Source organism: Prionailurus viverrinus, chromosome C1, assembly GCF_022837055.1.
Source record: "Prionailurus viverrinus isolate Anna chromosome C1, UM_Priviv_1.0, whole genome shotgun sequence".
Taxonomy (NCBI): Eukaryota; Metazoa; Chordata; class Mammalia; order Carnivora; family Felidae; genus Prionailurus; species Prionailurus viverrinus.
The window spans coordinates 79,521,616-79,593,704 of NC_062568.1; positions in this window are offsets into that span (position 1 = coordinate 79,521,616).

Sequence of the window (72,089 nt, forward strand, 5' to 3'; positions counted from 1 at the left end):
ATCAATATGGGACAGAACTTTCCCACCCTGGGCCTGGGCACTTGCTGTCTACCCTACTTAGAATGTTCATTTTCCTAGATTGTTCCATGGCTGGCTCTTTCTTTTCCCTCATATCCCAGCTCAAATTTCACCTCCTGGGAGAGACTTCCTTCATAGGGTTCCCTTTCATTTGCTGCCTTTTAAAAAATCTGTCCAAAATGACAATTATCTTGTTTAACTCTCATTCTCTCTATGACAATGTAAATTTCATAAAGCAGAATTCTTGGTCCCATTTTTCATTATTATAATCTAATACCTAGCATACTGCTGGAGCATAGCAGGCAGGGGAACATAGGGTGTGGAATGAATGAATGAATGCATGCATGCATGAATGCTTTGTTCAAAGTCAGATAAATTGTATCAAGAGGGATAAGACTCTATATAGGCTTAGTGTTCTCACCACCAGGGCCATGATACCTCCCTTTTGCAATCTCCTGTTGTTTTTTACAGTGGGATAAGATTTTAAAAGTTCTTTGATTCAAAGTGTTTAATTTTTAGTTCAGTAAAGTGTGCCACAGGCTACAGAGTTGAAAGGTTTTGCCTAAGGGCATGTATAATTGGTGACTTAATTAGGAACAGGAATGCAGGTACTGTATCTGTTGATCCAGTAGTCTCTTTACGTTATAACTTAGCCTGAGTTTTAAATTAATATGTTGTTTTGACTGAATTATTCAGATTTCCCCAATCTTTCTTTACTTTTGAATATAAGAAAATTGCTTTTATCCATAAAGAGGGTTTGTCTAGTAACAGTCTAAGAATTTCTGTGTGTATATGACAGTTGGAAAAAAAAAGTGGCTATGATCATAAACTTGTGGGTTTCATATGCATAAGCAATGGGTGCCCATTCCTGTCTTTATTTAAAAGGGGATACCTCCATAGAGCTCTGGATTGACAAAGTGAAGTGGTGTTTATTTCTCACTAGTGCATTACTCTTTGTGAAGAATTAGTCTATCTGAATATTCTACAAATTCTGTATTATATTAATCTAGATTCAATCTTTCTTTCTTTAGTAAACCATTTTGAGAAGCCAACCACCCATCTAATAATTTGAATTTTCACATTGATTTAGGAAGCCCTCCTTTTTAGGCAGTCTTTTAGTAGTGTCTTCAATATAAAATTGATCTTCGTTTCTGTTTTGGCATCTTTGCTCAAGCTTTTCTGTGCATATTGGCCAAGTTATAATATTTCCAACTCCTTGTCTGTGTAGCATTGGGAAAAAGAAACAAGAGGTGGAAGAAAATAACTTCCTCGCCATGATCCCTTGCTCACAACTCAAATCGGTGTTTTAAAATGTGTTTACTCATTTGTGGTCCCATTTAACATGACCTAGTATACTCTAGATCATGTAGCTGGCACATTAAGACAAGCTTCCAGGGTTAACGTGTTAAGATTTTGGACATTTGATTCCAAAATTGAAAATAGTACACAGCACAGGCTACAGGAACACTTCAAAATTATTTCTTAGAACATATTTGACTTCCATTAAGACAAAATGTCTTAAATGCTGGAAATCTCCATAGATTCTTCTTTTGTTTCATTAGTCCATTTCAGGATTTTTTGGCCATAGTGGCATATCTCACTGATTTACTCAGATTCTGTATGGGTGAAACCCAAATTTTCATATCTTTAAGAAGCTCCCCAATTGATTCTAGCAAGCTGTAAAAATTGAAAAACCGCTAATCTCATTCTTTTAGAACATCATCCTATAGTTTTACCAGATTAGAACTTTTGTTTTTCTCTTACATGTAGAAGTTACATAACAGGGAATCTTTGAGAAATTGTGACTTATGAAAGTCCAAAGTGTTTTAAAACGTCAGAGGATCTGTTTGCCAAGGAATTATACAGAATCTTTTACTCCACAAATAATACTACTTCTGTATGACATGTAGACCTTGATAAAAATATATGCTTCCTGAGATAAGCTTGAAGAACATTATGGGTATTGTTCAGTGAATAGATGTTCCTAAATGGCTATGAACAGGCTTTGCATTATTTTCTCTAGCTTCCCTTAGCCTCACCAATGGTCCTGACTACAGGGTAGGAGGACAGCTGTGTCTCAGTGCCATGACAGCTAATGTCCTTTACTGCTGTTCACTTGATCTGATTTCCATTTTTTTCCTGAACTTTATTTTTCTGTTTATGATTTCATCTCCTCTTCTAAGTGAGGCATGTGTTATTATTTCACTGATCTTGATCTCCAGGTTCCCTCCTCAAGTGTAATACTTAAGTCCTACTTCAAAATTGCTGTATTGTTTCCAGCTACTTAAGATAAAGAACTCATTTGTTCTTATCTAAGCCTCAGAATCCTAAACCTTGGTAGAAACCTCTTGTTACTGTGACCATCGTCATGTTCTGATAAGAACTATGACCATATCTGGGGCACATCAGGAAATATTGATACTGGATCCTTCGTTGGCCTTATATGTTCTCCAGCTGAAGCACTGTTTTTTAGAATGATCATTTCCTCTTGCTTTATAGTTGACTGTATCAGTTGCACTCGCTACCTTAGAAATATTCACCTGCATTAATTTCCATTATTTAATTGGCAGGATTACTTTCTAAGAGAGAGCTTCAAATTTTGGTTATATTGGTAATTACTGTGTATTACCTTGATAACTATTTCTCCTCCTGAACTCTGTCACCTCTACCCATGCTCAGAACCTAACCAGAACATTTCTTCTGTTTGTTCTTCTGTTTACCTAGTGATAGGATTGCGCCAGGATGCTATAGAAACCAGAGGGAGGCTTGTTCATTCTTTCACTTTTATGACATTTCAACTGAATGTCTCACAGCAGGTCAACTTCAATGTATTCAACGCTGAAACTTTGATATATAATGTCTTGTCTATGAAGTCTTCCTCGATCTCTACTTCCATAAATGGCACCAATGTTCTCCTAGTTGCTGAAGCCAGAACTGTAGTCATCATTCTTTATTCTTCTCTCACACCTTATATTCAGTCAACCACCTAATTATATTTAGTCTCCAAAATGTCTAAATTCCAGGCACTTTTTTTTATTTCAACATCCATACGTTTTCTTTGATATCATCAACTCTTACCTACAAACCCCACTTAATTTCTTGCTCTCTCCAACCTCCTAATCTATTCCCTTTTAGGGACAAGAATGCTTTTTTAAGGTAATAAATAAGGTTATATTACTGATGTGGGAAACAAAGGCAGAAGGAAATGGCAAATTAAATTAAATTTCCTTATAACCTGCAGCCATTGACAAATACTTGAGGTAGGCAGAGTATAACATTCCTCCAGGAACTCCCTACTGTCTTAGTGTTAGTGCTTTGCTAGAGGGAAAAACAACCTTAGCTTGACAATAGCTAGGCCTGCATTATTCTGTGAGTCTTCTTTAGCATATGAAAATCCTCTTGGAAACTTCCCCTCGACTTTACCTCTCCAAACTCCCAAATCTATATTCAGTCTCTCCTCAAGGGGCAGCTCTTCCTGCCCACTGGTCCTGTTCCAGTATTTTAATAAAAACAACTTTTTGCACCACAGATGTCTCAAGAATTCTTTCTTGGTCATCAGCTCTAGACCCCCACCACCATTCCAAAATTACATCATTACTACGATGCTATGTACAAACTAACCCCTCATTTCATTGCTCACTTTACCTTGAGTCATTCTCCCTGCTTGTACAACAGAATTTTCTCCCACTTCCATTCTGCAAACACATTGGAGTCATTGCCAATTTAGGTCCCTGACAAATGCTATTTCTTCTGCTTGAAATGTTTTTCTTCTTATTTTTTCTATAGGTAGCCATTTTCAATTCTTCAAGATGAATTTGACCAATGTGCATAGAATAGATTGTGGGGTGGAGGGCACATTCTGGGAAGAGAAATGATGGTGTTCTGATTAAGGGTGGTATTAGCAGAGATGAAAATAACTGAACGCATTTAGAATAGATTCTTTTTTTCTTTACATTTTTTTAGTGTCTTTTTTTTTTGACAGAGACAGAATATGAGTGGGTTAGGGGCAGAGAGAGAGGGAGACACAGAATCTGAAGCAGGCTCCAGGCTCTGAGCTGTCAGCACAGAGCCTGATGCAGGGCTGGAACTCACAAGCTATAAGATCATGCTAAATAGGACTGAGCCGAATTAGGACTCTTAGCCAATTGAGCCACCCAAGCACCTCCAGAATAAATTCTAAAGTTAATAGGATCTGATAAAAATTACATACGTGAGAAGGAAAATTATAAGAATGATTCCTAATTTCTTGGCAAAAGTAGGTGATAACATTCACCGAAAAAGCAAAGTCTAAGGGAAAAGTTTTAGGTCTTGCTAGTGGGAAAGGAGAGGCAGCAAGTATTTGCAAACTCATTGTAAGGAAAATCAGCATTCATTTTGACTTACTGAAGGTGGGAGATGTGGGTGATGGAGAATTCAAGGATGACTTCAGCATCTGGCTTCAGTAAGATGCTGTGTCACGGAGGAAAGTTCTGGGAGTAAGTGATAAATCTACCAGCTCTGGAAACCTGGAACTGAAAAAAGATTAAGATAAGGACCATAGTTTTGAGTTATTAGCTTAGAGATCATAACTGAAGACAAGGAAATAGGTAGTATTAGCTAGAATGTAGAGAAGCTGAGGCTAAAACCTGAAGGGTTGAGTGGAGAACAACTATCAAACAAGCCCTAGAATTTTGACCCAAGAAATACTAGAATAGTGTGTTAAGGATGTGCTGTAAGGGACAGACCAAAAAAAACCAAACAAACAAAAAAAACAAAAAAACTTTTGAGAAGGTAGGAGTGAAGTCTTCCCTAAAGCATTTCTGACCTAGATAGGTTTTGAGAATTTGCAATACAAAAGATTTGATGAAAGGAATTTCTTTCCTATAATATTAACAGGTAACAATGGTATTTACAGACTGCAGTGTTGATAAGCTTTGTTTCCTTTAAGTGAAAATGCCCTACAAACTCTGATTGGCATCTATATGAAAACAAGGTATTCTGATTCTTAATAGCTGATAAAAATGTTCATTGAAAAATATTGGCTGCTTAAATGAAGGGCCTTAAATAAAAAGACAGTTTTGGAGGTCAGCTCTGTGCTAGATACTGGGCATTGATAATAAATAACTCAAACTTACTGTTCTTCAAGAGTTCATTCTAATGAGGGAGAGGTTAACAGATAGCAACTAAACCAACTACCTAAAAATTATAATAACATTTATAATAATAGTTATAGACAAAGAGCTATCCAAAAAATTGGAGGTAAAAGATGCTTAATTCTGTCTATGGTAGGGAAAAACAAGTCTGGTAGTGGAGGTAATATTCTAGCTGATATTCTATGCATTGGCATATCCTCTACTTTACTTTCGTTTTAAAGTTTTGTTTAACTTCCACAGATATTTCATAAACTTTTAGGGTAGCTGTCTCCTTGAGAATCTGTTAAATGATATGCCCTCTTTTCATAGAAACTGGACACTGCAGCCATTCACAAAATTTCAAATATTTAAGGACTTCCTGGATCAATATGATATTGCAGAAATAAATGGAGACCTTCTGTGTGGTTCTGATTTTTTTTAAATATTTATTTTGGGAGAGCATATGCTCATGACCAGGGGTGGGGCAGAGAGAGATGGAGAGAGAAAATCCCAAGCAGACTTTGGGCTGTCAGTGCAGAGCCCGCCTCAGGGCTCAATCACAGGAACCATTAAAACATGACCTGAGCCAAAATCAAGAGTCTAGACACTTCACTGACGAGACACCACGTGCCTCTAATTTTTTTTTATTAATTCTAGACTTTAAAGTCTAGAACATTATATAAGAATGATATATAAAGTTATAATTTGCAGTATTCTTTTCTCTTCTTGTAGAATCTCATCCCTATTGTTGTAATTTACATATCACTTCAGACTAATATTCTAAAAGGACCACTTTGATTATATCATGACATTCTTCTGTTTTATCCCTACTAATACCTGAATTCTAAAATTCTACATCTTGCTTTTATAGCTCACCGTAATTTCTTTTTTCCCTATAACTCAAAGATTATTAAGTTTTGCTTGCCCCTATTCATTATCACTTTCATTGTAATTCGTCAAATGGTTATTAAGCCTGGCATTCTATGCCAGCCATTGTGCTGCTATTGGAAATTAAATAAGAAATAAGCCAGAAACTGTACCTGGGCTCAGAGGATATTTTCTTTTGAATGATACACAGTATGTTCTTGAGATAACCTTGACAACTTGTTATTCTTCAAATTCCTTGATTCTGCTGTGCTACGTGATACCTGAAATGAGTTCTAACACAGACTCTTCCCATGCCCTTCCTTCCATAATTTCAAATTCTGAGCCTATTCAAATTTCTTCTCAGTGTTTTGGGAAGTCTTTGATTATCCCAGATTGATCAAGGGCTTCTCTTCCTTACATCTTACAGCTTTTTACTCTATTAGTTGTTATTTATACCAGTAATTGTAGGGCAAGTCAATATTCTGTCATTTTCCCAATGCTTATTATAATGTATAATTATAAAATTTTGAAGAGTAAGAGTGGCATTTTATCCTCCTGTGCAGTGACTGTCTTTGGGCATTAAACCAAAATACAAATGAATGACTTTGTGAAATTGGGCCTGTCACAGCTATGCCACGTTTAAAATCGTGATCTATAAAAATTTCTACTAGAAAGTGAGTTCTCTGAGTGGAGATAGCATGACACCCTCTTGCATATTATCCACATAACCTGCTACAGATGCTAAGTATATATTGAGTTAATAAATTAATGAGTAAAGGAACACTTTACTTTTTAAAAGATTATTCTTGACACTGCTAAACTAGATTTTACATGATGTTTCTATGTGAAATATTTTTCTTTTCAGAACTTCAAGTTCCATTCATGACAACTTTTTGGCATTTTTAAAATACTCCTTCCAGGGGTACCTGAGTAGTTCAGGTCATGATCTTACAGTTCATGGGTTCAAGCCCCATGTTGGGCTCTGTGGTGACAGCTCGGAGCTCGGAGCCTGCTTTGGAATCTGGGTCTCCCTCTCGCTGTGCCCCTCCCCTGTTCCTTGCACTCTGTGTGTGTCTCTCTCTCAAAATAAATAAACATTAAAAAATAATAAAATGCTCCTTTCAAATATTATTTCTCCTTTCTTCTCTTTTTTGGTTTATGAGGAGCAGAGGAGTGGAATGGGTAGAAGCTGTTTCTTTCCCAGCTTTAGTTGAAGCCTGAGGCAAAGAACCTCTTGGTCCAGCTGCAATCCAATCTGGTATCTCTAATATCTGTAATAAAACATTTACCATGAAGTAGACTATTTTATGGAAAATTATTCATGTATCTACCTCCCTGGATCTTTACCTTCCCCCTTTCTCTTGTTCTCTGCATTACATAGGATGAGACATGGAATGGGAAGAAAGAATCCAGCTATTTCATTAGAGTGCTAATACGCTTTCTGTAGAAAATGTCTATCATGATAATTTAGGAAAGGATTGCTTTGTTCCCTTGATGTATCCTTCTTGGGCAGGGAGATTGTATGTTTTTCTTTTCCCCTGTCCTCCCCCACCCCCCACTTGCCCTCCATAAGTGGGTAGATTGGCTTTTCTTTTTTTTTTAATGGGAAATTGGTTTGGAGAAATATCTGGGGATTTTGATGGTTATCAAAATTGCTTCAGTGTGTAAAATGTAGAAGTGGAGTTTTCAAGAATGGACTGTTGTAAGATTCCTGACCCTCCACTTCTCTATGCTAAAAGGAGAAAGCACAAAACACAAATATCTTGAAAGAGTTACATCCCTGCCAGTCATGTCATTGTTCAGTTGGGATAAAGTAACTTTTCCAAATTTGGAAAATAAAATTGGTATTAACTCTAAAAACCTGTGAAGTTTTACTCCAGCCCCTGGTTAAGAAACCCAATTCCTGAAAGAATTGAGCAATATTTTTACTTTTCGTGTGTTCTTCTTTTTCTTTTAATTTTTTTTAATGTTTATTTATTTTTGAGAGAGAGGGCGGGGGAGAGAAAGGGAGACACAGAATCTGAAGCAAGCTCCAGGCTCTGCCCTGTCAGCACAGAGCCTGACACGGAGCTCGAACCCATGAACCGTGAGATCATGACCTGAGCGGAAGTCAGACTCTTAACTGACTGAGCCACCCAGGTGCATCTCATGTGTTCCTCTGTCCAAAGAAGAAAACTAGGCAGAGGTGAAGTATTGAGAAACAAATGAAAGGGAGATTGGTTAAATATAGGTAAAGATAATATATGCCTAAAGATGATGAAAAGTGAAACAGGCATCTGTTTATATATGAAAATATGTTGGAAAGGCAGTGTTGGGTAGAAGTTAAGAGTGAACGTTCTAGAGTCAGAATACCATGGTTCACATTCTGGCTCTACTAGTTGTGGATTATCATGGACAGTTAACCTGTCTGTGCCTCAGTTTCTTATTCAGTGAAAGGCAATACTACTATCTAACTTAAGAGTTTGTATTGAGGATTAAGTGAGAAACTCTACAAAAAGTTCATCAAGGTCAATGTGTTGGAAGATCCCAACACAAGATAAAATTAACATTTTATCTTGGGTAGGATATGGAGTGTATAGAATATAATGTGAGTAGTGTTTCCTGGAACTGTGAATTGCGGTGGTCTTAAAAGTACTTAGCACAATGCCTGTATACAGTTTTGAGAAACAGGAGAATAATTTAAAAGCTGGTAGTAGCAATAAATATTATTCTTACCCATATACTGTGTGCCAGGCAGTACACTAGATGTGAGAGACACAGAGATTAATATGATAGATACACTTCCTGCTTTCATAGAGCTTATAGTTTTGCAGAGAAGACACATAATTTAAAAAACAACAGCATAAAATATGAGATACTCTCCTATAGGAGCTATGAGAGCAATTAAGATAAGTAGGGCATGATATACCTGCTGATAAAATAATGTTACTTCTAATTCTGTATTGCTCTATTCTTTAGATATAATTAAGGCTGTAATGAGCAACATTCATAACGATTTTAGAGCCATAGAAATATTTTAGTTCAACCTATTTATTTTACAAAATTAAGGAGATAAAGACCAGAAGTGACTTACCAATACTGCACAGTTTGCAGAGATATAACATTGTTCTTTCCATAGCACCTTATAGCAGAAGTAAAACAATTACTTATTTTTTATGGTCAATATTTATAAGCATTTATAATTGGAACATTCACATGCCTTACTTCATGTGCCTTTTGTCTTACTGCGTTAAAGGCAAACTGGTAAAGACATTTCCCAACTTTTTAGAAACTAATGAATAAACAAAAAGCAGAATCAAACCTATAAATACAGAGAACAAACTGATGATTGCCAGAGGGAATGAGGGCTGGGGAATGGGCATTATGGGTAAAGGGCAATGAAAGATACAGGCTTCCAGTTATGGAATGAAGAAGTCACAGGAATAAAAGGCACAGCATAAGGAATATAGTCAGTAATATTGTAATAGGGTTATATGGTGACAGATGGTTGCTACACTTGGGTGTGCATGGCATAACTTATAGAGAAGTTGAACTGCTATGCTGTACATCTTAAACTAATGTAACTTGGTGTGTCAACTACACTCCAATAAAAAAAAATTATAAAAAAAGATTGTCACATGTTACAAGAAAATGTCAAGCATGGCAATATTCTCATTTGAAAATAAGATAAGCTAAGAAGTATATTTTAAACATATTATAGATGATTTTTCTTCTTTTAAGCCAGAAAAGCAAAATTATAATGAATTCTGATTTTGACATACTTAAAATATTGAAACTTAAAAAGAAAACTATGTATGAGGTAAATTAGTCATGGAATAGACATATGCATAATTGGATTTCGATGAATTAAAAGTTATACCCTAAAATATTATAGCCTTATAAAATTGCCTTGAGGATAAAGTAGTTAGAATTGACATATTACTCATAATCAGTAAAACATTAACAAGAATAGGAATTAACATCCTATCTTACTTTAAGAAGGAGAGTGGAGAGAGAGAAAGAGACAAGGAGGAGGTGGAGGATGATGATGACTTTCTTTTAACTTTATTTATTTATTTTGAGAGAGAGAGAGCGCATACAGGAGGGGCAGAGAGAGAGAGAAAGAGAGAGAGAGAGAGAGAGAGAGAGAGAATCCCAAGCAAGCTCCAAGCCATCAGTGTAGAGCACAGTGCAGGGCTCAAATTCACAAACCATGAGATAATGACCTGAGCTGAATCAAGATTCGGATGCTTAACCAACTGAGCCACCTAGGTGCCCCAGATAATGATGACTTTATGGAGAACAACCTTTATCCTCAGTAATTTAAGCTTATTGTTATGTTCTTTTTCTATATTCACTGCATTTTCCACTGCCAACAAAACTGTGATTTTATCTAATTCAGTCTTCATCCACTCTGTGCTCTGGGAGGAGTCCTCTAGTGGACCTGTGATTTGGGCCACATCTAGCAGAACATGCAGGTCCCTCAGCCACAGTGATTGCTTTGTGGGGGATGGGGACTGGACAAATGCAGATCCAATTTGATGCTCCTGGCAGTGTTTCAGTTGACATATAATGTACTTACAGAGAAATGTACAGGTTTAAGTTTACAGTTCAATGATTTTGACAGTTGCATATACCATTTAATTCACACCTTACCAAAATACAGATTTTTTTTTATTATTATCTGGAAAAATCCCTTTTGTGCTTTTTAGTCAATCCATTCAAGGCCTCAGAGGAGGCAACCAGTTTTATCATTCCATCCACTATCAAACGTTTTTGCCTTTTTCTAGATCAGCTCTGACAAGTTTCTAGATCATTTAGATTACCACATACAAGTTCACCTATTTCCAAATCATCACATAAATGAAACCATACTGTATGTAGTTTTGTGTCTGGCTTCTTATACTCAGCAGAAGCTTTCTGAGTTTTATCTATGGTGTTATATGTTTTATTAGATTATTCCTTTTTATTTCTGAGTATATATCACAAATTTTTAATTTCTCATATTAAGAGGCATTTTATGTTGTTTCTTATTTTGGGCTTTTATAAATAAAGCTACTGGTGTGAGCATTTTTTATAATCTCTTTGTGGGCATATGTTTTCCTTTATCTTGGGCAGACACAGAGTAATAGAATTGCTAGGGCAGTGTATGATTTACTTTAAGAGAAAATGACAAATTTTCAAAGAGCTTGTGTCACTTTAGGTTCCCCATCCTCATCAACACTTGTTGTTGTCACTTTTTAAAAAAATTTAGCTATTTCATTGCAAGTCCAATAAAATCTCATTATGGTTTTAATTTGCATATCCCTGGTGTTTAATGAATTTCAGCACTATTTCATGTGTTTATTGGCCAATTATATATAATAAATACATATTGTATATAATAATGTATAATATATAAATAATAATATATGCAATATAATACATAATACATATAATAATATATAATACATGATAATATATATAACAATATGTAATGTATATATAATATATGTATATTCCTTTGTTAAGTGCTGTTCAAGTTTTTGCCTTTATGACAATTCTTCCATATACCCCCTCCCATCTTTTGTTCTGTCATTATACATTTTCCTTCTAGAGATGTTATAAACCTTACAAGGCAGTGTTTTATGTGTTCTTAACAGTCAGTTTGCTTTGAAAGAATTTAAGAAACTAAAGACAAAAATATTTGACTTTTCATTTAGGCATATATTTGAGTTTTCATTTCTTTATGTTGTACTTCAATTAGTACTATTTCTCTTGTGACTGAATTCTACTTTTAGTGTTTCTTATTGTGCTCATCTGCTGATGACACATGATTTCAGCTTTTGTTGGTCTAGGCAAATATTCTTATGTGAAGTGCTGTCCTATTTTGTTAAATTTAGATATTTAGATTTTTTTTTTCTTTAGCACTTCGAAGTTGCCATTCTATTATCATCTAACTTATATTGTTTCTGATGGAAAGCCTTTGATTTTCTTATTGTTGTTCCCCTGTAAGTGATGCGTCTCCTTTTTAAGATTTGGGTTTTTGTTTGTTTGTTTTTTTTGTTTTTTGTTTTTATTGATTTTCAAAATTTCAGTATGCTATTCTTTGGTGTATTATTCCTTTTGATTATCCCTGTTGCATTCATTAAGATTTTTGGCTCTGTCATTTTACAGTTTTTATCGAATTCAAAACATTTCAATCATTATTCCTTTAAATAATTTTTCCTACTCTAAATAATTTTCCTGCTCTCTCTCTCTTTCTCCTCTCATGTATTTCAGCTACATGGATTTTTAATCTGGTATACATTACTAATTTTTTTTGAATGAGAGAGTGCTCATGCACACACGAGTGGGAGATGGGCAGAGAGAGAGAGAGAGAGAGAGAGAGAGAGAGAGAGAAACTGAGAGAGAATGTTAAGCAGGCTCTACAACGAGGGTGGAGTCTGATGCAGGGCTAAATCCCATGACCCTGAGAACATGACTGAGCCAAAATCAAGAGTCCAACACTTAACTGACTGGGTACCCAGATGGCATTGCTAATTTTTTATCAGCCTTTTTCTTTTGTTGTAAGTTTGGATCATTTTTCTTTTTTTTTTTATCTTGTATTTAAATATACCCATTTTTATTGTACAATCAAACTTGATGTTAAGCTGATCCAGCGACATTTTCATTATAGACATTACAGTGTAAAGTTTTAGAATTTCCATTTTATTTGTTACAGTTTATGTTTCTCCACTGATAATTTGGTATTTTTTATTCTGTTAGTATATAACTTTAAATCGTAGTACATGTTTATAATAACCATTTTAAATTCCTTATACTCTAATTCTGTTATATCTGACTTTTCCAGTTTGATTTGTATTCAGTAATTTCCTTCCTGGTTATTTGTCATGTTTTCCTGTTTCTTTTTTATGTCTAGTGACTTTTGATTTGAAGTTGAACACCGTGGATCCTGTATTATTGTATGTCTGAATTGTCTTCCTTAATGAAGTACTGAATGTTATCAAGCATATAGTAAATCTACTTCCAGATCAGCTTGATCCTTTTGAGGCTTTTTTTTTTTTTAAATCATGGTTTATCCAGAGTAGCCTTTCTCCTTGGTCTAATTACTCCTCCTTCTAAGATGTGTAATTTCTGGTATCCCTACTGGAGGTCCAGAGTGTGCAGGAAGGTCTCCCTTTAGCTGCTGGAACTACATGTTTCCAAGAGTGTGTGAACTCAATTAGTTATTTAGCTCACAATGCCCTAGCAAGTGTTCATTCTCTATTGGTATTTCTGAAAAGTAGTAATGATTCTTTGACTGGTCTTATGGAATTTTGCCCTGACTATTCAAGCTTAATATACAACCAAAGTTGTAAGGGCAGCCTTTTGCCGATTTCTAGAGTTTCTTTCTTTTAGAGCTCCCTTCTCTGAAGTACACTGTCCCGTAACACCCAGCTACCTCAGAAACCTCAAACTCTGATCTTTTTCTTCTCATCTTATCAATAATGATATGCTCTGTTGCTTTTTCTGTCCTCTCTATCATGGCCCAGAAAGTGTCATTATGCAAAAAAGCCAGACCAGTTGTGGGGCTTATGCTCGTTATTTCCCTTCACTAAGAAATCATAATCCTGCACTGACCCTAATAAAACTCTTGTAAATAATTATTTCATTTGTTTTGTCCAATTATGTAGTTTATGGCAGCAGGGCTATCCTTTCATGGCTGAACGTAGAAAATAAAATGGATTCAATGTTAATGGCTCTCTTTGACTATTGGGAAAAAAAGATATGCTTTCTTTTCCTTCATTCCTTCTTTCTTTTGCTCAATTTGAACCTGGGATAACATAGGCCTAGAGGTGCTATTATCTATCTTGGTGCCATATCAAGTTTGAGAATGACACAGCATGGAAAAAAAACAGAGCCAAAACATGAAAGGAGTCTATGACCTGATGATTTCATTAAACTCAACTCTATTTGACTTAAGATTTATGGTCTAATAAATGGCTGCATGTCTCAAACATATTTTAGTTAGTACTTTGGTCTGCTTGCAACCCAAAGAATCTTAATACATCTTACAAACGACAGTGTTTTCTACCAGTGCCCTATGTAAGATTTTATGTTCTGATTAATATCAATTGAGTATGTACCATAGGTCAGGTGTTGTGATAGTAATTAGTGTTATTTATAATACTAGGCTGCATGGATGATTTGATTTGATCCCGTGTGGTCATTTGTATCATATTCAGCTTTATAATAATAAAAGTGTTATTTAACTAGCAATTAATTAAACTTTATTTTCTAAAATTGATGGTTATAAAATAACTAGGAAAACAAAGAAGTTGCAATTTAATAGTACTTATCCGTTTGGTACAATTTAATATACTTCTCTAATCAAATTTAAAATTTTCAACATATCATTTTACCTTAGATTACTAGCATAACCAAAGGAAATGAATTCTTACACTGAGATACAAGTCAATAGTTATATCATCTATTATTACTTTATTCATTATGGGTAGCTTTAGCTTGATAAGTATGTGTGTATATATTTATATATATATATATATATATATATATATGTATGTGTGTATATAATGCATATATATTACATATACCATATATACCTATATATGCATGTGTGTATGCATATAGTATGTTTAGATGGAATTTCCACATTAGTGTCCAAAAGTTTCTTGTTTAGTGGATAGATAAGAATTGTAAAACAGATATTTCAAGTAGAGAACAATGAGAGTCTAAAAGATCTTTGGTGCAACATGTTCTTGTATAAATGCAGTTTGGAAAGACACACTTAAAAGTATATTTAATATTTAGAATCAATCTACCTATAACATGAATCTGGTGTAGAAGTGGGAGTAAGCAATGAAATTTTCATGGTAAATTATGATAGTAGGAGAAAATGTAGGAGTGTACTGGGGTTTAAGAATCTTAGTGTGTTCAGAAGCCAAAAAAAAAAAAAAAAAGGAAAAAAAGAAGCTACAGATAAAAAAAAAAAAGACCAGACTTCACTAGAAATGAAAAATAACGTATTCACTAGAAACATATTCAATACATCTTCTGTGTAAGGCATAAGAGGCAGAAATAGGTTATTGAAATACATATGAATATAAATTGTGTATTAGTTAGAAAGCTACCAAAAATTGTTTATGCAGTGAATACTTCGTTACCCTTCGATTTTCTGTTGCTTGTTTAGTTATTTACTTCTTATAGTTCTTATCTAAGGTGCTTTCTTAGGCACCAACAAAATGACATATGCCAGTATCTGACACTAAATTTTAAAATTGACTTAGTCTTTTTTTTCTCCTTTGAAAATAATTGAGAAAACTTTGTTACTATAGCATGTTCATTATAGAAAATTCAGGCTTGTGTGAACATAAGATATGTTGAAATGGTCACCTTTTTGTAAGCACCTTATATTTTTTTTATGCCTACCAGAGAGAGGATAGGGTTAGAAAGTTTGGGGGGTAATCAGACTTCAAAGAGTGTTATGATTTATGCAGTGGTTTTCTTTAGCAATTGTGAACTCGTGTTTCTTTCCTTTAAAACTAGAAGTCTTTGATTTATCCAGCCAATAAATATTTGAATACCTACTATGTGAGGGATTCTTGTTACCCCTTATGAACAAAGCATCATAGTGTCTTCCCTCATGTAAATTTAGTCTACTGAGAGAGATTGACACTAAAAATATGAACTGATAAAAAATAATTACAACCTATAGAAAGAGCTATGATAAAAAACAGAGTTGACTAGTATTCCATTGTATGTATATGCCACATTTTCTTTTAAAAAAAATTTTTTTTTCAACGTTTATTTATTTTTGGGACAGAGAGAGACAGAGCATGAACGAGGGAGGGGCAGAGAGAGAGGGAGACACAGAATCGGAAACAGGCTCCAGGCTCTGAGCCATCAGCCCAGAGCCCGACGCGGGGCCCGAACTCACGGACCGCGAGATCGTGACCTGGCTGAAGTCGGACGCTCAACCAACTGCGCCACCCAGGCGCCCCTGCCACATTTTCTTTATCCATCCATCCTTTGATGGACATTTAAGTGATTTCCAAATCTTGTTCTTGTGAATACTGCCATAACAAATGTGGGAGTGCTGATATCTCTTTGAGATTCTGATTTTAATGCTTTTGGGTACCCAGGAGTGGTGTTGTAGGTTTAAATGGTAGTTCTATTTCTAATTTTTTGAGGGACTTCCACGCCATTTAGAAAATAAGGAAATCCTTATGTGCAACAACATGGATGAAACTTGAGGACACCATGCTTAGTGAAATGAACCAGTCACAGAAGGACAAATAGTGCATTATTCTATTTTATATGAAGTACTTGAAATAGTCAAACAAATAAAAAACAGTAGAATGGTTGATGCCAGGGACTGGAGGAGGGGGAAATTGGGAGTTGCTAAACAGTGGGTATAAAGTTTCAGTTATGCAAGATAAATACAATCTAGAGATCTGCTGTACAATACTGGACCCACAGGTGACAATATTGTATCATACACTTAATTGTCTGTTAAGGGGATAGATGTCATAGTAACTGTTCTTGTCCTAATAAAAAAAATGTTTAAGTTAAAAAAAATAAGGTGTTTGATAATAAGGTGGTTAGAAACAGCCTGACAAGTAATGTTAAATGAGCTTTAAAAGATAAGAAATTTCATAGAGGGCAAAATTTGGGTTGGGGGTAGAGGGTTCTGGCAGAAGAAATACAATTTGCAAATGCTTAACGCAGAAATAACTTAGTTAGCATGTTATTTTTTGTTCCTAAGATGCTAACCCTAAGAGAGAGTTCATGTGCAAGTGACTTGTTGAGGAAACCTTAAGAGAACCCAGTATGGGAATGACAAGGGCAGGAAAGAGAAAGGGAAGAGCCAAACAAGGGTGGGATTTAAGCCTCAGCCCTAGTCTCAGTCTGACGCTACTGCAGAGCCCTGCAGTATAAATTATAGTTCAGAGTGATTCCTACATGAGGCCATGGAGCTGTTTTCCATCCTCCTATAGCCATCAGTCATTGGTTAGGAACTTGTCCAAGGGATACAAACTCCCAGGCATTTCCAGGGCTTTGCATATGCAGGAAAAGAAACTTCAATAAGTAGCCAAAAACAGTCTTCTAAAAAGAACCACTATATATAAGAAGTTAGAAGCAATAGTCTAACAGCCTCTGTGCACACAGAAGCCAGAGCAAGTGTGCACAGAAATGCTAAATGGGATTTAAGGGATCCGTTTGGAGCTCCAACAGTATCTGCCACAGCTTGTCAGAGGAAATCTGTAAGGAGGCTAGAGCGACTCTAGCCATAGGCAGAGACAGATGGATGAAAGCCAAAGTGGAAGGTAAATCAGGGCTAGCAATGTGGGATTTAGCAGGTGATGGTATAGTGTTGGCATTCTATTATGCAAACAAATGGGTGCCAATACAGAAGAATTACACAAACAGATATATGTTTCAAAAAATATCTGTGATTATTATATAGAGGCTGGTTTAGAAGAACAAGTAAGGGAGCCAGGGTTTTTTAATAATCAGAAAAGAGATGATGGTAACTTGGATTAGAGTGGTTGCAATGAAGAAAAGAAATAAGTCGGGACACTTGATACACATTTAGGAATGGAAAATTATTGGGCATGGTAACAGATTGAATATAGAAGTCAAGTAGAGGGGGGGTTGCTGTGGGAGGTGTCAGACGTGCAGTAATAATAGGATCTGACAATAGGGAAATCCTCTTTGACAAAGAGGAAAGTAACCGGATAAATTGACCTTAACCTTAAATCCTGAGAGTCAAACCTTCTCCATTACTTCTGTGACTCCAGGATACTGAAGAGCACAAATCAATTCTGTCAGGTTTACAAAATCCTAATCATCTGGTTATTTACATAAATGTGAATTTAAATATGTATATTGATCATTGACTATGTGTCAGATTTATGAATACAAAAATGAATAAAGACAGCCCTTTTCCTCAAACATGTACAGAGCAGACATGTACACACTTAAATTCAAAAAAAAATAATTGAGGAAACTTAGGATCAACACATCTTCTCTTAGAACACACGACCCTTTTATTTCAAAAGTGATAATGTAGGCCAACACACCCAGAGAAATTCAAAATCCAGCATTAACTCCTGAATCTCTCCAGTCACACATCACATACCACAAATGCCTCATTTCGTCCTCCGTAACTAAGGACAAATTATAATAGAGAATATACAATCCATAAGAACTCACAATTTATGATTTCACAATTTGTGGTTGAAGGAATCTTACACACAATTATTGGGTGTCCTCTATGATTAGATATATCCTAGCGGACCCAAAGATACTGGAGATACAAAGTCAAATTAACTACTGACCTTGTGCTTAAGGAACTTGCAGGCTACTTATGACTTCACCCACAGTAGAGGGATTAAGGTATGGTGTGAGGAACTAAGAGGGTAGTCACAAGGTGTGCTGCATTATGGGAGTACTTAACCTTTGAGAATACTGGTGATATCGGTGTGCAGGTGAATTTGAACCAGAGGAAGCTGCTTGATTGGTATTGTACCTTTTTAAGCCTAAAGGATAAAGAAGAGTTTGATGGAAAATAATTCCCTAACTTCCGTCCTCCTCTTTCCTGGACTGAGGAAAGAGGATTTCAGAGCCTCGGGTATCTGCAGTAGAATAGCACGTGCAGTAGAATTAGTGATAGATTGCCCAGGATGGGGTGGGCATGATGGGCAAGCTGGAGCTGCACAGCAAGAGTATGTGCATTATACTAGGAACATACAAGGTAAATAGTTTTGATTTTATCAGGGAATGGAGACACTGAAGACTTTTAAAAAAAAAAATTAAATGTTTTATTTATTTATTTTGAGAGAGAGTGAGTGAGCAAACGTGTGAACGGGGGAGGGGCAGAGAGGGGAGAGAGAGAATCCCAAGCATGCTCTGTGCTGTTAGCACAGAGCCTGATATGGGGCTCGATCCCATGAACTATGAGAACTATGAGAACTATCAGCCAAAATCAACAGCCAGACACTCAACTGACTGAGCCACCCAGGCCCCCCAACACAATGAAGAATTTTTAAGTAGGGATGTGGAATATCCCCTTATACTTAAGAATACTTACTCTGACTGAAAAGGTAAGTATAGGAGACTTGAGGGCAGTTAAATAGCTTCTGCAATAGTCAGGGATAAGAAATTAATAAAGCTTGGCCAAGTTCAGTAGCTGAGCAAGTATAGAATTACAGATACATCCATGAGACATTAGGAGATAGTCTATGAAGTATAAGAGTTCTTACATATGAGAGGTGGGGAGTATTGGGGGTACTGAAGAGGTCTCATTTTCAGAATGAAATAACTGGTCTCATTCATCAAAATTGAGAAGTCACTGAATGAGCTTCTAGAATTTTTAGGCAAAGAAATGTCCTGTTTTCAATATGTTGAGTTTTAAAGTCAATGGTTGTGAAAAGGAAAGTAGAAGTACCCTATAGTTTATTGAGTACACCGGGCTGATTTCAGAAAAGAAGAGGTTGGAGAGAGATTAGTAAGTGTAAAGGCCATATGTGAAATTATGAGCCAAAATAAGGCCACCCAGAGAAAGTATGTAAAGATAAGAGAAAAGGGCCTGGAGAAAAGAGCACTGATGTATAAAGAATTGAGAACAATGAAGCTATGGAAAGATTGAATAGAAGGCAGTAAGACAGAGAAAAGCCAAAGACAACGTAGTCATAGGGACCATATGAGGAAAAGTATCCAGAAAGAAGGTGTGGACAATCAAGATTAAATATTGCAGGTTAGCTAAGATAAAAAGTAAAGGGTCTGTGCTCTCCCCAACCCCCAACCCCCATCCCACAGTATGTAGCACTAGATTACTGAAAAACATGTTTAGAAATTTTCAAGAAAATGGTTAGAGAAAATTGGATCGCAGTGTGTTTGAAAATGCTGTGAAGATAGGTGACTCATTTGTTTGGCTCTGAAATACAGTAGATAAAGTGTGACTAGAGTGTATGTAGCATGTTATCAAGGGAGGTTTCATTTTTTAATATTTTGAAACAAGTTAGAGATATATACTTTTTTTTATACAGGTCAAAGGGAACAAGTTACAAAAGAACAGACTCAAGTAGGAAATAGTAGGGATTAGTTGATATGTTGAGTTATCTAGAATATAGGTGGCAAGCTTACTCCAGGGCTACAACATGAAATTCCTGTTCACTGGAATGGGAACAAAAGGAGAGTAAGATGGGATTTGATGTAGAGACATACATATTCAGAACTGATTGTGGGGGGGGGGGCAGCAATTTAAAAGGTTCTCACCTCATGGCCTCTAAATGATCTGTCCAGAGTTGGATAGCAGTGGTCCTTAGAAAAAGGAGCTTGAGAAAAGCCAAAGTTCTGAACATACACCTATGGAGAATGGGAAAAGAAACTGAGCAAAGAAAAGCTGAAGGATTTTCAGGCAACTCTGGGGGGGTCTCCTGAGTCTGAGACTACCCATATGTAGTGGACAGACCTCCATGGCTATGAGTCATCCCAGAGAGCTAACCCATAGTTAATCCTCTGGTGTGCATGGGGATACTTCCCAATCACATGTATGCCACCACCTTCCCAACTTCCTCTACCTGAAACTTCCTTGTTCAATTACCCTGTTAGAAGCAGGTTTGGCTTTCTGTGCCTCCCCAAGTCAAAATCAAGTAACTGAATAAACAATCTGTTAGCAGGTTAATGATAAAGGGATAAAAGTGTTACGTGTTCTTCAGTGAGCTGCTCAAGATGATATATTACAAGCTTTCCTCTCTAAACTGTCTATATTTTAAAACACCCCCAAACTAAAACATTAAGGGAAAAGATGCAACAGTTTGGATGGAGATAATCTGTTTTTCATTTTCAGGCAGTGTTAATACCTATTCTCTAGGGAGTTGAGGTTTCTGGTCTGTGTGTAGGAAATGGCAAAAGCAGAGAAGCACAACACTCCACACTTTGGTGGCCACTCTCCCTTAACAAGTTTAATTGCCTCTTCTGACAAAATATTTTGGAAAACCAGCACTTGTTTTCCTTTACAGATCATCATGGCAATTCACAAGTGTACAGTGAGCAAGTTGGCCATGAGCAGCTCTGAAGGACGTACTGGCACCTACATGATGCCAGACATCTGGAGGCAAATTTTCATCTGAAGAGTAGGTGGGGCTGTATATTTTGGAAGCATAATGCTGAACATCTGGATATTTGGAAATCAACTCATTGCCTAGCGTTCTACATAGAAATATTTTGTTTTTGGTAGAGACAGTCACAGGCTCTTTACCCTTAAAAGCAATATCATGATTTATGTTTATGTTTTCTCTATTAAAATTTGAAATTATACAGCACTGACAATGTGAGTTAAATATTTAGATCACTAATTAATGTTAGGTCACTCTCTCTCAAACTTTAATAGTACATTTGAATCAACTGGAGAAATTGCTCATAAGTGTTCTAATTCAGAGCACCCTAATTCTGCATTTCTAGCAAGCTCCTTGGTGATTGCACTGCTGCTTGTCCTCACTTATGACTCATTCAGTGGCTAGGTTCTAGATCTGCGCTGTCCAATATGGTACCCACTTGTCATCTGTGGCTTCTTCAATTTAAATTGTTTGAGTTAAAGATTTAAAGATCAGTTCCTCAGTGCCACTGGCCACTTTTCAAATACTCAGTTGCCAAATATAGACAGTGTAAATATAAACCATTTTAATCACTGCAGAAAGTCCCACTGGGTGGTAGTGTTCTAGATGCATGATTCCATAGCTTTGTGCATTCACAAAGACTTGGAAAAATTATTTGGAGTTTGCTTATAATTAGTCCCATTTAAAATCACATGAAAACTACAAAAATGGAGTTCCAAGTTGAATACAATACAGCAGATCACAATTTTGGAGTCTAACATTTTATTTTAAAAACTTTTTTTTTTTAGTAGCAATGGACACTGACGTTTGTCTGAATTAGAATATATATTTTAAAATGGTCTAACTGTTGTACTAAACTCCACCAGTATATTTAAATATAATATATTTGTCTAACATAGACCAATGGAATAGAATAGAAACCCCAGAACTAGACCCACAAACGTATGGCCAACTCATCTTTGACAAAGCAGGAAAGAACATCCAATGGAAAAAAGACAGCCTCTTTAACAAATGGTGCTGGGAGAACTGGACAGCAACATGCAGAAGGTTGAAACTAGACCACTTTCTCACACCATTCACAAAAATAAACTCAAAATGGATAAAGGACCTAAATGTGAGACAGGAAACCATCAAAACCTTAGAGGAGAAAGCAGGAAAAGACCTCTCTGACCTCAGCCGTAGCAATCTCTTACTCGACACATCCCCAAAGGCAAGGGAATTAAAAGCAAAAGTGAATTACTGGGACCTTATGAAGATAAAAAGCTTCTGCACAGCAAAGGAAACAACCAACAAAACTAAAAGGCAACCAACGGAATGGGAAAAGATATTCGCAAATGACATATCGGACAAAGGGCTAGTATCCAAAATCTATAAAGAGCTCACCAAACTCCACACCTGAAAAACAAATAACCCAGTGAAGAAATGGGCAGAAAACATGAATAGACACTTCTCTAAAGAAGACATCCGGATGGCCAACAGGCACATGAAAAGATGTTCAGCGTCGCTCCTTATCAGGGAAATACAAATCAAAACCACACTCAGGTATCACCTCACGCCAGTCAGAGTGGCCAAAATGAACAAATCAGGAGACTATAGATGCTGGAGAGGATGTGGAGAAACGGGAACCCTCTTGCACTGTTGGTGGGAATGCAAATTGGTGCAGCCGCTCTGGAAAGCAGTGTGGAGGTTCCTCAGAAAATTAAAAATAGACCTACCCTATGACCCAGCAATAGCACTGCTAGGAATTTATCCAAGGGATACAGGAGTACTGATGCGTAGGGCCACTTGTACCCCAATGTTCATAGCAGCACTCTCAACAATAGCCAAATTATGGAAAGAGCCTAAATGTCCATCAACTGATGAATGGATAAAGAAATTGTGGTTTATATACACAATGGAATATTACGTAGCAATGAGAAAAAATGAAATATGGCCTTTTGTAGCAACGTGGATGGAACTGGAGAGTGTGATGCTAAGTGAAATAAACCATACAGAGAAAGACAGATACCATATGGTTTCACTCTTATATGGATCCTGAGAAACTTAATAGGAACCCATGGGGGAGGGGAAGGAGAAAAAAACAAAAAGAGGTTAGAGTGGGAGAGAGCCAAAGCATAAGAGACTGTTAAAAACTGAGAACGGTTTGGGGCGCCTGGGTGGCGCAGTCGGTTAAGCGTCCGACTTCAGTCAGGTCACGATCTCGCGGTCCGTGAGTTCGAGCCCCGCATCAGGCTCTGGGCTGATGGCTCAGAGCCTGGAGCCTGTTTCCGATTCTGTGTCTCCCTGTCTCTCTGCCCCTTCCCCATTCATGCTCTGTCTCTCTCTGTCCCAAAAATAAATTAAAAAAAAAAAAAACGTTGAAAAACAAAACCTGAGAACAAACTGAGGGTTGATGGGGGGTGGGAGGGAGGAGAGGGTGGGTGATGGGTATTGAGGAGGGCACCTTTTGGGATGAGCACTGGGTGTTGTATGGAAACCAATCTGTCAAAGATTTCATAAAAAAAAATAATAATATATTTGTCTATATAATTCATCATAGTGCAAATGCAGATGCTTCTATCCTGATTTATCTTTTGTACTTTTCCTTTGTTTTGCTTCATTACCACTTTTTATTATTGTTGTTGTTGATGTTGTGTTGCTATTTCTGTTAGGTGCTGTACGCATACTTATTAGTATTGCTCTACTTAGATCCCCAAGCATCAACAGGTCCTTGAATAAATAAACACATAAATAATGTTCCAAATTCATTCAGTAATGAATTAATGAGGTATCTAGATACCATTCATAAAACCAGGTTGCAAGTCCCTGGTCTGATTCATTTCAACTGTATAGTTTAGTAAATTACAGAGTCTCTTGAAGGCTCAGTTTCTTTGTCTGTGAAGGATAGATGATTAACAAAGATTCAATCAAATAATGAATGTAAAAGTCCCTCTAATACTGAATCAGTGCTGTGCACATGTATTATTATTATTATTACAGAATGATTTTTTTAATGATCACTTAAAGTAGTGATGCCCAAATACTTTAATGTCAGTATTAGGTTAAAACATAAAGTTCACTGGGAAGATGATTATCACTAAAATGTTTCATACCATGTAGACCTAGAGGTGCAACAACATAAAATTGAATATGCAACTTGAAAAATAAACCTGGGCGTCAACCTTAAGGTTTTAATTCTCACTTATAAACTCTGGTTCTAGAACCACCTTAATGTAATTAAGAACAGTTGCCAAATAATATAGACAGAAAAGTTTTATGCATACATGCACATATATTCTATTTAATATAATATTAAATAGAGTACTGCAAATATAAACAGTACACTCAGTTATAAATTCATGAGTGTCAGAGCAATTGACCAATGATATTTTTCCACTAGCTTTATGAAATGCAAATTATATTGCACATACACTAGTGCTTTTCTCTCTCTTCTCTCACTCTGCTTTCACAAACAGTTTATTGTAAAGTTTCAGTGCAGCTTACCTCCTGTGAAGGTTAAGCTTTTCAGATAAGTACTTACTTGCTCTAAATCTTGCCTATGAACATATCCTATTTAAAATTGCAGAACTGCAGAAGTAGATTTCAAGTTTGCATAATGATGCAGAAGATCACAGTTTTGAGATATAGCACAAATTAAATGGTAGCCCAGATCTACTTTTTATATAAGCACACACCAATTATCTCTTTAACAGTTACTCATGAACATTATTATTAAAATAAAGTAGTCCATGTAGGACAATCAGTTGCACTATTCAGACTTCCCTGAAAATTCTTTTCAGTGCCAACTGGAAATTTTGCATTAACCATGAATAAGTTTGAGACATTCTTCATTCTTACATTCAAGTAAGTTTTAGCTAAAATGTTGGAAAACTTCTGCCTAAGAATGTGGTGAACTTTCCTCCCTCCCTTCCCAGTTTTGATTTTTGTTTTGATTTGTTTTTGTGGTATTTGGTTGAGCATTAGGTCTTTACATTGAACACTTAGCATGTCAAGGAAACTAATGATCTAAAATTGTAAGAGATTTTGAATAGATCAACCTGCCCATTTCTCATGCCTGCTTGAGAAGTTTTTTAGAGCCTTTCCATTCCTTTCCTTCTATGCTTGCCTGGAGATTTGGATCAGATGAGTCTGAACAGAATCCTATCTTATTCTTTGAAACAACACTTGGTAAAAACTGGAATGTCAAGCCCAATATATTTAAAAATTACCAACAGAGAAGATTGTGTAGGTTTTTACAAAATCTGGAATTTACACCATTATATTTAATCTTTGTAAGGCAAATACTCAAGCTAAGCTTCAATGCAGGAAGGTGGATTGGTCATTTTAATCCAAGTAGTTAGTGTGTTGAGCTAAAGTCCAAGCTTGAAGGTGGTGACTGCATTGATCTTATGGAATTAAGTGTGGCACTTGGGCTAAGAAGCTGGTGATAGATCCAAGTCAAGTAAGATTCACCATTACCTAGGTAGGAGTTTGAGCTCAGGGATCCTTAAGTAGAATTTGAGACTGAATATAGGTAGGATAGGAACTCTGTATGCAGGAAGAAGAGATGGATGGGGAGTCTGAAAGCAGGATGATAGAAGACGGGCTTCAAATGAACTGGGCTCCTTTGATGTTGGAACTGACTGGCATTGAGCTGCTAGAGATGGAGAGTGAATTAGCTCTCTTTCCATCCTCTAAACTTATTTTTATTTCCTGGGAAAAATCATCTTTTCAGCAGAGCTCACCTTGTTTTGATATCCATTCCTTTGAAGCTGCTGTGGTTGGTGTCACACAACTCTGATTCTGAAACCACAGCCACATACACAAGATTTGGGAAGTTGACTCTCAGTACCAATACGTACTATAGGATGGCATTTACATATCAGGTATTGGCAAACAGTGCTTCTAGCACGTCTATTTGCATCTGAGTCAGTGTGGTGGTCTGTCTTATTTCCCAGAAGTGGAGAAGTGATGGTTAGATACAGACATTTGATTAAGATGAGAGATCATGCTAAGGGATGGAGGAGTGAAGTCAGCTCACATGGGGCAAGCAAGGCAGAAGAGCTTGTTTCACGAAGGGTAGGCATATTCACTTAGCCCTTAGTGAATTTGTGGTGGTGGATTGAAAAACAAATAGGTACGCAGACAAGTAGGTAGAAAGAAAGAAAGAAAGAAAGAAAGAAAGAAAGAAAGAAAGAAAGAAAAGTCCTAAAGATTGGCATTGGGCTAGTTAGAATTCTTGAGTAAAATTAGAATCACAACAGTCTCATAATGTCAAGTCTCTGAATTTCCAGGAAGAAAGGGTACACATTTGTAGTGCAAGTCTGCTTTCCTGTTCGTTTTGAGGCATAGAAACTGAAGATCCTGCAAGTGATTTTCAATTTTCAGAAATTTGGATTTATAGCAGCTGCAGCATAGTTCCCTGCTTCCTCTTGCTGCTTATACACCCTTAATAAATTGAGTTTTAGTAGTTGAAAAGGGTGAGTAAAAATGTAAGGTTAAAAAAAAACTAGTCAGTATTTTTTCATGTAATCTAATATTAAAATTCTATAAATTCTCAAGAAAAATTATAGCAACTGTAGAAATTTAGGCAGCCACCTATTAATGAAAAATGAAGAACTGAATACAATGTAATATGGTTAATAATTTACACATTTTGAATTAAGGTCTGGCAGAAAAACCTAATGGAATTATATAAATGATGGTTTCATTTATTTTAAATTAAATTATTTTTAGATTTATGTTTTGACATTTTATTGACATTAGGTTTTTAGCTTAGTTGTTGACATTAGTTTTCTTAATACATCCCTCACCTCCCAATAACAGTGGAGAATTTGTTATTAAGAATACAGTTTGAGGACCATAACCCTTTAAAAGTTATGTAGTCACTTCATCTTGGAAAAACACATTTTGAATGACATCTATGCTCTTTACTTAAGAAACACTTTGGAAAGCAGAAAAAAGAATTATTTAGATACATATGCATTTCTCCATATCCTTCAGTTGTAGTTGTTAATATAGAATTACAGTGATCATGTAATTCATTGTTCAAACTTGGATCCTTTGAGAATGATATAAAATGCATTGCTGGGCAAAAAGTTTCATCTTGGACTGTGTTGGCCAACTAGAACATAGGGGTGCCGTTCCCAGAATATTATTTCTGAATACTCATCAACAGACCATATATTTAAGTATTTTACCTTCTTCACTGTTAACTTCAGGAGTAAGAGAGAAATGAACACTACAGGGAGGAAAAGAAGCATTTAAAAAGCAACCAACCTGATTTCTAAAAAACTGGTCATTAAAATCCTATTTTTGACATTGCTCTTTGTTCTCTTTAAAAGTTTGAGTGTAGGGGCGCCTGGGTGGCTCAGTCGGTTAAGCGGCCGGCTTCGGCTCAGGTCATGATCTCACGGTCCTTGAGTTCGAGCCCCACGTTGGGCTCTGTGCAGACAGCTCAGAGCCTGGAGCCTGTTTCAGATTCTGTGTCTCCCTCTCTCTGACCCTCCCCTGTTCATGCTCTGTCTCTCCCTGTCTCAAAAATAAATAAAACGTTAAAAATTTTTTTTAAAAAAAGTTTGAGTGTATATCCTGTTTTAGACCTAAAAAAATTAGAGTGACTGAGATTTGGGACCAAGGAATCTAGATCCCTGCACACTCCCCAGGTGATACTCAAGCATACTTAAGTGCTGGCTTAAATAGAAGATAGGGGTTTGTACAACCTAAAATGTATCTAAAATAAGAATGTGACTCCTTATATCACATAGTCTGTCAAGTTAATAATTTTACTACTTTTACTCCAGTGCACATAGATATGAACAATGAAAATCCAACTAGATGTAATGTAAAATTTTAAAGCATACTGAAGTTTTATTTCTGGATGATGACATTAGTAAGCTTTTACCCTTTCTTATCTCACCTAATAGAAGTGGGTTATTGAGTGAGGTCTTGCTACTAGAAAGGATAAGCTTGATCCTCCTTACTCTTGCTCTCTCCCTACCTGCATCTGTCCCTTAAGCTAGGCGAGCTAACTCAAAGTCTACCTGCCTACCCTCCCATTAGAAAATTGTAACATCTACTTGAATTCACAGCAAATTGCCCAGGATTCCTCTTGAATTTTCTCAATCTGATTTTAAAAAAGGATGTTCCTTTCTGAAATAATAGTGAATGTAAAATATTGATGCCAAAGCATACAGAGAATGTTCAGGATAGCAAGTAAGAGTTAACTTGGGGACAGATCAGAAGAAAAGATCAATAACAGGTAATCTATATCTATATCTATATCTATCTGTCTATCTATCTATATCTATATAGAGATATAGATATTACATATCACCTTCAATGCTTCCACATTTGCCAACTACATCAACAGCTATGCTATCCCTTCACAGCATTCTTGTAGGCTCCCTCAGATAACTCTATGAAGAGTGGTGTTATTAGTAGTCTTGAGCACATCTGGGCAAATAGAGAACTATTAAAACTAATCTTGTTCAGTGTAGCCTTTCAGTTCTAGGTATGTGTCTCTTGAGCTGTCCTTTATTACATGTTCTGCTCAGCTCTTTCATTCAAGCCCTTATGGTATAGACACTGTGATACATGCTGACAGAGTTACAAAGAATGATATACTATGGCTATTCCCATGAAGGATCTTACAGTCTGGTGTATGATGTAAGATTAGATACACAGAAGTATGTTTAGTCTGTTACATAAATGAAAACAGCCCCACCTAGCAATATGATAAAGAAAATCAGTATCAAAGAAGTGGTCCAGATAGGATTTTTCTTTAGGGCTTCTAAGGAGTGAGAATCCCTTCCAAGAGAGAAGCCTGAAGAAGATCTCAAAGGAGAGAAAGGCAATAAATAGGAGGGTTGAAAGATGGGTAGGATTTAGAGAGATGGGGTGGGATTTAATTAGAGTATATTTAATTTTAGTAAGGATTTGATCCAAAGAAAAGAGTTTAAACTTAGTGGAATATCAAGAATTTACCACTAGGAGGTTATTTGACAGACCACTCAGCCTTTCCTATCTTCCCAAAATCTTCCTAGGTATGTTTCCTTTACCTGGTTATTGAATTACCTGTACTACCTAGATTTTGAGATCTAGAACTTCTTATGGTGTGTACCCTTTTATGTGTTTCTGCTATGGCAAGTATGGCATCTTCCATGTATTGGGAAAGTATTCATGATCATAATAAATCTATGGTGATCTGTGAAAACATTTCTCAAATGTAAATGTGCATACAAACTGCACAGGGATCTTATAAAATATGCTAACTCTGATAGATGCAGGATGATGGCTACAGGTGTGCATTTCTAGCAAGTTGCCAGGTGAAACAGATGCTGCTAGGCCACAGATCACATTTGGAATAGAAAAGTCCCACACTTATAATTTGAAACACCAGATCTTCATGGTGTTATCCTGTGTTTTTATTCAGGTTTTCACTTATGTGGTTCCCTGTTCTCCAGTTAGCATTTAAATTCATTTGTGAAAGAGCCCGTTCCTGTATTGATGCTCTCATATCAAAAACAAAAAACAAAAACAAAAAACAAAAAAACCCACCTAGTTGAATGTTAAGCACATGGAAAATTATCATATCCATATAAAACATATCACCAATCAAACACCAAAATAATAATTTCAACACAGTAAATAAAAACAAGTTTTACAGATCAACCAGTTACCAGACCTCAGTGCCACTTTAAGTTCTGATAGGTTTTTAATTATAACTTGTGTGTTCTAATTCCTGTGTTTTCAAATAATGACCTCTCTTTTTTTGTATTAAGAGAAATCAAATTAGTGATATATCACATTCCTATATGCACACACAAAATTACTGATTCAAAGCAAATTCACTATCCATATACAAAGGTTAAAGAGATGATCGTAGGATCCTCATGCAAGGTCTGTATACTCTTAGTTTATACTTATGTCTAATAAGATTGATTTTACTATTCAAGATCACATTCATTTAGACTAATAACCAAAAGAGAGAAGATAATTTTTATCAAATGCATAAATGGCAGTGAAAGCTAAAAGCTTTCAATATGATGGGAAAAAGAGATGGGAAAATAAGTTCAGAAAAGCAGGTCTTCAGATCTTTAAAGCTGAACAGTTCAGTGTGATTTTATGCAGAGACAAATGACTCTTCATAGTTCCATAGGCCCTGGGGTCTGCATTTTAATATTCTTAGTTAAATAATTGGTATTAATAGGAACCTAGGGTACCTATATAAAGTTGAAACATATTTAATATTTTTTCAGAGAAAATAAGAGATTTATAGTGAAATTCTGTGCCTTATGTTCAGCAGTTTAAATTACCATTAAAGAGATAAATCTGTTTTATTTTTTGGTATGATTGTAATTTCAAATGCTTATTTTTGTTTTATGCTTAAAAGTTATATTTTCCATTATCCAGAATGTATCATTATGAAAGATAGCGTAAGTTTAGTGAAATACTAGTAAGTATTTTTGAAAAGAATTTAAGCGATTTGAATATTTTTTTCTTACTTTGGACTGGTGGAGCCATCTCTGATTTGTTAGATGGGATTTGTTAATCATTATCAAAATATAATATGCTTTACAGATATTACTTTATCATATATACCACCTGGTACATATACCATGTACAATATAATTTAGTATTTCAATTAAAAAAAATGAACTTTAACAAAGCAGAAAATAAATGCGGAATGGCTTGAACATTCTGTTATTTCAAATTCATCCCAATAATAAAATTAAATTAAAGTACAATTATTCTAATTTTGCATTTGGCAAGCACATTGTCTCCTAGACCTTTCACTCTTACTCTTCTAAATGTAAAAATCTTGGCTTCTCAAAAATACATAATTTCTGTATTCCATTTAAGCATTTATTTTATAAAGCAAGTTACAACTGTATTTCAAAGAAAATTGAATATTGTAAAACTTTAAGTGTGGGGATAATTAGACAGGTATTTAAGTATAATTTGGGGTTCTAACAGAACTTGGAAACAATATCATGACTTACAGGGAACAGAGATTCTTAAAGAAAATCTTCATGACAACACAGAGTGAAAAGTTCAACTGCTTCTAACATCTTTTCCATATTATCGACTCATTTCTCCTCTGTGTGTGCTTTGGTTCTTTTCAGTGTGCTGCATATTCTAAGGCCCAGCCCTTCTCCCTGCGGGTGCTCAACATGCATCTGATGATGATACTTAACAGTGATTGCCTTGTGGGGAGAAAACGTTAATTTGTTCTGACGCTCCCAGATTTCAATCTAATGAAATGAAAATGTAGACTGGAGTGGGCTAAGCTCTCTGGTGCTTTTCCTTCTTAGAACTTGGGTAGTTTCCTTTTGCATGATTGAAATCATGCCTATATCATCCCCTTAATGTCTGTAGTACAGTGCTTAATGGCTTCATCAGGATATATCACTTTCTTTGGCACAGAGCTGCCAGTGGAACACAAATCATTTAGAGAGAGAGATCGTTAGAGAAAGATAGGGTGCAGTGGCTGAAGGATCACAGTTAAAAGTCAGGAACATAGAGAAAAACCTAAAGTGTTTGGAAAATTAAGAAAAATTCACAGAAAGCGTATTAAAAGTTTTAAGTTAAAGATGGAAAAAATAGGGAGATCATTATAAGACTACATTGATACAAATTTATAAGTGGCATTACTGACAAAAAAACTGTATTTTACTTGTTTATCTTAATATCTGTTATCACTACTAAAATACAAACTCCACACAGCTGGAGATTTGTGTTTGTACACTCTGTATCTCTAGAAATTGGAACAGTACCTAGATACCAGTAAATGCTATTTGTTCCAAAAAATGAGTAAAGAGAATCCTAAAATCTGTATAAAGAAAAAAAAAAGGAAAAAAAAATCATGAAATATAGCAGGATTAACCCATAAAATAAAATTTTATATCCTAAAAGGATGTTTAAATGTTTTTTTTTCCCCAGAGCTGTAGGGAAATTTAATAGGCTACTTTTTATTTTCTCCTTAATAGTTTCAATATTCCTATATCCTGTTTGATAGTGTACATGTTATCCTACCTGTCTGTCACATCCTCATGGAATCTTCCCACATTTAAGACAAAATCAAGGTCATAAATAAAAACAAGTGTCAACATTTTTAAAATAATGAAAATAAAATTTTCCAGGACATCTTCAAATGCGTTTACGGATGTCTGCAGGCCACTTATCTTCTCATAAACAAACTAGATTAATACAGATTCTAATTGAAGGCTTTGGACAGCTGCTTGGTACAAGACAGAGGAGAAGTTGAAGATATAATAGCACAGAGAAAGAGTTTGCATAAAAAAATAGTAGGGGTACCCACTTAACTGATGACCAAATCAGTTAATCCACTTAAAATGCCCACTGCTCTCATACCAACTCCTTACTTCTGAAATCATTGAGCATCTGTTATAGAAGATGGTACTTAAGAGCAGATTGTTGCTAACTTATTCATCCTGTTTTGAGAGTGGTGCTTATTGAATACCCAGTGCACAGGGAGGAATATGGGCTGAGGAAGGGTAGTTAAGTATCGGAGCTCTGTACCTGCTTGGAATTTTTTTTGTTTTACTTAATAATATGATATTTTAACATTAGGCTTTGCTTGAATACAGTTTTTGAGTTGAAAAACAATGGTATGTAAGAATTCCCAAGAAAAATATTCCTGCCAAGTTTGAGAAGATGTCTTCAGATCAATAAATGCGTAACATATATTGATTATTTTGTAAATACTTGGTAAAATGTAATTCTGAGAAATATGCCAGATTTCCTAGGTGTAATAAATTATTTATTAATATAATACAAATTTGTAACCTATTACTAGTTTAAAAATACACAGTGAAAAATAAGTAGGGGTGCCAGGGTGGCTCAGGTCATGATCTCCCAGTTCCTGAGTTGGAGCCCGCTTGGAGTTCTGTGTCTCCTCTCTCTCTGCCCCTTCACCACCCCTGCTCACACTCTGGCTCTGGCTCTGGCTCTCTCTCTCTCAAAAATACATAAACATTTAAAAAAAATCAGTAATAACTGGCATTTGGGACATAAAATTCTATATACAATAAGAAGCCATTAGCTCTCTCCATACTATTTCATTTTAATTAAAGTCAACAAACTTTTATTTTGTACTTTTATGTGTCAGCCAAGAGTATACCACATGATTCATTCATTCACTTAGTAAATCAGTATGATTATCTGTCTTTTTTTTCAATATATGAAATTTATTGTCAAATTGGTTTCCATACAACACCCAGTGCTCATCCCAAAAGGTGCCCTCCTCAATACGCATCACCCACCCTCCCCTCCGTCCCACCCCCCATCAACCCTCAGTTTGTTCTCATTTTTTAAGAGTCCCTTATGCTTTGGCTCTTTTCCACTCTAACCTCTTTTTTTTTTCCTTCCCCTCCCCCATGGGTTTCTGTTAAGTTTCTCAGGATCCATCTAAGAGTGAAAACATATGATATCTGTCTTTCTCTGTATGGCTTATTTCATTTAGCATAACACTCTCCAGTTCCATCCATGTTGCTACAAAGGGCCATGTTTCATTCTTTCTCATTGCCACGTAGTACTCCATTGTGTAACTAAACCACAATTTCTTTATCCATTCATCAGTTGATGGACATTTTTGTCCATCATTTAGCTATTGTCCATAATTTTGGCTATTTTATCCATTTTGGCTATTTTGTCCATATTTTGTCCATAATTTGGCTATTGTTGAGAGTGCTGCTATGAACATTGGGGTACAAGTGCCCCTATGCATCAGTACTCCTATATCCCTTGGGTAAATTCCTAGCAGTGCTATTGCTGGGTCATAGGGTAGGTCTATTTTTAATGTTTTGAGGAACCTCCACACTGTTTTCCAGAGTGGCTGCACCAATTTGCATCCCCACCAACAGTGCAAGAGGGTTCCAGTTTCTCCACATCCTCTCCAGCATCTAGTCTCTTGATTTGTTCATTTTGGCCAGCCACTCTGACTGGCGTGAGGTGATATCTGAGTGTGGTTTTGATTTGTATTTCCCTGATGAGGAGTGACGTTGAGCATCTTTTTATGTGCCTGTTGGCCATCCAGATGTCTTCTTTAGAGAAGTGTCTATTCATGTTTTCTGCCCATTTCTTCACTGGGTTATTTGTTTTTCGGGTGTGGAGTTTGGTGAGCTCTTTATAGATTTTGGATACTAGCCAGTATGATTATCTTTCAAGAGTATAGTTTGCAAAGGTAACTCAAAAGTGAAAAAAGGGGGTGCTCTGTCACTAAGGTGCTGCCCATTTAGTGAGAAAATACAGCATATATTATTATATAAACCTATAAACAAATGGATACAGTATGATTAGAAAGGGGCAATGATCTAAATTTGCCACAATTGCTATTAGAGAACAAAGGTAGATAAAAATAATTTTGCTTGTCAGATGTCATAAAGGCTTTCCAAAGTAGAAAAATCTTTAGACTTCGATTAATCTTGAAAGGATGAATAGGGCTTATCACCTACACAAAAAAGGAACAATATGTTTCATAAAATAGAGAAGCAAATGGTGGCCTCATATGTAGTGTCTTCATTCTTAAGGTAAAGATGGAAAATAAGCTGTGTTGGGGTCTTCTGTATTCCAGTCACATTCTGCAAGTTCCGGAGAGACGTTGTTAAGAGAATAAAAATCTGGTGAACAAATTTATGCCGAATCATTTAAAGGGAGTGTGTAATGAGTGCAAAGAGACCCTAAACTGTGATGATGGCAAGTATGATGTGGATGAGGGAGAGGAATAAATAAGTCAGAGAGAAGTTGGAGAAAACCTGGTAATCAAGTAAAGAGAGGAAAAAGAGCAAAGTTTTCTGAAAGGCTTTTCTGAGAAAATGGTGCTGCCAACAATTGAGATACAGAGAGAGGAGAGCAGGTTTGGGAGTGATAATTTGATCATTACTGTTCTTTAAGATAATGATGATTTCCAGTTGTCTTCTGAGATTCAAGAGTGGTGGCTGAGAGTGAGAAACTGAAGATCAGATCACAAGGGAGGAGGTGTTGGGAGAGATGAGATATGTGTGTTCAGGGGACTTTGGCCTTTATTGGTAATGAAGAGTATGAAAAAAATGAGATTTTAGGGGAAAAAAGAATTCATAAAAGACAGGTTTAAGTGTAAATTCTAAAGAATACTTTCATTAAAGAAATGGAGATGGGAAAGCATGCAGAGAAGAATATTAAAATGATAAAAAGTATGTGAAGAATAAAGTGAATTTTATTGAGTAGCTAGTATATGGGAATAATCATATTCTCATTTAATCGAAACATCAATCATTCTTCCAGAGAAAAGTTTAATATTCTTATTTTATTCACAAGAAAATAATGGCTCAAAGTGGATCAGCAATTTAGACAACATCATTTAACTAGGAAATGTTGGAATTGATATTAAAACCTGTATCTTCATGACCTCAAAACCCATACTTGTGGTATTCCAAATGAGAAATCAGTTTGACACTCAATAAGCTAAAATTTTTCAAGTGTAAGACTTTTGTATCATTCATTTCTGCTCCTGGAAACTATTTGATCTATATATTCTTAAATAAAACAAAAGCAGTGTTGAAAAACATGTTGAACAATTAAACAACAGATGTCTCTAAATACTAAAACAAACATTGACCAAAATATTTGAGTCAGGTGTCAGTTCAGAAACGTTTTTAGATGTATCATTCATTTTTCAGGTGTTGTTTTTCTCATTCATCTCTCTTTAGCTCTGGAAACTTCCGGATTATTTCTCCAGATATATCATCAGAACAAATATGAGATTTTATTAGAAACACATTGGGGGAAAAAAAGTAATAGGGCTTGTAAATCTTCCTGAGACTTAATTGTATATTCAAAAGAAATGATACTAGCAACATTACCTAATGGTGTTTAATACATATTTTATAATGTTTTTGCTTTTATTATAAATGATTAATAAACGACAATGAATTCTGCCTTGTAATGTCTCCTTCAGGTGTGGCTTACACAGAGTCCTACTTTGTACCTCATCTCTTTTCATAAAGTTATGATGGCTCTGAGTTGCTGACATTCTTATCATAGTTCCTACTAGGTCACTAAATCACAGGACACTGAATTTTCATTTACATGTCAGTATTCATTCAGATTCCCTGAATGAAACTATGTGCAAAGAGAAATGCTGTCAATTTTTTTTCCCCTTGGAAAAAACATATATTTATATGCAAAGTGTTTTTGCAGTTTGATTATTTTATTACTTAAATAATGGAAGATTGTTATTTTGGTGGAGAATAAAGAGTTGCTTTGGAACTTTTGTATCCTTTTGCACTAAGGAGAAGGAGAAGGGAAGAAGGGGATGGGGAGGGGGGAGGGAGAAAGAGGAGGAGGGGGAGGAAGAAAGAAGAAGAAAGAAGAAGAAGAACTTGTTATAAGCCAGGTTCTTGTTAGGACTTGAGTTTTTGCATCTCCACAAGGATTATTGCGGAAAATAAAGATGCTTATACAATTTTTAAATGATTCTTGGGATAAAGCAGTGGGTAATTTAAAAATGTACAATAGAGTAGAAATAGAATCAATGGCTGGTGGTGAAACACAATTGGCATCTTGCTCCAATTCTTCACTGTTTATGATGTTATAATCATTCCAATTTCAAATGGACCTGATTTGAGACACAGAAGATGATGTCATGAGACAAGTAAGTAGCAGGACTGATGAAGTCTTAAAAGTAAAGGAGGCTGCTATGATGCAAATCAGTTTTCCAAGGGATGTTAAATATTTCTGAAGTTAACAATTGAAACGAAAATACACTGTCAATAAAAGGCAGATAAAATAAACACAGAAATCACATGCAGTCCTAGGAGAATTATTTTTGAATAAAATGCTTTTTCAAGGTCTTCACAAAGTTGTCAGCAGCTCTTTTAAAAATCAAGTCAATGCATTTGAAGCAATTGTTCATAAGATACGACTGGTTGGTAAATGATTCTGAAACTCCATCCAGCTGTTAATTTTACATAGCTATTCACAAAGTGTGCAAGTATTACAATAAATAATACTTCCAAAACACTGTAACATGATAGGTTTCTTATAAAGCATTATGATTCTCTGCATATTGAAATACTTGCCCCCTTAACTTTTATGTTTCATTTATGGTGCATTTTTTTTCAGTACATTGATCGACATTATCACATAATGTTCAGTGCCTATTGCTAGTGAATAATAGCATGTTTATTAATAAAAACTGTTATTACAATTTTGGCAGGACACTGAATTGATTGAGTTCCTCTTTAAAGAAAGGAAGGAGGGGGACTGCTTTTAAATAGAGCATTGAAATTGGATTGGGGAAAACTACCAGATAACCTCAAAAGAGACCAATTTTGGATTCTATAGGATATAGAAGTTAGAGTAAAACAGGGAATAAGACGGGTATGTCCCTGTCTTTTTGGAGCTTAATTTCTGGTATAGGTGATAGTCCAAAATTATATAAGCATGCATTAAAAATGAAGTAGATTAAAATGATAGAGAACAGACTGCTGATTGCTAAGAATTAGGGATGGTGTGGGGAGTTGTGAGGGGTAGGTATGACTAAAAAGAGGTATCCTGAAGGACATCTTTGTGGTGATGGAATAGTTCTGCATCTTGATAGCAGTGGTGTTTACATGAATCTATCTACACATGTTGTAAAATGGCATAGAGCTATACACACATTGTACCAAAGTCATGCTTTTAATACTATACTATAATTATTTAAGATGTGCCCATTGAGAGAAAGTGGGTAGAGGAAATAGGGACCTCTCTCCACTGTTTTTGTAACTTCCTATGAATCTATAATTATTTCAAAATAGTTAAAAAATAAGATGGATTGAGTGACTGATGGATAGATACTTGTTTAAGAGAATTTGTCAACATTTTAACAATTTTAAGTTGACCGTAAGTTGTAATAAATGCAATGAAGGACACAAAGACTAAGAGAATACAGAAGGATCCTAATTAAGGCAGGCTATTCAGTGAAGACTCCTTTGAAGAAGTGACTCCAGAATAAAGATGGATTTATTCATGTAAAAGTCCAGTTCATTCTAAATCTTTGGATAAACATGTTCAAGGGAGGAAAGAACTAATGGTTTCCAACAATGATACAAATACTAATGTGGTTGGAACTTAGTGAATGAGGGATAGAATAGAAAGATAGGTGTCTGGTAATATAGGGCAAGCATCAGCAAACTTTTTTTGTAAAGGCCAAATAATGAATTTTAGGGTTAATGAAGACATAGGGTCTCTGCTGCAACTATTCAGCTCTGCCTATATAGTGTGAAAGTTAGATAATACATACATAAATGAGCACAGCTTTGTTCCATTATGACTTTATTTAGAAAATGAGGCAGCAAGCTGGATTTGTACAGGGGACTATAGTTTGATGACTTCCGATGCAGAGTCTTGTAAAATAAGGTGTTCAAGTTTGAGGCCAAAAAGAAGTAACTGAGTGGTACTAAATAGGAAAATTAAGTTTACCATTAATAGTTTGTGAAAAATAGGAAGAAGGTAGAGATATAAAGTATAAAGTGTATTAATTTAATTAAAGAAAAAGGATGGCTTAGGGAAATTCACTTGAAAAAGTTTTAGAAAATCACTGTCTTTTTTGTAAATGTTCACAAACTTCCTATGGATACTCTATGTACCCTAATATGGTGTAACATAATAGTCCTGTCGATGCAGTAGTTGTGATATGGATGGAGTCGGAAGCAATATTACTTGTGTTTAAATCATGACTAGGTCAGGTACCATCTGCCACTACACAGTTCATTGACCTCTCTGTACCAATTCATACTACTTAAAATAATCAGGAACGTTATTGTTCTTTAGTAGTCTTAATAATATTTTCCAATAAGATAGCCTTAGAATCAGGGTTTCTGTCTGATATATCTGGGATTCATATAATATTCTTCTTGCTGTTTAACAAATTTTTGGCTTTCATTATTATGCTATTACTTCATCATCTGTGTATACTCTGATCTCTGATATTTTCCTCTTTCATATTTTCTATAATTTTCTGGGTCAATGATTATTTTTATGCTCTTTGAAAATGCTCTGGGGGGATACATTGGATCTGTGGATAGGTATAAGAATAATTTAAACATGGAAACTAAAATTTTAAAAATGATTAGCTGACTGGGTATTTTTTTAGGATCACCTGGAAGTATACATATGTAATTATAATACAATATAGGAATTTAGTGTGTGTATTATTAGAACCCAAAATGCATGATTAATTATTTTTCTGTTATATTAGGTACAATAGATTGGCTTTAGAACTTTATATATAATATATAAATACATATGTATTTATATATTATATATTTTCTGATTTTCCTTGTTTACTACAGATTCTCAAAGGGTAAAATATTCTTCTAGCTTGTCTTTTAGCTAGGGTCTTAATATCATTAGGTCTTTCTGATCAGTGCACTCCATGAGATTTTATTTGTAACTGAGTAAAGTGGGAATATCTATTTGTTCAGCTCATACAATGTAATTCTGGACCCAACAATATCATCAGTAACTTTATGATCCCTAGATCACATCTTAGGTAGTGTGTTCCAAGATACAAGAATTAAAGCTGAAATCTTTAATTCTCTAGCTTCCTCATTGTGGCAGAAGTATCTGCTCTTGGCCAGTTTAGCCATGGTATTGTGGGAGTCATTTCCATAGGCTCTGGTTATAGCCTGCTCTTCTCATTTTTCCAGTGATTTGTAAGTACCTAATTACCTGTATCTTACTCTTTTCTGAATAAAATAGCTGCAGTACCTATGGACCCTGACACTGAACTTTGGTTGTTCCCATGTTTGATACAGAAATGGTTGCAGGTAAAAACTCAAGGATAGGGATTTATAATTACTTAACTGGCCTCATTGGATTTGAAGACATAAGAGGTTGGGATACTAATAGTTTTCAATGCCCAGAGACAAAAGATAGTTAATTTAGTGTGTATGATCATCTCTTTAAATTATGCCTTTAGAGGACCAAGTGACAGAGACAATAACAATGTGATGAGCAAAAGGATAAGAAGGACAGTATGGTAGGTAGCCTACTTCTAACCACACTGCCAAACATAAAGAAAGGGACATATTCAAACTAAAAAACAAAACAAAAAAAACAAAACAAAAAAAAGTGTATTTATTTTTTTGAGAGAAAGAGAGACAGAGTGCCAGCGGGGAGGGGGTAGAGACACAGGGAGACACAGAATCTGAAGCAGGCTCCAGGCTCTGAGCTGTCAGCACAGAACCAGTCAGGCCTGAACTCAAGAACCGTGAGATTATGACCTGAGCCAAAGTCAGATGCTTAACAGACTGAGCCACCCAGGCTCCCCCAATATTCAAATATTTAAATTGGTCAGAGAATATTAGAAAGCCCAGATTTTCTAGGATTTCTCTAAAATAATTTCTTGTATCTTGTATTTCCAGAATTGTTGTAGTCAAAAATCAGACACTAACTCTGATTCTACTGGTGACTAAAAAAAAAAATGTAGATTGAATTCACACATCAAATTTCACACGAGAAGAATAAGGACAGGGCTTGGAAAGATGCACCCCAAGAATCAGAGTAGTAACAACTGAGAGAATCCAGATAACTAAATGTCTCCTGAATCTAAAATTTGCCTGAGGCTTCTGTATCAGCAGACCTATCAAATCCTCCTCTGTCTAATGAATCTGGCCACACCATACACAGATATCTGCTTCTGATTTTGCTTGTGCAGTACCTTATAACAAGATACCAATTCTCCACATGTCACACCCCTACTATCCCATTTGTCTCCATATTGATAACTATAGTCAGTACTCTGCATTCTGTAGGGTCAAATTACTAAGTAACATGGTGGAAGAGAAGGCTTATTCACTAAAGAATTGCAAACTGTGCTCATTTATATCAGAATAAAACAAGTGAATATGTGTAGAAGGAAATTGCCAGAGAAGAAAGAATGTACTGTTAGACTGGGCTGACTTTATTGCTATGGATTCAGTATGCTAGTTCACTGATTCTCAAAGGTGGCCTGTGATGAATGAAGTCGACATGCCTGAAATTCGATGATGTGATGTAGACAGAATTATGATAATAACTGAGCAGATTTACCACATGTGTTCATCTCCCTGCCTCCTTTCCTGGTGGCCTTAGAGGACCTGGAGGACATTCCTTCCACCAAAGCACTGAGTGAGTAGAGCACCAACATTTTTGAAAAGTGCTTGACCTTTTTAAGCTGAAGATGAAAAAAGGAAATATGAACATTGATAGAAGATCCCTGATTTCAGAGCAAATGTCGGGATCTGAGGGCACTTAGATAACTCTTAAGTATCAGAAGCCAGGTGGCCAAGATTGCCCAACAAGTAGCAGGGGCAAAGTGGTAACAGAATTGCTTGACTTAACTGCATATTTAGTACTGGCTAACTGATTATGAAGCCTTTAATGAAGAAAAAGAGGCAGCCATCTAAGGCAAAATTTGTTAGTATAACAAAAGAACTCTAAAGATGGTGGCCAGAAACCTGACTTAATCGCAATAGCAAACAGCACTCAGGTCCCAATTTTCAGATCTAAGTTATTTTATTAAAACACTTTTTTAAATGTTTATTTATTTTTGATAGAGACAGAGTGCGACTTGGGGAGGGGCACAGAGAGAGGGAGACACAGAATCCGAAGCAGGCTCCCCACTCTGAGCTGTCAGCACGGATCCCAACACGGGGCTTAAACTCACTGTGAGATCATGACCTGAGCCGAAGTCAGACACTTAACCGAGCTACCTAGGTGCCCTAGATCTGTTATTTTATAAAGATGGAGCTCTTTATATTAAGAAGAAATCAGTTTTCTATGAGAAAAGATCCTAAAATAATAAGTTTGGAGCCATTTGCCAGTATGATTATGCACTAAGGACAGTAAAGCACTACTGTTAATTGTTGGACACTGTCTTTAAAACGATGCTACTTCTTAGGGATCTACACATTACTGCAGTCCAGCAGTCAGAATGGGGATCTGTAGGAAAAACAGAGCATGATAAATGGATGTCTGGCACCCAAGTTTGTCTTATAGTGAGTTAACAGAGTCCTCAAACCCACTCATGGTTTTTACTCTAGCTCTTGTGTTATATGATTAAAATATCCTCACCAACTATCAGAATCTCTACATGGGCTTCCACCCATGAAGTAAGGACTGTCATGACAGGAATTGAGAACTTGAAGTCCTGGAGTTCAGCTTATTTATCAAAGTATCACGTTCTTGGGGAATTACAAAATAAGTGCCACCAACTGATCCTTGAAAGACACAGTGGTGCAATGTCTTTCTTATTTTCTTTTAATTGGACTGCTTGTCCCACACAGAAGACAAATGGATCTTAGAAAATTAAAGCAGATTATCATACCTTTAACAAGGTGTAACCACAAATAAACCAATTGTTTTAGGTGTAATTTCAGTGTTAGAGCAAATAAGCATAGCTCCTGGTACTAAGTATGTAGCTATTGATTAAACAAATACAGTTTCTTTTTCTAATCCAGTAGGCATAGAGTAACAGAAAGTGTTGGCCTCCTCCTGGTGGAGACAGCAGTCTACCTTCATTATCATTCTTACTCTCCATCAGGACCCTGATTTAAATCTGAGAGACCTTGATCATCTTACCATTCAGGACATCATGTAAATTCACTGTATGAAATCTTGTTGATAGGACCTGATGAGCAGTAAGTCACACATGTCCTTGATACCTTAGTGAGACATTTTTTTTGCCATAGAATGGGAGATGAACACTATGAAAATTAAGGAGTCTGCCACTTTTGTGAGATTTCTGGTATCTGATGGGCTAGGTCATAGTGGAATACCTACAATGAAAAGAAAAATAAGGTGATGAATTTCATACACCTTTCCTCTAAGAAAGAAGAATAGTGTGTTTAGAGGAAATCTTGCCAGCTTTAAAACTTCCATCTCTGAGTAGAGCACAGACTAAGGAAGGTTATCTAGCTGAGCCCTTATGATTTATCAGAGCCAGTGTTACATTAAGTGTTTATGGCATATTAGAATCCCATTCTGAGCCTATAGCAAACCTAGGTAAGAGAACAGTTTCAAACCCCTGAAATTTACAGTAAGCCATGTCTTCTTTGTAAAATACAGTTCTTACTTTCAGAGATAGTTCCTGCTTGATACTCAGTTCTGGTAGGGATTTAACTGGTAGCACCATAAGTCACTAAATAACCATGTTGTAAACCTCAGCTCTCTATCATGAATGGCTGCTATGTTTTATTAATCCATAAAGTCAGGCATATGTACCCGAAATTCATCATCAAATGAAAATGGTTCATAGAGTCACTATACATCTCAATTTTCCCAAGATAGCCTCAATTATTGTCCAAGCATTTCATCCCATTTACCAATTTAGCATTCAGAAGAGTCCTAGATTGAGTGATACATTATATAGTTACCAAGCAAGTCACATGAGGAAGTGAATCATTTCTTAGTGTGTCTACTCTTATTCTACTGCTTCCTCTGCCTCAATCTACATCCCTGAGTTTATAGGACCAGTTAGCTGAGAAAGATAAAAAAAAATTGAGACTGTTTTATAGATGGTTCTGAACATCGTATTGGTATATGTAAGAAGTAGACTATTGTAACATTTTAGACCAACTAAAACATTTTTCTCTTACATACTGATATCTAAACCAACAGAGCTTAGTAGTGTGGCTTTGAAAAGCCAAAAAAGTTAGCTATAACAGTGATTAGAGCTATTCCTGCTTCTACCATTTCATCGATCACTGGAGGCTGCTCATTATAGACTCTACTAGTGGACCCCCTTGCTCTGTGCTTTTGGGTTGTGTTTGGCCAATCAGGAGTACAAAGAGGAAATCAGAAGCAGAGAAGAAAGAGGTCAAGGATATTTTCTACTTCCCTTCTTGAAGGCTTGCCACAGGCTGGTTGTATCCTTCTTTGGAACATCCCCTCCATTGTTCAAACTTCTAGTAAAAATTACCTCTCCTTGCCCTTTCTGGGCTAAGGGTGAGAGTCTTTTCTTGCCATCATTCTTTGTAGTTTCCCTACTCTCTGACTATACATTTGTCAATAGACTGTTTATTAAACACTCTTCAAATGATCCAATCTCAGAGTCTTTCTCCTGCTGGTACCCTGACCAATTCACCATGTAAAAGAAAGACAGAAAGCTAGCTTCAGAGGTGTTTAGGGCATTGACCACTGAGGGGGATAGAAGCCTGTTAATGAAAGCAGGACACAGTCAGCCAGGCTTGGGTATGGCCAGCAAATGTATGAGGAGATTAGGATGTGAACATAACATATCTCAATAGCAAATGTGAAGCAAATAATTTAAACATTTTTTGCCTTGTTTTCAGGCTGAAGCTCTGGAGATGAGTCTGTAGGTCATTCAGGCATCATCAGGTGTAAGGTTAGATAGGTTAAGCAAACTCTCAGCTTATGTATAGAACTCTCTGTTTTATATGCTTTAAAATGAAATAAGACCCAAGAGTTATATGACTCCCAAAATTCCCTTTATCTTTCTCAAGGCAATAAATCAGCAGTTTGTCAGTTGTATTTATAATTTGCTCTTAGATGTATAGACATTTTTTTTCCAGAGTCCAATATTCTTTAAAGGTGACCTTTCACCTTACCTTTTTTTCTTATGCATATAGTTTAGATCTCTTAAAAATATGAAAAGGGAAAAATTTTATGACTATTCAGTAATCTCTTTTTACAATTCAGGTTAGGAATTTCACAGCAATAACTTTCATTTATTTTCATCTCCTTTTATCACAGTTGCTGACCTATTCTTGATAAAAGGCTTATCTATTACTCTAATGTTAAAAACATACAAGTCTTGAGCCCAGGAATCCCCAAGGCTATGCTGATATTGTTAGTATTTATATCTAGTAATCATATAAAATTTAATTTAATTTTAATACTAATATTTAAATTAGAAGACTATTAGAGCCATATTTCCCTTATGGATATAGTTGTCATGTAAATGAATAATTGAGTCTCAAAAAATTGATCTAAGATAAAGAAAACAAGAGAGAATATTTATTTAGCATAAATATATTTGCTGTCTTATTCTTGGAAAAGGCAGCATGGTGCTACAAGTGAATTTGTAGTTTTAATTATTTCTTCCTTCTCTGCCTAACTTTAAGAAGAGAATTGTGAGAGAAGAGGGAGGAAGGTATAGGGAAGAAGGGAAGGAAAGAAGAGAGAAAGGAAGAGGAGGAGAAAATTTTTCCTTAAAGAATCTCCCTTTTAGGGAATATTCAAAACATACCATGCTCAATCCCCATACACACATACCCCCAATCCAAGGACATTCAATCTCCAGGCCTTGGCTAAATACAGCAATAAAATATTTAAAAATTCTTGGCTGTGTAACAATTATTTAATTTCAAAAAAAAGGAAAGGAAGGAAAAGAAAAGCTAACTTGAGAATTTTTAAAAATTCAGGGGGTTCTTTTTAAAGTCTAAGTAAGATCCTGTCTTATAATGAACAAAAAAACATCTTTGTTAAGCTCTTTATTGCTTTAGTCTCATATTTTCCATTTTATTACTTCTGGAAAGTCTAGTTAGTACTGTTTCCAGGGATTTATCTACCTTGATACTTACTTTGATGGACACCATTTACCATGTTATCTAGTAAGTCCCACTAAAATTTGTGTTATAAATTATTCTTTCCATCTTACACCTATTTCTCAAGTATTAGTTTTCTTTCTCATTTTCTATAATGAAATATTTGAAATCAGATTGGGAAAAAAACCCTGAAATGAACAAATTTCTAAAGCGAGTTGAATACTGAATAAGGAAAGCTAGCCAATTCTTTTAGGCAACATAAAAAACCGAAAGTAGCAGGCAATTTTAAATAAGCTCTTCAGTGTTCTGAAAAATATAAAATACAGAAAACAAGGGTGATAGAAAGGATAGAATGTGTTTTGGAGTTACATAAAATCCAGTACAATTTTTTTTAAGACTTAAAAAAAGATTTCATAGGAAATTTCTCTTTCTCTCTCTCTCCCACACACACACAAAATCAGTGTGAGCTACAGATGTCCCTTTAGATGATGCTGTATATCTCTGGACCTATGTCCACAAGCCAGGATATTATCTACTTAGGTGACTTTCTTAATTTTTCATAAATGGTTGACCCAGTGCTTGAGACAATCTCCATAAGTTGTTATGACCGACATCTATTGGAATGTAGATAAAATAGCTAAGTATCAAAAAACAAAATCAAACTGGTTTTATGAAAAAGATATTAGGAAGTAGTGTGCCATATAAAATACAGAATAGGGGTGCCTTGGTGGCTCAGTCAGTTAAGTGTCCAACTCTTGGATCTGGCTCGGGTCATGATCTCACCACTTGTGATCCCCTGGGCAGGCTCTGTGCTGACAGCATGGAGCCAGCTTGGGATTCTCTCCCTCTCTCTCTTTCTGCCCCTCCCCTGCTTGTGCTCCCTCTCTGTTTCTGTCTCTCTGTCTCTGTCTCTCTCTCTGTCTCAAAAATAAATGTTTAAAAAAATAAAATAAGGAATAAAATGAAATTTTTAAGAATAAAATTTCTCTGACTCTTTCAGAAATTAAATACAATTTATACTGATCTGAGCAAGCCACATAATTTTCCATTTTGAAGTTAGTAGATTGAGAGGGAGCATTGAATTTGATGGTCTCTGGTGTCCCTTCTAGGTTTAGTATCTATATATCATACAGTATATAAAAGACAAATGTTTATATATATATAAAGGTATATATATATATATAAAGGTAAACCTTTCTTCTGGCTGAATCCTTAAGTAAACATGCTGAGCTGATATATGTTGCATATGTAACAGAGTGACAGATAAAATTAAGCTACTGAAATTCATTACTAAAACCTCATTGGACCAGACATACTAGTAGAGATTCTAATAGAGTTAGACCAACATTATCAACCATCCATTTATTTCAAAAATCTGAAGAAGAAACCATCCCAAAATCATTGGTTCTCAATGCAACAAAGGCTCTGGTCCCATAATCCTCTCCTCTTACACTGATCTTCAGTTCTTCACTTTCTATCCGTGTCAGTATCCAACCTCTTACTGAGTCTTTTTAGGTCCGTTTATGTCATAGCTCTCATATTAGACTCAATGAAATGTAAAATATAAGAAGGAAGAGTACTTGTTCATTTTCACAGCTGTATCTTCAGGCTCTAGAGTAGTGCTGACACATAACAGGCATGCAATATTTATTATATAGATTCACAGGACAAAAATTATTTTTTAAACAGATACAGCAGTTCTGGTCTCTATCTCCCGAGTGGACTGCTGCACCTCTTACTATGCCAGGTAGTAGTAAGTACTCAATAAATATTTGATGAATAAATGGATGAAGGAATTTTCTTCCCTGTCTATAGCATCTATCTCCTTTATCCTCAATATTTACTTGCTTATTTATTATTTATTTACTCATTCAACACATATTAATTGAATGACTTCTATTCCCAGGATCTGTTCTCATTGTTAGGAATGAAGAGATAGTTTCTCACCATAGAAGGAAAATGTTCCCACTTTTAACCTCCAAATTATAACTGGGAATGTAGAGAGCCATATTAAACCTATAAATTACTACATGTAAATATAATTTTAGACAATGATAAGGGATATCCAAAAATTAAAATAAGGTAAAATAATTGATTGGTCATAGAAGACCTGGGAAAATTACATTTGAACTGGAAGTCAAATAAATTGTTGGTGTGATTTCTTCCTTCTCCTCAAAAGTTTTTGATCTTTCTCCATTGCCTCTTGAAGGAGGGAGAAAAAAAAATCAAACATGATATTTAAAACCTTCTACCATCTGTACTGTCTTGCTAGAATTAACCCTGGCTCTTCCTTTCAGTATCTCATTGTTGTTAAGACTCATTGCCCATCAGAATCACCTGGGAAGCTTTTTGTCTTATAATAAATAAATCATATTTTAGTGATATCAGTTTTATTTTAAAAAACAAAAAAATTAAATGGGATACACAATGATTCCAATGAATTTGAACTTGAAGTTAAAACTGCCACCAAACCACTTTGGGCTCCTCATGCCTCTGAAAGAGCAGGCAAGGAAGAGAGTTGTAGTGTTGGTTGGGGTGATTGATAATTTGGACTGCCAAGGGGGAATTGGATTACTACTCCTCAGTGAAGGTAAGGAAGACTATTTTTGGAACATAAGATATCCCTTAAGGCATCTGAGGATTACCATGCCCTGTGATTAAGGTCCGTGGAAAACTATAGCAACCCAGTCAAGGCAGGAATAGTAATGGCCTAAACCCATCAGAAGGAAGGTTTGGTTCACCCCACTGAGTAAAGAAGCATGACTAGCTAAGGTACTACTCAAGGCAAAGGGAATACAGAATGGTTACTAGAAGAAGGTAATTATAAATTCTAGATACAACCATGTGACTAATTATGGAAACAAGGACTGTAATTGTCCTAAGAATTTATTTCTTATTTTGTTTTGAATGTATTTGTGTGTGTATTTAGCAACTCTTTGTTTTCTCTCCTCTCTTACTCTCTTATCATACAGCATAAGGTATATTGGCTTTATTTTAGTATTCATGTATTGTTAATTTTATATCATAGTCTAAATTATGGGATATCAAGAGAAGAATAAACATCATTCAAGGATTTTACCTCCTCTCTTGAGGATCAGATTAGTGCATTTTTGGTTGTATGCAGCATAGTTGTGTCATGTTGGGTGGAATTGTGATCTTGATTTATCTTTATTTGGAGATTAAGCATGGTTTAACAAGATGTGTAAGAGAGCCAAGTAGATTTACAATGGTAATTTTATGTCGACATACCTGGGCTAAGGGATGGCCAAGAGAGCTGGTAAAACATTATTTCTGTGTCTGTGAAGGTGTTTCTGGAAGAGATTAGCATCTGAATGGGTAGACTGAGTAAAGGAGTTCATTTTCATCAGTGGGGTTGGGCACCATCCAATCCATTGAGGGTCTGAATAGAATAAAAAGGTGGACGTAGGGTGAATTCTGCTTGAGCTGAGACATTTATCTTCTCTGGCCCTCGGACATCAGGTATCAGTGCTTTTGGTTGTTGGGCCTTTGGACTCAGACTGGGCCTTACACCCTCAGCTGCCTTCATCTCAGCCCTCTCATTTTTCCTACTTGTGCTTGCAGGTGGCAGGTAGTGGGAGTTCCATAATGGTATGAACCAATCCCATAATAGATCTTCTCTTACCTGTGTCTATGTCTATGTCTATATCTACCTTCTGTTGCTTCTGTTTCTCAAGAGAACCCTGCCTAATACACTTCCCTAGAATATAGTTATTATATCGAGTTGGCTTCATGTCTTATCCCAATATGGATTTCACTTACCAAGATGCCAGGAATCATCCATAACTACTTAGTACTAAGAAACCTCAATCTAATATGACTAACCATTCCTGCTGCCCAATAACATCCTGGTTTTAGTACTGGACTTTTAACATTCTAGTCAGTGGTTGTTCATTCTACTCCACACTCATTAGATGCTTAGAAAAGCTTTAGGAAATGTGAGTTAAATATATTGCTCCAAACATATTCGAACATAAAACTGGCAGTGTAGCAGCCATTTTTAAATACACAAATTAATACATTTTGTTCTTCTTCCCTTCCCAGTACAATAATGCAATTACCCAAAACAAGCTGGAAGGCTACCTGTATTTAAATAGAAGACAAGATGATTTAGCCATATGCAACAAATACTCTTCTTTCCCCCAAAAGTATTTGTTGTAAAATCTAATGTTATTGTAAGCACTCTTCATTTTTCTTAACATGGATCTTGTATAGATGCTGAAATACAAGCTGGATAAAAACTGCACTTATTAGAATTTTGTTATTTTCAAATTAAAAATAAATAAGCTCCCCTAAGATACTTTTGTCCATTATATCTAAGAAATATGACACTACAGACTTTTTTAAAAAATTCGTATGTTGGAGTTTTTTTTTTTTTAACTTACAAAAATAAATGCCTTAGTCTGTTCTGGTCTGTTGAATTATCCAGATATATTACTTTCAAATATTATACAATCTTCTGTTCAGTTTTGAGCTAGTATTGCTTCAGATCTTGCAACAAATCTCACCAAAACATGCATTAATAAACAGTACTATGGATTCCATTCAGTGTCACAAGGCATTTGTTGTTCGGTTGCATGGTTTTATGACTTAAAAAAATTTTTTTAGTGTTTATTTATTTTTAAGAGACAGAATGTGAGCAGGGGAGGGGCAGAGAGAGAGGGAGACAGAATCTGAAGCAGGCTTCAGGTTCTGAGCTGTCTAGCACAGAGCCCGATGTGGGGCTCAAACCCACAAACCACGAGATCATGACCTGAGCCGAAGTAGGACACTCAACCGACAGAGCCACCCAGGCGCCCCTGGTTTTATCACTTTTCTAAGGATTTGTCACATATCCTAAAAGACAATGCAATTAATCTTATGTAGATTCACTAAATTAGCCTGTAAATAATGTAACAAATTGAAATACAAATTGAAATTAAATTAAAATACAAACTCAAAGCATTTGAAAATAAATCTATCATATTACATTAAAAACTTTAAAGTGTGAATGGCAATAAACTAAGTACAGGAAGAATGGTAAGTACTTCCCATTTTGGAGAGGGAAAAAATAAGGAATTGTGTAGACTCCCTAAGATTGAGGAGGGAAGATTTGTTGGCTAAAATTTGAGCCTTAACTTTGTCTTACAGAGTAAGACACTTTGATAGTTGCATGGGATAAGGGAGAGGTCACTGTTGTTTCCCAGTCTTAGACTATACTCCATGTAACTTCATTCCCCACTGCTCCCTGGAGTTGATAGTTCTCATTGATATTTTGTTTGGGTGGTGATATATGTGTGTACGTATGTTCTGTTCAATCGATGCAACTTTCCTCAAGACACCTTCATTTCTCTAAGGAAAAAGTGTGTAAAAGCAAATATTTGCATCACCAGTAGTCTTTGTTTAGGGCAGGGTATCTCAGGCTTGGTAACTAGTGACATTTTGTGTCCAATAGTTCTTTTCTGTGCTGAGTTGTAATATGTACTGTAGGATGTTTGGCAGCATCTCTGGTGTACCTACTAGATCTTGGTAACACTCCACAATTGTGGCTACCAAAAAGTCCCTAGAAATTGCTATATGTCCTTGGGTGGAGGAAAGGAGACAAAGCCATACATGGTTCAACACCACTGGGTTAGATCAGTTGCAATGTTCTATTATTGGAAATATATGCTAGAATAAGTTTGATTTAGTTTTCTCTGTATTTGAAAATTACAACAGAGTTATCTGTGGAAGCTGTTATAAAGAAAGGCCAAAATACAACCACATCATCTTTTCCAATCATATAGAAATATTAGAAATCATCTTTATACAGTTTTGGTTATTGATCCAATATGTAGCTTTTATGGCCCAGCTCGTAAAATAAGACACTCAAATGGGATGGAATACAGGAGAGTTGTTATTTATTGTTTACCCTAACTAGGACTGTCTTTCTAGCAAGAATATATCTCATACCATTAAAAGCAAAACTGTGTAGAGTCCCCACAAATCCGTAGATTCCTTTAGATTCTGTTGTGGAGTGATCATCCGTGAGTTTGTCTAGATACTAAATTATATACTCTAAATTATTTTTAGCGTATATTTTAAGGATTCTATTTTTTCCTGCTTGCAACATATTCTAAACTTTGAAGAGAAAGTTTATTTTTTCAGCCAGTTGCTTTTCACAATCTGTTTTAAAACCACGAATTTTTCCATTTTATTGCTCAAAAGTTTTAATGACCTGAATTATTATAGAACACTGAACTGATTTCAAAAATAATATGAGCATTGTGGAAATGAAAAAAAATAGTTTCATCTAAACTTCCCTCTAAACATTTAATGTTACATGTCTTTATATTTAAAGTGCTACCTTTATGTATGGTGGAATGGTAATAGAATTCAAGTGTTGTTTGCTTAGTGTAATATCTTCATAGCCTTTTGGGTGACAAGATAGCTCTGAAGAGGACATCTGGGAATTGGGTAAATCATTTACAACCCTTTCCAAGGTTTAATTTTGTCCCTGTTCTCAAGAAACAAGGCCTGTCTGATTTCTGCATCATCTGTGAGTATAAATAAAACAATAAAAAATGTCTGTCTATAAGAAGGGATCTTAGGTATGGGAATAACTTATTTGATCTTTTTTTTGAAGATACGAATGAGGCTGGATCTGGTCTTTTGAGAGCTCTAGTGATGTAGCAGAGAGTGAGGTTTCTCTAATATCCATGATGCTCAGTATTTTGACTTAATTAAACTAATAATTTGTTATCGAACTAAAGTCACCTTCTTGTCTCCACATTTTTAAAGTTTATTTACTAATTTTTGAGAGAGAAAGAGAGAGAGTGAACGCATGAGTGAGTGAGGGGCAGAGAGAGATGGAGAGAATCCCACGCAGGCTCTGCACTGTCAGCAGGAAGTCAGATGCGGCCTGGAGCTCACCTGAACCATGCATCATGACCTGAGCCACCCAGACACCCCCATGTCCTCACATTTAAAACCATGTTTTTATTGCCATTTTATTGTTTTTCTGGTTGTTTTTGTGATTCTTCTCTGTTTCTTTCTTCGTCTCTTGCTCTCTCTCTTTGTGATTAATGTTTCCCTAGTGTTATGTTTGTCTCTCTCTCTCTCTCTCTCTCTCTCTCTCTCTCTTTTTCCTTTGGTGTGATCTATTACAGGTTTTAGATTTGTGGTTACCATAAGGTTCATATATAACATCCTAAGTGTATATAGCAATCTGTATTAAGTTGATGGCCATTTGAGTTCAAACACATTCTAAAAAAAAACAACTTTAAAAAAATTCCTTCTTCCTTGTTTTATGTATATGCTGTCATGTTTTACATCTTTTTATTCATAATTTTCTTACATCTAATTTTGGACCTAGAGGGTATTATGCTAAGTGAAATGAGTTAGACTGAGAAAGACAAATACTGTGTGATTTCACTCATATCTGGAATCCAAAAACCAAAAGAAATGAATAAAGAAACAAACAGGAAGCAGAAACAGACTTATAAATAAAGAGAGCAAACTGATGGTTGCCAGAGGGGAGTGGGTGGGTGGATGGGCAAAATGGGTGACGGGGAGAGAGATACAGGCTTCCAGTTATGGAAAGAGTAAGTCATGGAAATAAATGGTACAGCAGAGGGAAAATAGTCAATGCTGTAATAGTAATAGTAATAGTAATAGTAATAGTAATAGTAATAGTAATAGTAATAGTAATAGTAATAGTGTTGTTGTATGATGGCAGATAGTAGCTGCACTTGTGAATATAGCATAACGTATAGAGATGTTAAATCACTATGTTGTACACTTCAAGTAATGTAACATTGTGTGTCAACTGTAACTCAGATTAAAAAAAAACAAAATAAAAAAAATAAGGTCATGGTTTTAAATCAGACACACATAATTATAGAAAAGAATTGGTTATTTACTGGAAAAAACATGATTTACAGAGCTTTGAAGTGTATTGCTAATTACCTATCATATCAGTGACTTACAAATATTCACATATCCAAAATTGGTCACAAAAGAAGGCAGTCCACAATGAATCTATGAATTTTCTCAATGAGTAAAAAAATACATATGTCTAAACATATAATACATATAATGTATGTACCTATTGTTTTTTTTTTATCTATTCTGCATCTTTATTTATTTATCACCTCTACCAAAAGAGAGAAAGCAGAGGAGAAAAGGGAGAGAGAAGCCAGTTTAAAAGAGTAAAAGATTCTGGGGGCATCTGGGTGGCTCAGTTGGTTAAGTGTCCAACTGCAGCTCAGGTCATGATCTTGCAGTCTGTGCGTTCAAGCCCCGCGTTGGGGTCTGTGCTGACACCTCGGAGCCTGGAGCCTGGTTTGGATTCTGTGTCTCCCTCTCTCTCTGCCCCTTCCCTGCTCGTGGTCTGTCTCTCTCTGTCTCTCAAAAATAAATGAACATTAAAAAAATTTTTTTAAATAAAAAAAAATGAAAAAGTAAAAGCTTCTGGTTCAGGATTCATTCACCAAGAGTTTTCTTTAACTTTAGTCTGTAGAGATCTTCAGTGTAAAAGTTTCCTTGATCATTTTAACTTTAAGAAGTGACTACTTCCATTCCTATTTATTGGAGTATCACCATATTTTCTGTTAGTCTGTACGGAGTAAGATGGTCTTGGATTTGGAATCAAAAGACCTGGGCTTCATTGCTCTATTTTCAGAATGATTGACTTTTCAAGGCTCGTATTTTTTTTGTGAGGATGTACAGGAAATCAGATACTATTTGTGAAAGCCTTTTATAATCTTTAAAGTGCTTTACTAGTGTTAATTCTTCTTCCTATAGCTATTATCAAGCTCGACCTAAGAGCCTCTAAAATGTTACCTATATCACTCAGATTTCTACAACTATATAATGACAAATTCCTTAATTCCCTTCTGTTAATGCTTTGGCCTCCCTCTTGCAAAATAGCAAGAAACAGTTAAATGTTCCAATTCCTAAGAGGTTGAGCACTTCTACAAACAACAGTCAGAATAGGGAAAAAAGAAAATTAACAGTTTTCTGCTAATGACTCATATTAGGCCTCTTTGGTGGTCTAAAGCAATGGATTACATCTTTTTATCATTTCTTCCATCTGCCTGTCACAGGACTACGACGGTGATTGCTAGTTTTGTTGTTAAAAATGTCACCCCCATTTTTTCAGAATCTTTAAAAGTAAACACAGGAAAAGTGGTGTATACCTGTCATTTAGATCAAATAAAACAAAGGTCGATGGAAATACATTTCTCGTTTGAAGGGGCTCCCCTGCTGATTTTGTTTATCAGAAAATGGCAAGTTTTTGTTCCTAATGGACTCAAATTTAAATAAAATCTGACCCTGGAAATAAAAGCAGCCATTATGATGAAATAAAATTATATACTTTGGAGGAGAAATTGAATTAGAATGCTGACTTTCTTTGGTTAAATTCTTTTACATAAGGAAATGAGCAAGAGGGAGAAAACTGTTGGATAAAGCGAGCATTTTAAAAATCAATAATTGCCTCTAATTTACTTTTAAAAACTTTGTTTCAGACTTCATAGAGTATCATGAATTATACCGAAATGTGTATATTTGCTTTACACTGGAGTTTAGCTAAAGCCAAAAGGGCAAACTGATTTGCATTTTGGTAGTTCTCCTTAGCAAATAAAATTCTCAAAAAACCAAGATTTTGATGGCTTAAGTCTCACTATGTTTTGAAAACTGGAGTCATTTAAAGATCAAAGAACATTGGGAAAAGCATACTTGAAAAATGAAGATAATCTTATAGACCTTATAAGATCACATTTTATTTTAACTAAAGTTCATGTTAACTTAAAAAGAAAAAGGCTCTGACATTCATGTAATTTCAAGAAGAGTTTATCTTAATAGTTTGATGGGGAGCCTCTCAGAATCACTACCTCTCTTCTTGGCCTCCTTGTTTTGAGAAAAATTATTTTTATTTTGATCGTGTTCAAAAGAGTAGTTCTGAATTGATGAAATTTAATACAGTAAGACACTTTTTATATTGAAACTCTTTAATTCATTTTGGGGAAAAAACCAACAAACAAAAAAAACAAGCCAAAGTGTATATTTGTGCTTTGAATAGGTATGCTTGTCCCTTAGAAAAGTTAAATATTTATTATAGTTATTTTGGATAAAATAGAAGTAACACAGTCATGACTTCTGCAGTTAATGGAGAGCTTGAGAGAATATCTAGACCAAAGCCTTCGTTTTTGGTTAAATAACTCACAGTTGGCCACATTAAATTATTTAGTGGGGGCCACCTTTATAATTATGGCACAGTTAAGACTAGAAACAGCAACATGTAATGGAAAGAAACAATCTTTGTAATAGGACAGTTCTGGAAACTAAATTCCCCTATTTATTAGCTGTACTGGTTTGGACATGATGTTCACTTGCTCAGAATCTCAGTCTCCTTTTACCATATTTTCCCATAAGGCTCTGCTAAGGATTCGATAAGACGATGTTTTAAAAATTACCTGGTATATATAATAGATAATAGAGTCATTGATCAAATAGATATTCAAGGAGTAAATTAAATGTATCAGACTTTGTTCTAGGTGATGAGGCTATTACAAAGAAAAAAAATTATCTTTCTATCTCCTCTCATGAAATTTATCTTCTTATGGTTTGGGGTGAGCTCAGACAAAACAATAGAAATAGATAGGGTTAGAGCCATAAAAATACCAGTAAGACCATAGAACTAAATGTAGTGATAGTCAGCAAGAGTGTAAGGACAGGGAGGCTACTTTCCATGTGGTAGTCAGGAGGATGGCTCTCAGATACAGATTCATATGTGGACTATATGGAGATTCACATATTCATATGTGAATGGTAAAAAGTATTAATTGAATTTGAGTTAAGCACGGATTGGAAGAAGGAGCCATGGTAGTCATTAATATTTTCATAGACTGTAGATCTATAAATTCCCAGAACAATGTTGTCTTTCATTCCATTATGCCCTTATTAAAAGAGTACATTTTAATAGCCTTTAAATTCACTATATTTAATTACTGTAATAGATGAGCAATATTTAATGGTGTGGGCAGTAAGAACTTTTGAGTCCTCACCTGAAAATACATACATCTGGCCTCTAGGAGGATATATTTCCAGAAAATCACTACGAAAAAAATCCCATTTACATAATACATAGAGTATTTCAAAGGCAGAAAGTATTAAAACACTACCTAGTTTCTTTCTTCTTATTTTCAAGAATTCAATTGATAGCATGTGTTTATGGCTTGCTTAGGGAAATCCAGAAACCACCTCGGCTTCAGAATGATATCTGGAGTCCAAAATAAACCCTGAGAATGTTTAGAATCAGGTATTTTTATATACCAGCCCACATCATTTTTGGAGTTCATGCCCCTAACCTGTTTTATTCCTATATCCTAAGGGATAGAGTGATTCACAGTCATTGGTATGTTTCCAAGGGTTGCATCTGGCTCTGCGGAATCTTCAAATCCTTATTTTTGCATGGCAGAGAGAGAGAGAAACTGCTAAATAGGGTCATCCTGAACCGACGAAATGGCTTGAGAAGCAAGGAAACCGATTATACCCCAATGTTTCCTGCCAAGAAGAAATTACACAATTCTGGGAATTTAGGCAATCTTTGTTCTAGCACAATGAACGATTTAGTTATGATTTTTTAATCCCAGGATTTTTGTTGACAAAACACAAGAAAAAAATACACTCCAAACTCCATGGAATATATTCATCTGCTTTAGAGGAAGAACAGGTCTGAATATACTTCTAGTCCACAAGACTAAATGTTTACTACCACAAGAAAAGAGCCTCCTCACCTCCGTGACCAGAGTTGTTTGATGATTTTAATCTATAGCTTGTGAATGCCTTAGGATCCACAGAAAACACCACAGCTAATCCAATTAGCTAATGCCTGAAATGCTTTCCCTGCAGATTCTGCTGGTTTCCAAAGTACTTTCTCAAAATCCAGTATTTCATGTACTTGTGCATCAGTCATTTCTCTTTGTGTGCATCCAAACTGGATATGCTCAGATCACTTCAAAATGGACCATCTTTCTCTTCCCACTCTACTCATATGACCCATTCTTAATGATTAGATTCCTAGGGCCAACATTTTAAAGGGCCACCCTTCTGTGTGTGCAGTTAACACATTTTCAAATGCCAGTTGGCATATGTGTCTTCCTGTGGGGTAATTAGGCATGCAAATGTAGTAATTGCACATGCAAATTTCCCAGCCCAAAAAGAATGGGAGTTTTCAAAACTCAGTCCCAGAGTAGTCTCTCACCATCTCTCTGGAAGCTCCCTTCATTTGAAGCCAAGACTCAGGATGGGGTCCCAATTAATGTTTCTCTTAGCTACTTCTGTGATTTTAGTGTTTTTATATTTGAGAACTTTAATCTTTTTTCCCCGTAATTTTAAAATGTGTACTTTTTTCTATCCTCTATGTTGAGAACCCTCCTGTATAAACCATATGAAGCTGAAACATTGCTAAGGGCCAGTTATACTTGGTGATCAGGATTTGTGTCAGGTGCATGGTTTTGAAACTCCCTAGGGGATTGCTATGTGAGTTTAAGGAAAGTAACTCTGCAGTGAGTGTCAAGAGACCAGAGTTCACATCCTAGCTCTGTCACTAGTTCTGTGACCTTAAACAAGACCCCCTAATCTCTCTGAGTTACAGTTTTCTGGTTGTAGTAGGAGGAGTTTTGTGGTTGTCTTATTTTGTTTTATATTATCTTGCAGTTCCCTTACCATTTAAAAAATTCTATGAACTGTAAAAACAAAGGTCATGTTTCCTGGTCATTTTTCTTAAAACACACACAGCTGAGATCCCTTAGCAGCAAATCAAGATATCCTCTGATTGGCTGAGGTACATAGGCTCTTGAAGCATTTCAAAATGCTCTTCCATTCAAGCATCACCTCCTAATCCACAGATTCTATCCATTTTCTGTTCTTTGGGGTTTTACTGGTTTGGTTCTTAAAAGGTTGTCTTAGACAAAAACTTTCATATAAGGTTTTGCTGACCCAATTGGTAACTGCTTAAATGTCACAAAGATACCTGACTGGATAGGATCTTAAGAATCATTTGGTCCCAATTCATTATTTCACAGAAATGTATAAAAGGGCTCAGTTAACTAGTTAATTATTTCCCCCCCCCCCCAGCCTCTTTTTAAATTTACTTGTTCTTAGAAAGGCTTATATTTCTTTTGGGAGTTACAAGATTTTCTTCATGTTTGTATTTATTGTTTCAGCCCAAATATAGATTTTCAGCCAATTTGTCCTATTGTGCCTCCTTCATAATCATTAGTTTCATAACGTTAGTCTATTCTAGATCAGAGCTGCCTAAATATGTTCCCTTTGCCAAGATTACAGCCTGTATCATAAATATATTTGTAATATTGATGCAGAGACTGTTATTTTAATGTACATAAATTTTCATCGCATTAAACACTCAAATCTCGCATGTTAATAGTCCATTTGATTTTAACTTTGAAAAGTATTTTTTCAGATTTTATTAAAAAAAATTTTTTTTTTCAACGTTTATTTATTTTTGGGACAGAGAGAGACAGAGTATGAACGGGGGAGGGGCAGAGAGAGAGGCAGACACAGAATCAGAAACAGGCTCCAGGCTCTGAGCCATCAGCCCAGAGCCCGACTCGGGGCTCGAACTCACAGACTGCGAGATCGTGACCTGGCCGAAGTCGGACACTTAACCGACTGCGCCACCCAGGCGCCCCAAGATTTTATTTTTAAAAATGTGCTTAAGATATTAGACATCTCTATGTTTAACATGCAAGGATTTTTGCACTCATGTCATTTTAGAGTTTTGTCCTGATGGAAAATGCTGCTTTGGTCTGTGCTGACTGAATGTGAACAGCTCACTCTAAAAAAGCTGTTTCTATCATATTCGTTTGAAACTCAAGACATCAAATTGAAGGTCTTTTGTTGCAAACCTCTAGCTAACTCTGGTGAACAAAGAGGTTTAATAAAGAATAGTGGATAATCTGAAAGATACAAGGTGTACAAAATGTGACCAAGACTGGCAGATTCCCGTCTTTGGGGACACAAAAACTCCATTTCTTTCTGAATATCATTCATTCTCCACTTTCTCCCAGTATTTTTCTTTATAGTCCCATAAATCAAGGCTTAGGTGAAGAACATTTTCAGGATTTTTCCCACAATGCCTTATGCGCTCTAGTCCTTCATTTTCTCCCCGTCTCATCATTGTAATTTTCCTGTTTGCTTCCTCTACTCCTGTTACCCTGGTCTCCTCACTGATATTCCTGCAACATGCCAGGCTGACATTGGTAGGAGTTCCTTCTACCTGGAGCTCCATTGTGTGTTTGCTTGGATAAACTTTTCTTATATCCTTCAAAGTCTTTGCCCAAATGTTATCTTTCCAAATTAAAACTGTGACTTGCCTCATCTCTGCCCCAGCAGTCATGACCCCTCTTAGCCAGTTTGTATTTTCTTCACTTCATAGGATTTAACACTTTCTCATATATAATATATTATGATTTACTTATTAAGTTTAAGGTTTATTGGGGTGCCTGGATCAGTCAGTTAGGTGTCTGACCCTTGATTTTGGCTCAAGTCATGATCCCAGGGACATGGGATTGAGCCCCATGTTGGGCTACGTGCTGAGTGTGGAGCCTGCTTGGGATTCTCTCCCTCCCTCTCTCTACCCCTCCCCTGCTCACATGCGTGCACTTTCTCTCTTAAATAAATAAACAAAATAGATAAATAAATAAATAGTGTATGGATTATCATCTGTCTCTCTCACCAGATCATAAGCCCAAGAATTGGTTTTATATGTCTTTTGTATATTAATGTGTCCTAATTGGTTAGAAGAGTGTGTATCATGTAGCGGGCTTTCAGTAAACATTTGCTGAATTAATGAATAAATGATGCTGCCTCTCTAACTCCATAGAACCTTAGAGTTTAAGAGCACTACCAACTGTTTTCTCAGTTTAAATTATCAACTGAATAAATAGAATATACTCTGCCTAGACAAAATCATTTTTCTTTTCTTTAAGGGTCCACTTGAGGTCAAATCTGTTGAGGCCACCATAACTGCATTCCTTGGCACAGGTCCCATGCCCAAGATTATGTTGTCAAGGACATATTCTCTGAGTAGGTTGTAAGGAAGAGAAGATTTCTCCCTGCCCCATTCCTCTTCTGTCAAATCTCTGCTGTACCAAATTATTTCTATACACATACCCAAAGATAATATATGATTTAAGACATTAAAATAAGGATGAGGATTCATCAAATCTGTGTTTTATTTTAATGACAGAACCAAAGTGGATAGTCCCTAAAAAAGCTGAGATGATTAGGTGCAGAAGCATTTATACTGTATTGGATTCATTTCTGAAAATGTTCTCAATGTCTTCAAAGAATATTCACTTAGAAATTGAGAACTGTAGGTTCTACCCTTTGTTTTACCACATTGTGTGACCTCTTACAATTCCTTTCACTTTGTTGGCTTTTGATTTTTTCAAATGTAAAATGTGAGTGTTAGACTAGATGATCTTATCATTCTATGTATGATTCTATGATTTATATCATTCCTACAAAAGAAGAAAGTAATTAGTTCAGGCAATTTTATGAGCAAAAGAAATGAACCAAATAATTCGTTTGTTGACCTATAACTTGTTAGATATCTGTTTCCAAAATGAGAGTTGTCATCCGTCATCATCATTTTGTTATATGATAAAATAAAGCATTGCAATGGTGCCATTTGGAGAACTGGTCAAATGCTAATGTGATTGGTGCTGATTTTGCTATAGTGCCCTGATACTTACACAGTTGACTTTGTTGCAATTGACATTGAATACAGTTAACTGCACAAATGCAAGTAGAGTAAAACAAAAGAGGAAATAAGCATTAAAAAGAGATACATATATTCTTAATTTTTAAAATTTTAACTTGTATTTATTTTGAGAGATAAAGACAGAATGTGAGTGGGGGGAGGGGCAACGTGAGAAGAATGAGAGAATCCCAAGCAGGCTCTGCTCTGTCTGCACAGAACCTGACATATATGGCTTGATCCCACAAACTGTGAGATCATGACCTAAGCCAAAATCAACTGATGGAGCACCCAGTGACCCATTCTTAATTTTTTTAAATCAATTTATCTTTTTTTTGAGAGAGAGAGACAGCACAGGAGGGACAGAGAGAGGAGAGAAAGAATCCCAAGCAGGCTTTGCACTGTTAGTATAGAGTCCATCGTGGGGCTCAGTCTCATGAACCGTGAAATCATGACCTGAGCCAAAATCAAGGCTCAGATGGTTTAACCAACTGAGCCACCCAGACACACCCCCATTCTTAAATTTTTTAAAGAAATTTTATTCAGTGCAGTTTCTAAGCATAAATATCAATGAATATATATTGCTTGTCCAGCTAGACTCTAATATCTTAGACTTTTTCTGACTTTAATCTGGAATATCTCCTTCAAGTGTGTCATTCACAAAAGATATTAATAAGAATTTTATAATTCTGTGACAAAATAATATATGAGCAAATCATAACTCAATATGCTCTCTCTATTCCTGGATCCTTAATAATTAATTGTCAAATTGATTATTTGTGTATATCTTTACAGTCTTTTTTTCAGTATTCCATTGAATATTTATAAAGGTCTGTGTAAGTACTAAGCATCAGAGAAAATCACGTGAATAAGACAAAATTCTTGCCTTTAGAGAATTTGCATTCTAGTTGGTAGGTTTGAATTGTAAACATATATTGAAACTAGATGTACATAAACAAATTTCTGGGAACATTGAAAAGAATGCAAATAATTAAGATTGTTCTTAACCATATACCAAATGGAGGAGATGATGCTTTCTTAGAATTAACAAGAAGCAAGTCCTGGCTACTGAAGGCTGAGGAAAGGGCTGTTTGGAGGTGATGACAGTGAACAGGTTCAGTGCTCAGCATTTCAATGCATGGAGTTTACGTGTGTGTAGCAAGGTTGGGGGGAAGGGTGGGATACACTCACTGAAAGAGAGGAGTAAGCAGAGGGTTTCCAATGATCTTGCAAAAGAAAGGATATTCTAATCAGTGGGTTAGTTTCTTAATATGTACATTTAAAGAATATCTTTTTGGCTATGTCAAGAATGTCCATTTAGAGCATTCACAGACCAATTAAGGACATTAATGAATCTCAGCATTATTCACTAATATGCTAGGGGAAAGCAGTGTGCTTTTTTAAAAAAAAGTTCTGAGCACAGGGTGCCTGGGTTGCTCAGTTGGTTGCTCTCAGTTTCGGCTCAGGTCCTGATCTCAAGGTTTTATGAGTTTGGGTCCCACATGGGGCTCTATGCTGGCAGCAGAGAGTCTGCTTGGGATTATGTCTTTCCCTCTGTCTCTACCCCTTCCCTGCTCACATTGTCTCTGTATCTCTCAAAAGAAATAAATAAACCTGAGGAAAAAAAAAGTTGTGAGCAAGCCTTCATCATCCTGCTACGGTTCCTATGCATTCATAGTTTATGTTTAATTATTTAAATTGATTTTGTCTATATTTCTTAAAACCAATAAGTAATTATTGTAATTAATAGAATTTAGTAACTCTTCAAAAAGCTGTAAGTATATATATCATTTTCATCACCATACCTATTATGTCTCATAATATACCAACAAAAAAAGGCCTACGAAACCCCTCTGTCATCTTATTACTAGAATTCCTACTCTTGATTCTCTCTTACATACCAGTGTCGACAGCAGAGTGATTACCTCCTCCGTTATGTGAGTTACGTTGCAGAACAAAACTGAAAAAGAAATAGACCTACCATGCACCTGAACAAAAGCTCCAAAAGAGTTCTGGGCACTACTCAGGGGTATATAGGGGAAACACTCTAGTAAGTTTGCATTAAGCTATAGTAGCATACTCTAATAAATTTAAAATTATAAAAAGCAAACATGCGAACAAAATTCAGGCACATTGTCACACCACAGTGTTTCTGTCTGGCTTAGTGATGTTCACTAATTGCTGGTGATAATGATGTTTTTGTTACTGATGATGATAATGGTGATGATGACAATAATGATGGAGATGATATTGCTATCCTAATGACAAAATTTGACCTTTATGGTTCATTTTGGGTGTATGTCTCCTTCAGCATCCAACTGAGTGAGTCCCCGTGAGTATGCTCAAACAATCATACAGCCAATTATGAGAAACTTTTTTCCTTGAACCATAATCCTAGCTGGAACAACATAATAGTAAAATACCAATTAAATGCTTCCAACTTTTAAACCCAGTGTACATTATCGCAGGTTACTATTTTTTTGATGATTTCTTAATTTGCACCTAGCATAAGTGGTACATACACAGTCAAGTTAATGTTACCTCCTACAAGGCCGAACATTTCCCCTGAGTGTGTTTCCCATCCAGAGAATGTGTGAGGATGCCTGTGTATGCACTTGCATGTTGGTTTTAGTTTGGTAATTCTTTTTATATCTTTATTTCCCTCCTATTGTACAAGCTTTTTATTGGAATCAAGCACTGTTAACAAACATGAGACCCCCCAGGGAGCCTGGAGTGGTTTGGCAAAAAGAAAAAAAAAATCCCAGCTTGCTGTTCAGTGGGACTTTGCCAAGCCAACATAGCTCTAATTGCATCTTTCCACTGGTTTACCCCATCCACCGCCTCTCCCTTCTTCCCAATAGTCTTTTGTGTGTACTGAAAAAAAAATATGTTATTATAGCTAGTACTGTATGTTTACAATGAATTTCAGTGGATTTGGTAGCCAAAAAGATGTAGACTTTTTTTTTTATTAGCAGTAGCTTTCCAATGGAGATAATATTTATAGAATAGGCCTGCTTGTTTGTATTTTCCAAGATAAATAAAATGAATAATATCCAAACATGATAATCAACATGTCATTTTCCAAGTACATTGGCATTTAGCATGAATGCTTGCTACATACTTATTCTGTAAGGAGTAAAGGATAGGCATTAGTACCAACTCCCTGGGGAATGGTATTTTCAGCATTATTTCAGTATGAACAATCTTCTTTTGTTTATAGCAGGTATAATGTAACTGTAGGAGGAAAATGAAAAATTGCAAATGAATGCAAAGTTTTCATCAAACCCTTTTGGCATGAGAATAGTTCTGTACCTTTTGTTGCTGTCATTTCATTCTCTGGGTAATAGAATATATTTGAAGGTGGATTCTTTAGCCTTTATTTTATCTTCTGCATGCTACAGGAGCTTTTTAGTATGTGTTCATTACTTAATCTGTTTTTGTTTTTTCTTGAGAAGACCACATGATGCCTGTCCATTCATGATTTTTCAGATGCACCTATACATGCGTGTTCAGATTTTCTGAGACAGAATGAGGATTTCAGTTTACTGATTTCCTACATTTGTAACTGTGGTTAGAGCAAAGAACTTGAGCTTTTGTATGGCATGTGGGAAAGAGTTCTTGCTCAAGAACTCTGCCCTGGTTGAACAGTCAGATTCTGCCACTTCTTAGCTAGATGATCTTCAAAATAATAAAAGCCTTCATAAACTTCAACAGTGCATATGCAAAATGGGAATATGCCTCCCCTGATAATTAAGGGGCTTGATGGAGATGATGTAAGTGGAGGAGTTTTCACATAGCAAGCTTTCTGTACCTGCTAGATCTCTCTACTCGTCAACTTTTCATCCTTGTCTACTTGATACAGGGTTTAGGTGACCTTATGTTAGCATCGGTGTTATTATCAAAGGTAACATTTAAAATCTTCTGATGTTCTGTCTGTAGGTAAATTTCTGTACAAAACACGTTTGCCACGGCGTGCTGGTAAATCTTTAACAACTAGCAAGAGGGGAAAGGGATGGGACAGAGGGTCTCTGTTTTAAATTACTAGCTGATTTTTGTCATGTAAAGGTACACACCTGGGTCAATTTCAAGCTCTTAATATAACATCACTGAGCACAGAGCTGGTGAGAGATGCACAGGAGCCCATCTTTGTACAGCATTTCCACCACATAGATAAAATAGATGTAAATAATCTCAAGAGCAGATAATCGTGAGATGTAGTAAAACAGGTGGAAATTGATGAGTTGTAAATATTATCTTTGTTAATATAATTTATTTAATTGAATGTTTATACGATTTAGCTAATAATGGCGATGTTTAGCAATTGGCTTACAAAATTCCTGAAAATGTCACTTTCTGCTCTCACAAGCCAGCGCCAGCAGGCTTCATTATACCTCTGCGTGTTTGCCAGGACTCTCAGTCCTTTGAAGTTAGTTATATGAGGTAGAATTAAAGCCAAGCATTCCTCTAAGGAGAGAGTACACTGACGCACAGGATAAGTAAATCATTCACGTGAACAAATACTCAAGTAAATGTAAGTGGCATGACACTAGGTATGGAGAGTTTATGTGTAGAAACAATGAGACCCATGGGAAATCACTACCTCTCAACTAATTAGTTGAGGACAGATCCCACTGGCCAGAGTGCATCCCCAGAGAAATGGCCTTCTTGCCAAGACCCTTATGGAATATTCTGCCCACTCTGCCCTGGAAGAGTTTGAGGGCGGAATGTACAGCCCATTTATTTAAATTGGTATGTCTAAGGGGTTATGTTTTAGGATTGTGGCCCTTGAAGATGGTATTTGAATGTACTGTTTTAATGAGCTTAATTTGTCTAGTTATTTGTATCTCTACAAGTTGTTTTGCTTATTGATCTGTTTGTTTTGCCTTAAATTGTGCTTGTATGTGTATTTATCATGCAGATTATACCTGTTTGTATACATCAATAAATGCAATTTTAAAAAGTGATTAAAAATCGTATCAACATGAATAAATCGTGTTTGGGTGTCCAAGAAATAAGTGCTGGATAAGGTCATTTAAGCAATCCCGTTTTTCAGAGGATGAGGTGTTGGTTTTCATTACTTAACTCCTCTGAGACATTTTCCTAGACCATACTGGACAGACAGTCAAGCTACCTGTCTTTCATGATGATGTTGCTTAATCCTACAGAAAGGCAATTTATCTTTTTCTGGGTGTTTCACCTCCCAGGGTTTCAAACTATATCCAGGCCAAGATAATTGATGACCTTAATATCACTATTTGAGCTCTGCTGGTGGCATGCTGAGACCTATTTCCTTGAGGCAGAAACCTAATGACCCACCCCTTCTCTCCTGAACTCCAGTAGAGATTTCAATCTCTGTAAATCATAATGAAAAAAATAAGTTACAAAATGATTTTCTAAGAATGAACTATACATTTGCATATACCCATTTGTTTGACTGGTAAACTGTGGCAGATCACTTGAATGGGGTTCTGTAGGTTGACTTTTACGTTCTGCATTTCCTTTTCACATGTTCTGAATTCCTTTAAAGTATACAGAGCTCCCTTCAATTAAATCTAAGAGGAAAAATGTGTGTAACAAATTCCCATAATTTTGCTGAATCTTTCTGATCACAGTGCTATGATTATTTTTTTTTTTACCAGATAAATTTACCAGGTTGAAGATGAAAGACTATTTTATAGAAGACATTTTATTTTTTTTTAATCTCAAGGAATCTTTGAGGTTATCTAGTACTTTGTTCTCAATGTGTATGTGATAAAATTGAGATTTATAAGAGGTTCAACATGCCAGCCAAGATCACAAACTTCAGTAAAAAATCTGAAATTTGAATAAATCTCTTTATCATACTGTCCTCCTTTATACTGTTCAAGCCTTCGCATTTCTTCCTTTTATGGGACCTTCATAGGACCTTCTGCCTGCAGTACTTCTTTACCCGGTTGCTTCTCACACTGAAGTCCTATCCCAAGGGCTTTACCATATTCTAATTTCCTGTCCCTGATATTTTTTCTTCACAACACTCATTACCATTTGTGATTGCTTGTGTTTTGTACTTGCTTGTTAAGCTGTTTATTGTCTTATCATATCCACTGTAAGCTTCAGGTCAGCTAGCCAGTATCTGGTTACAAAGGGAGGGAGGGAGGCAGGTTAGAAGAAAGGGAAGGGGAGGGGAGGGGAGGGAAGGGAAGGGAAGGGAAGGGAAGGGAAGGGAAGGGAAAAAGAACTAACAAAAGAAGGGAATGGGAGGAGAGGGGAAGTGAGGGGAAGGAAAGAAAGAGAAATCATAACTTTTCCATCAAACCACTAGGTAAGAACAAATTAGATATATTCCTACATAAAAGTAGGGGATGTCTGGGGAAGGTTTTTCAAATGATTATTTTTAAACTAGTTGTCTTCAATAATGTAATTAGCAACATTAAAGATGACTATGCCTACAAATATAGTCTCTTTCTCTTCCCCACCAAGGGCAGACATTCCCAAGCTATTAATAAGAGATTTTGTTCCTAAACTCAAGCTTGACCTAGAGTTAGTCTCAAAGCAGAACTGTAGGCAATCATTCTAAATGGGTTTGCAAAAATGATTTGCCATTTTTGGCCTATGGGATATAACTAAATAGTTTTGTGTTTTGGTTTTTGTCTTTTCATTTTTAGTAAGATGATCACCTATAATGTGGGCACAAAGAACTGGAGATATTTATATCTGGATGTCTTCAATAGTAGTCATTAAATGATATAAATAAAGTGTATTCAGAAACATTGAATAAATAAAGAGAAATATACATATCATTAATCATGTATTTATTCTATTTTTCTATATATCCTAATATGGGTAGGATGGAAGAAAACTCTAATGCAGGCAATTATAAACTAATTTTAGAAAGTTCAAAATTATAGCAACTTGAATCTCTTTATAAAACAATATGGATTTACACAATCAGGTTGAATTATAAATCAATGGAACTTTGCTCTTAGAGACCTGTGTTTTTCTGAATAAGCAAAAACATTGGACAGATAATATTTTTCTTTGGTGCTTTACTTCCCTTTTTTAACCAGAAACTTTTGCAAGATTTGTGCTTTCTCTTCCTATTTCCATACTACTAGAAGAGCTTAAGAAAAACTTACGAGAATCGACCTAAGAGTAATAGACCATTTGCCATACCGCATTTTCCATCAAAATATTTTTTGAGGTATTTTTTTCTTGAATAATGCTATCTGGTTGTATGATCCATTTCTAGAAGGTTAATCTTTTTTTTATTATTTAGTTTTCCATTTTTTTTAAATTTCTCACTGTCAAAAGAGTGTAGATAGCCTGTCCCTGTAGCATAATTAACCACAAACATAAAAATGAAATAAAATAAAAAAATAAGTGACTTTCTATGTGCTCAGTACCCAGATTAACAAATAAGAAATCACCAAGACTTTCTGCAATCCTCCCTCAGTCCCAGTTACCACTATTGTGCATCTATGTTAATTAATACCCTGCATTCTTTATAATTTTGCCACATATATATGGTTCAAAAACAACATGTTTATTTTCAGTCAGCTTTCTCAAGGTATATTTTACATATAATGGAAGTCTCCCAATTTAATTTTGTAGTTTGCTGAGTTTTGATTGATATAGTCAATACATTATACTATGTCAAGATGTAGAATGTATCCTTTCCTTGAGCCTCTTTGTCAACAATCCTCTGCTCCCAAATGGACCCTTGGTAAGCTTGATTAACTTTCTGTCATTCTAGTTTTGCCATATCTAGAATATCATATACATGGACTAATTCAGTACATAGTCTGGCTTCTTTTGCTTTAATATAACACTTCTGAGAGTCATTCATATTGTGTTTATCAGCAGTACATCTTTTAAAGTGTTCAGTAGTATTCCACTGTATGGATATACTATTCATTTATCGATTTCTCCATTCATTAGTTGATAGACACTGGTTATTTCAGGTTAGCTGTTATGAATAAAGATACTATAAATATTTTCATACTATTTGTTTATGAACATATGTTTTTATTCCTCTTGGGTAAATACCTGGGAGGGGTTTTGCTGAGTAGCATGGAAAATATAAGATTAACTTAAAATAAAAAACAAAAAATTACCAAATTGTTTTCCAAAGTATCTGTACCATTTGGCTCTGTCAACAATGTATGTTTTAGTTACTCCAAATTCTTGGCAGCAGTTAACATTATCTTCGTAGTCTTTTTCATTTTAACCATTCTAGTGGGTTTGTAGTGATAGCTAATTGAGATTTTAACTTAATTCTATCAACTAGTAATGATGTTTAACATATTTTATGATATTTAAGCACAGTTTATATATTTGCTTTATGAATGTCAAATATTTTGTACATTTTGTTTTTAGTCATGTTTGTTTATCACTGAGTTTTAGAAGTTTTTAAAATATATTATAGATAAAAATAATTTATCAGATATGTGATATGCAAATATTTTCCCATAGTCTTTTCCTTACCTTCTCATATTCTGAATATCATCTTTAAAAGAGCAGAAGATTTTACTTTTGAGAAAGCCCTATTTGGATACATTTTTTCTCTTATGGTTGATATTTTCTATCTTGGAAATAATTACTTTTTCTGAGGTTATATTTACTCTTTTTTTTTCTTCTAGAAGTTATATTGCTTTAGTGTTTATGTTTAGATCCATGATTCACTGAGATCATTCTTTTATATCGCTCAAGGTGAACATCAAAATTTTTTCCTTTGTCCATATGGACATCCAGTTCTTCAAAGCACTCTTGATTTCCTTTTTTTTTTTTTTTTCTTTGAATTTACTGCCATTTTTCCATTGAATATCTTGGCTCCTTTTTTGGAAATATCCAGATTGCCTCTTCTGCTTCAATGATTTATATGTTTATTTTATACTATACCACCTTTACTTGATTATTGTAGCTTTATAATAAGTTTGTAAATGAAGTACTCCAAATTTATTCTTCTTTGTTGAAATTGTTTTGACTATTCTACATTCTTTGCATTTCCATGTTAATTTTAGAATAAGCTTTTAAATTTCTACCAAAAAGATCCTGTATAGATATGATTGGGATTGTGTTGAGTCTATAGAATTTCTTTATGGTAGTAAAATATAATATCATAAAATTTATTATTTTATGTCTAATTTCAGTGACATTAAGTACATTCACATTGTTGTACAATCATCCCTACCATCCATCTCTGGAACGTTTTCATCTTCCCAAACTGAAACCCCGTGCTCATTTAACAATAGTTCTCCATCCTTTCTTTCTTCAGCCTCTTGTAACCTCCATTTTACTTTCTGTCTCTGTTAATTTGAATATTCTAGGGGTGCCTGGGTGGCTCAGTGGATTAAGCCTCTGACTTCGGCTCAGGTCAGGATCTCATAGCTTGAGTTCAAACCCCGTGTTGGGCTCTGTGCTAAGGGCTCAGAGCCTAGAGTCTGCTTCCAATTCTGTGTCTCCCTCTCTCTCAGCCCCTCCCCCACTCACATTTGGTTCATCTCTCTCTCAAACTAAATAAACATTAAAAATTTGTTTTAAATATTCTACATACTTCATTTAACTGAAACCATTATATGTTTCCTATTTTTCTGACTTATTTCACTTAAAATAATGTCTTCAAGGTTAATTCATGTTGCAACACTATTTTTTAAGGCTAAATAATATTCCATTTTGTGTATATACCACATTTTGTTTATCCATTCATCCATTAAGGGACTTTTGTAATTTCTACCTTCAGCTATTGTGAATACGCTGCTGTTAACATGGATGTACAAATTTTTGTTTGAGTCCTTGTTTTCAATTATTTTGGGTAGGTTTCCAGGAGCTGAATTGCTGGATCATAGTAATTTTATGTTAAATGTTTTTTAAAGAACCCCCGTATTGTTTTCCACAGTGGCTCTACTATTTTACATTTCCACCAACAGTACAGAAGTTTCTCCTCATCCTACCCAAACTTACTTCCTATTTCTCCTAATAATAACCATCCTATTGAGTGTGAAGTGATATCTCATTGTGGTTTACATATGCATTTCCATAATTATTTATATTGAATTCCCAATGAAAGTCCAGGAACAGATGGCTTCATAGGCAAATCCTACCAAACCATTTAAAGAAGAGTTAATACTTATCCTTCTCAATTATTCCAAATAATTGAAGAGGAAAGAATGTTTCCAAATTTACTCTACAGGGTCATATTACCCTGACAACAACACTAGACAAAAGGATTTAAAAAAAAAAAGGATATTAGAGCCTGATATCCTTGGGGAACATGGATGCAAAAATTCTGAATACAGTGTTAGCCAATTGAACTCAACAATATATTAAAGGATCATATGCCACAATCAAGTGAGATTTAGTCCAAGGATGCAAGAATGGTTCAATATCCACAAATGAAACAGTGTGATGTAATACCACATTAATAAAATTAAGGGAAAAAATCAGATGATCATCTCAAGAGATACAAAAAAACATGTGACGAAATTTAACACCATTTGTGATCAAAACTTTCAGCAAAGTGGGTATAGAGGGAATATATCTCAACATAATAAAGGCCATATATGACAAACTTAACTGCTAACATCATAATCAGTAGTAAAAAGCTGAAAGTTTTTCCTATAAGATCAGGAATAACACAAGGATGTGTAGTCTCATCACTTTCATTCAACATATTAGAAGTCTTAGCCACAGCAGTCAAACAAGAAAAACAGAAAGCATAAAAATTGGCAAGGAAGGAGTAAAACTGTCACTA